The sequence below is a fragment of the Magnolia sinica genome, chromosome 6 (genome assembly GCF_029962835.1).
Source record: "Magnolia sinica isolate HGM2019 chromosome 6, MsV1, whole genome shotgun sequence".
In the NCBI taxonomy this organism is placed as follows: Eukaryota; Viridiplantae; Streptophyta; class Magnoliopsida; order Magnoliales; family Magnoliaceae; genus Magnolia; species Magnolia sinica.
The window spans coordinates 68,740,778-68,812,866 of NC_080578.1; the positions used below are offsets into that span (position 1 = coordinate 68,740,778).

At 39.6% G+C, this 72,089-nt stretch overlaps 1 protein-coding gene across 1 annotated transcript; it reads right to left on the minus strand.

Moving 5' to 3' along the window:
* Positions 1 to 8,526: 8,526 nt before the first annotated feature.
* Positions 8,527 to 60,400, minus strand: LOC131248836 (mitochondrial outer membrane protein porin of 36 kDa). The gene is made up of 6 exons (XM_058249313.1): positions 60,148 to 60,400; positions 59,967 to 60,034; positions 33,143 to 33,253; positions 31,763 to 31,849; positions 9,481 to 9,689; positions 8,527 to 9,137 (listed from the first exon to the last, which is right to left on the minus strand). Exons 1-6 carry the CDS (start codon positions 60,194 to 60,196, stop codon positions 8,831 to 8,833), a joined length of 831 nt encoding a protein of 276 aa, XP_058105296.1. The 5' UTR covers positions 60,197 to 60,400; the 3' UTR covers positions 8,527 to 8,830.
* Between the last annotated feature and the right edge of the window lie 11,689 nt (positions 60,401 to 72,089).

Consider the following 72,089-nt stretch of genomic DNA (forward strand, 5'->3'; position numbering starts at 1 on the left):
ACGCTAGACAGCATAGATAAACACAAGCATAGTGGTGGGTCCCACATTGATGTGGCCCACATTTCAATCAAGGTGGGTCCCACATGAACGTGGCCCACCTGATTTGAATCAATCTAATACTTGTGTTTTTTTCCTTCATCTTAGTCGTCCAATTGACCCACTGCAAGGTAGGCCTCACAATCGGACGGTTAAGATCGTCTTACACCGTGGTGGCAATAAGACATCATACAAAAGAAGGAGAGAGAGAGAGAGAGAGAGAGAGAGAAAGAAAGAAAGAGAAAACCGGTGAGATAGAGGGACCCCGCCACTATGGGCCCCTCACTACATTGCATACATCATTGTGGGTCCCACAATAAGTGATCCTAAAATTGAAATCAATGGTGGATCACCCACCTCTAGGCCTTCTCCTTGCTCCCTTAGCCTCCTTAGCTCCTTGCCAACACTTTTGATGGTGGTTGATGGGGTTTTGATGGTGGGGATGAGAGATGAGAGGGTGGGGAAAGTGGGCCACACTTGTTGTTGTTGTTTGGGAGAGAAGGGAGGTTAGACGTGGGATGCTTGGGAGATTTGAGAAATGAGAAAGAAAAAGGGGTGATGGGATGATGTAAGGAAGGGAATGGGAGGTATGGGTGAGTTTGACTTTTTTATAAAAAGGGGATGGGTTTGTTTGAAAAATTGTAGAAGAGGGATGGTGAGGGGAGAGAGAGTTGACTTAAGGGAAAATGAGGGATGAGTTGATGTACTTAAGGTATGGTATGTACTTGACTTGGGTGATTGATTGATTGATGGGCCACATTGTACAGATTCCCTCAAAATTCATAACGTGCGGTGTTTTTCTCAAAATGAATGCGGACATACAACTTCTAGCCTGGGTATCGGATCGGTGCGCGAGTCATGGCGTTGGAACCGCGATGACAGCGCGGTCGCTAAGGTATAAGTTTCAGTTCGAGCTGACTCGATATGTGGGACCTGGCTTAGGATCGCGCGCAAACGTCGAATATGGATTGAGGATTGCCGGAATTCGATCAGAGGGACCGCGGAAGCCTACGGAATGGTACGGACTAGGATACGGGTCTTACATTGTAACTTGCCACACGCACTCATCGATGGACATCAAAAGGATCCTCATCCTGACTTTCTAATAAGCATAATTGGAGCTATCAAAAGATGGATGCCTAGTAATAGAGAGGCTATCAAAATTTGACATATTAAAAGCTCGAGATCGTTTAGCTCAGGAAATGAATATAAATGAATGAGCTATTAGGCTCTGATACAACTTGAAAAGGCCGAGCTCAAAGTCCTGTGGGGGGGGGGTGTTAATAGGACTATGCTAAATAAAAAAATATATGCGGAATACAAAGACTTAGTTTTAAGGATAACCTAACACCAAAAACCAAAGGCTGATAGGACAACCTTACTAGAACGTTGGTAAGCATAAAAAATTCAAACCAATAAAAGAGGCAAAGGAAATAAACTAAATTATTACAACATCCACCACAAGTGCATAAAGAAAATTACAACATTCATCACCACACATACATCACATTCATCATCCAAACTCCGAGAATTATAGTGGTTTGTGTGTGTACACCAACTATTCGCAAATAGCCACATAACTACTCCACTCTTAATATCCACACCCACGGGATATTGGCTTTCACTAAGAAATAAGGTTTTCCAAGGTTCACCTTAAAACCTTCACAATTGTGTTTTTCAAATGGGCTTACACAATCACAAAAACTCCACAATGAGATTTTCCTGGCTGAACCTCATAAACCAAAAATGCAGAAAATTGAAATACTTATCTGAAGATTCTAATGTATCTTGGTAGAACCAATTCGATGTAGACTTAGATGTTCAATGTTCTATCTCACAAATGAAAGGGTTCTAAGTCTAAATGATTTTTAAATTAAATTAACGTGGGGCTAGCTTGATTTGATTTTGATTTTAAAAGGGTATATCACAATTCCTCTTTTTAATATAATAAAGTTGAATAAAGAGATCACAAAATCAAATACAAAAAGCTATAAAAAGAATCTAAAATGAATAAGTAATAGCTTCACAATTGCAGGAACTTATCTCTCAGAGTGATGGCTTGATTAGGCTTGAAAATGAACGAAAAACCTCTGACATTCGTCCTCTATTTATAGGTAAAAATTCTGTTCCCTCGACTGGTCTAAGGGTCGTTCAATTGGTTGAAGCACCAACCAATTTTTAAAATTTCTGGCGCAATAAGATAAACTCGTTACTCGACTAGTCAAGTGACTTGCTCGACTAGTCAAGTGGCCTGCTCAACTGGTCGAGAAATGCACTCGACTGGTCGAGTGAGTAAAAATTAAGTCGCTGGAGTTCGAGTCGAGCACTGTTCGACTAGTCGAGATTGTTCACTCGACTGGTCAAGCAGTGTGCACGACTGGTCGATCCACAACCAAAAATTCTTGAAAATTCTCAACAAATCTTGGACTGGTCGAGAAACTTCTTGGACTGGTTGAGCCAATGCCTGGACCAATCGAACAATGACTAGGATTAGTCAAAGAAAAGCCTATAAACTTATACATTGATCCAAATTCAGTATGCAATAAATATGACCTAACCTATGGTCAATCTAAGGTCATCCATACCTCAAATGCGAGTATGAAATATTGAAACATTGTTCGCTTCGGTAGATCGTGTATATTGAAGCACATGAAGCTTGACCTCATATTCCTCTAGACCATTGAGTAACCTTCTTCGGAAAGATGTTCCATTTGATTGGACTGACTCATGCCAAGAGGCTTTTATAAAGTTAAAGGGTATGTTAACAATCACACCTATCATGCAACTACCGAGTTGGAGCATGTCTTTTGAAATCAAGTGTGTCAAATGTAGTCAGGTGGAAAACTTCTTGGCCAAAAATATTAACTAGTTCCTTATATTTTTTTTTCGCTCCTATTATTATTAAAATTGTACTCCATATACTCTATTTTATTCTCATTAATTTTTACATTTTAAAGCATCCCTCCATAAATCTATATGTGTTTTTATGCTCTCATTCATTTTATCAATCAAAACATGTCATTTGCAAACAACATAAGCCATGGGACCTCTTTATGCAAATGCCACATTACCTCAACCATAACTAATGTAGAAAGATATGGTCTCAATGCCAACCATTTTATAAGCTTACAATAATTGAAAAATCACCTGCCTCTTCGTTAGTGATCCTCACATTTGTTACCACTCCCTCATACATATTCTTGATAATGTCAATTTGTCCTCTCAAGCTCCTTTCCAATACCCACTAAATTAATTATCTTAGGACCCTATCCTATGATGTCTCTAACTCAATAAAGATATGGAGAGCCTTCCTCCTCTCCCTATATTTCTTCATATATTTTCTATGTAGGAAAAGGTTTCATGGTAAACCTCCCAGCATGAAACCGAATGAATTTTTTATACATGTCTCATGTGTCACGACCCTAAATCTAGTGTTGGTAATCCATGATTACTATACACCAAATTTTGTTTGACAGCCTCCATAGAACTCCGATTTTGGGACTTCCAATTATCACATCCAAAGTCCCATAAGCGGGGCTCCACAAGGAGAATTTTTAAAAGTAAAGACGACAAACACGTAGCATTTCTCAAAATTTTATCATATTTTACTGTGTACAACTGAGCACATCAAGGCAAAACCAAAACATAAACCATATCATATTTACTATACCTGATGTACATATTCAGGATATTACAAAAAAAATACATACACTGATATGTACAAAACAAAAAGGACAATTGGAGTCTGTAGCCTCTACTCCTGCAGCTCCCTACTCTCACCTGTAGAGAGAGAGAGAGAGAGAGAGAGAGAGCGAGAGAGAGAGAGAGAGAGGAAAGCTTGAGCTAGAGAGGAAAGCTTGAGCTACTAAGCTCAGTGAGTGCATGTGTGCAATGAAAATGCATGTTTCATGTCATGCTCATATAATGCACAGGAATACATAGGCTTTCTGAATCGATAACAATAAACTAAAGATACAATGCATTATGCCACTTTTTATATTCCTATATACAGAGATGGAACTTCTACACACTTGTAACATACATACTCTTTCAACGTTTCCATAACTTATCATATTTCCCAATTGGATCACCAAAGTCTAAAACAGAGGTGAGACTCGCATATGATTGCTACCCACTTGTATAGACTTTTCCACCGTGGTCGACTACAGAGGTGGGACTACATAGTTCACGGGCTGAACTAGTCTGACCCACTTGGGTTGAACCTCACTATCTGCCTAACAGCGAAAAGTCATAAGTCGCCTGGCAAAACGATAGCGGACAATTTATGAGCTTGTCACACACAACATATCTTTGCTTGCCCATAAGCAAGTCAGGTCAAACCTCTCAACCAATCGACACGCGCCGGTGGGAGTCGCTGCCTACTTTGGTATTTCGGCATTTCAGCGCTCTGTTCTTCCACCCGGTTTAGGCATTGGTCGCTCCCAATGGTACTAATCGGGGTTTAGGGACTTTCACCCACGGACCCTCTAATCATGTCCTGTCGAATTACACATTTCTGGTGTAGTGTCCAACTCAAGTTATAAAAAAGCATGTTTAATCGCATTTCCAATCACCATATGCATAAGTCCACACATAAGCACAATATGTCATGGTTTTCAAGGCAAACATAGGACGACCTTCCTCATGTGGTCTCCTCATACATTTAAGTTCCTCATAGGGGTTTCATGTAATACATCATGTATAATACATCATGTATCTAGACGGTTTACATACTCATCATAGACACATCGTGTGTCGTAACATAACCCCATCATAGACACATCGTGTGTCGCAACACAACCCCATCATAGACACAACGTGTGTCGCAACACAACCTACAATGATCACCATATCACCATACCATGAGAGGAATTATTCACTCTCAATCATACAATGATGCAACAACTATGAATCATGCATATGATATGCACCTAACTTAGCCACTCTCAATCATACAATGATACAACGACTATAAATCATGCATATGATATGCACCTGACTTAGCCAATCTAAATCTAATCTGGGATTTATTCTGCTATAAGACTTCATGCCACAAGCATGTTTTTTCTCAAGAATTAACTATATCAAAAAGATGAAGGATATTTCTTTTAAACATTTTCTCAAATAGATAGCGGGCGGACATTGTAAGGGACAACGAGAGAAACCGTTAGAAATACATATGTCTTTAAACAACATTAAATCATCTCTATTATCTAATCTTCCATTAATAACCTAATCAACTAATTAAGAAAATCCAGCCATACCTGTAAGAAAATCCAACAATAACTTAACGGATTTAAATCAGAAAAGCTAGTCTGCTTAGGGCTTTAAAAGAAAATCTAGCAACAAATTAACCAACTCCATCAGAACTTCCAACAAGAACCTATCCCTAAATCAGAAATCTCATCTTTTATAGGGCTTTCAAGAAAATTCAGCAATACCTAATTCGAAATCAAAAATTCAGCAATACTTACCCTAAATCAAAAATCTCATCTTTTATAGGGCTTTCAAGAAAATTCAGCAATATCTAATTCGAAATCAGAAAATTCAGCGAAAGCCTAACCTTAAAATAGAAAATCTATCAATTATCTAACTGTAAGATAGAAATTTCAGCAATCTATTAACCCTAAATGAAAAGCCAGCGAAAAACCTAACACTAAAACAGAAAATCCAGCAATTATCTAACCATAAAACAGAAATTCCAGCAATCTATTAACCCTAAATGAAAAGCCAGCGAAAGCGTAACCCTAAAACAGAAAATCCAGCAATTTTCTAACCCTAAATGAAAATCCAGCAAAAGGGTTTTGAAGGAAACCCCAACGTACACATGCATGCTCTTAATCTATGCACTCATCTGTAACTATCAGAGGATTGGCTCCCAACCTCAGCTTCTATTTTCTTTTCTTCTTTTTCTTCTTCTCAACTTCACACTCAACAAGAAAGAGTGCTGGAAAATGGAATGTTGCAAAAGGGTTTTCATATGTACGGACTTGAAAATGGTTTTAAATTAACTTTTGTCTAAAAAGGAGGGTTATGGGATGTTTTGTGATGATTTTTGAAAAGCTTAAACTTATAATAGCAATATAACAATATTATTTAAGTAATTTGAACTAACGTATTCCAAGGAGTTTAAAAACATCGAGGTCATTTAAATATATTTTCTCAAAATATACATGTGCATCTCTATGCATAACTTACAATCCGGGTGTCCTATTGACATGTCGTTTTCGCCATTAACTCCGTAACTCGACTACGGTTACAACGGTTAGGCTCTTGGACCTAACGGATTTTGAAAACTCGATGGTGGGGCTCCATCAGATAAAACAAGGATATAATTGTCATTTTTTAGATTGTTTAATTTTAAGTTTGTATCTTAAAATTCGGACATCGGGTTGAAATACGGCTTACGGCTTAATAACAGAACAACATTATCATCAAGTCAAAACATTCTTGAGGCCAATGGACATATAGTCAACGGCTATCCAGTGTATAAACAAGATTTCGGGGCCTCGGGTCTTACATCATGTCTTATTCTTTACTTAATCATTCTCTTTCAAATTATAATAGTGTGGCTCATAAGTTCAATCACTTAATCCCAAAATCTTCCCGTAAAATGGGTGAAAATTCCCATATGCAAAATGTTTAAGCAAGCTCCAGTGCTATTGAATTGGGAGGGTTGGAGAGTATTGGGTCACAGAGTGAAGGTTGGAGTGGGGCATTGGAATCTAAGTCGTTGCAATACACTCAAAACTCCAAATTGAAAGTGTAATGGGAGGAAAGCTAAGGCCCCATTTGCATGATAGTCCAGAAATTAGTTTTTGAGAACTCAAGCATGTGGAAACGCAATTTTTAAAATGTTAGCTCCTGAAAACTCCTTTTCTCTGGCAAATTTTCTAATTTTCTTATAATACCATTTCGATGTCAATGGCAATTGAAAATATAGTATAATGTAAATACCAGCTTCTAGTATACTTACTGAAGACTTTAAGGCGGTAAATCATCTGATTTTACGCCTGGAATTTGATCCACTTGTTATTTACTTTTAACCATCCATTTGATAACCACTACTTGGATAGTTAGGATCAGTTAATCAGTATGATTCCTGGGACATGCTCCAGACATAACGTGCCCCCACAAATTTGATTGGTTTGAATAGAGAATCCATATGATAGTTTACCACAACTTAAAAGAATGGTGACTCTTGCACCAAGCACATTGGTCATTGCGCTAATAGAGATGGAGCATAACCCATAAAGTACATTAGCCAAATGAAAATGATAATCTTATCTTGCACTCGGAATTTGAACCACTTATTGTTAACCATCCATTTGGTCAATTGGACGGTTAAGATTGGTTGATTAGTGCAATTTTAAGATATGGTCAGTGTCCCGCGGTTTCTGAGACATGGCACATCCACACGTGGGGTTGTAAGCTATCATGAGAAAATTCAAGAGAGATCATTTCAATGATTTTCGTTGATGAGTAGAACTCATATCCATCTCATGTTAGCAGATTGTGTGGCTTATGCATCAGTTACCTCACACGCATACGACATAGCAAAACTTATTTCACTGGTTGGAAGATGATGATCCTCATGAGATTGGAGATTGTTATGGTCATACACTTAACATAATGGGACTACATATGCTCCCATTTTGGAATGTTTATAATTAAAACATTTCATGTGATTACATAACTGCTCCAAACAGCATTTTGGTAAATAATCCAACAGGGCGCCCCAAAAGGATTTGGAGGAATTTTCCAACGTGGGAAAGCAATGCATTAAAAAGGGTGAGAAAAAAGTAACCTTCCAAAACTGAGTTTTTTTTTTTTTTTTTTCCCAATCAAATTTTCCACGAAAGGCCAGGAAAGGATCCATTCATTCAAACCAAAAGCGCCATTCATGTGCCAGAAAACAGCAGTTCCACCTTCCAAACAGAAGCCTAAACCATGCCCATGATGAGAGATGATAAACTATCAGATACATAGGCACAACATAGACAGCTGCATTCACACCCGGTCCTAACCCTGGATTAGATAAAAGCCCACCCAGAAATCGCATACAATTGTAACAATCACATTAATAGAAAAATGCCTGTTGCATGTTTCATATCCTAACAACATATTCTTTCCAGACAACACAGATCCAACTGTTCAGATTAAAACAGACTCGGTGACCAAACCAAATGCAGTAGAACTCACCACCACATCAGAACCCAGCCCAAACACATTCGCCAGATGAATGATCTGCACTTGCACCTCCTAAATTCCTACATGGATTGATATAGGTGGCCACTTTCATCCTAAACACACATCGTACAACCATGCTAAAGTCGTGGTACATCACAGTCTACACGCAATATGTAAGAGCCACCAATAAAGAGCATAATACCATCTCAGGAAAAAAAAAAAAAAAAAAACCAACGGATATTAGGAACAGCAATGGCAAAAACCCATTAAAGGAGTACAACATTCAAGTCAAAACTCCGCTTCAAAAAGCCAGTTATTTTATGCTCAGTGGAGAAAACGGGAGGTTGAGGGACAAAAGGAAATTTTCTGAAGATAAATAATCTCTGGTCCCTACTGCCGGCCAGAATTATTTTTACAGGCCCATGGTATCATCATCATCATATAATCAACAAAAGAAAACAAAAGAAAAGGCAGAAGAATTCCAATCGCATGCCTGTTAAAAAGACAATGCGCAAAAAGAAGAGCTTTCGGTTCCAATCAATCGTTACCTTATTGTCTGCACTGCACTGCCCTGCTCTCTCCCCTCTAGACATTCCATCATTGCCTAGGGCTTGAGAGCCAGGGCTAGGCCGATCTTGGCACTCTTCTCGATGGCACGGGTGTCAACCTCCCCTGAGATGGTGAAAAGGGACTTTGGCCTCCATTCATGCTGGATGAGGGCGCTTGCTTTGCCATAGTTGTTGAGCCGGGACTTCACTGTGGTCAAGGGGTCCAGTGCGTGCTGGGTGCCGATGGTGAGGGTGTTTTCGTTGGTTGAGAAGCTGTGTGACAGCTCTGCACCCACCGCCGTGTTTGACAGGGGGCTCACCATGTGATAGTAGGAAGCGGTGAGCGTATCCCCTTTGTCATTCCTACCATGTCATTACAAGATTTTAGCAGACCATTTCATTCAGATAAGAGGTGATCCCACCATTCTTCCCTGAAATTAAGGTATTTTTGGACATCCCACGCTTAACACACTCCACCCCAAATCAATATCAGTAACATATCAGGTTGAGCTTAGATATCTCGAACATTGATTTGAGGTGAAGGGGAAAATCCAGCCATGCAATAGGGTCCCCATTTTTCTGCACCACTCCAAATGGATAGTAGAAAGGTATCCTTTCCACCAAATATTGAACTTAATTGTTATATGGGGTACATCCAAACAGAGACCTAAAAGATCAACTTTGTTTTGAAGAACTGATTACTCACAAGGTCAAGGAAGCTATGAGGTCGGCACTGGAGAAGCTCAACCCAGCATTATACTTGATGAAGTTGCCACTGGCAGTGTCAAAAGACAAGTCGGTCCCAACAGAGAGAACATTGCTCCCAACTACACCTGAAAAGTTGACGATGGGGTTTGCAGTCAACCCAATACTTGTGCTAATCCCTGCATAGTCGTGGGCGTATTGTAGTTCCACCTGTAACCACAGCCACCAAATTTTCACATTGGATAGGTCCTCTATGGTTGTAGCATGTTGTAATTATTTTTTGTTATGGATGGACCCGAGGGGAGAACTGAGGCATAATGAAACAACAATGACACCCATAACACAGTCAGACTACATCAATATCCATAATAGGCAAACACAAACTGCCTTTTCTTCACATTTTATTTTTTTTTGCTTTCTTAGAGCCTAGTACTGCTCAGGCAGACAAATATACTCATAGGCATGACCAAGCCCCACTCAATGAAAACAAAACATATTGCATTACACCACTTCATGGCATATATGTCAAAAAGGAGCTCCATATGCCAAGATTACACCATTCTCATTGCAGACTTGGGTCAGAGAATGAGGTTTATAGCAAGAATATATGATACCAGGTGGTATTTAGGAGAAATGCCAGCAGTCAACAATTTCAGCTCCTACTACTGAAGTGGGATGGTGCTCAAGGTATTACTTGTGTTCAAAATTTGATGCATGCATGAAATACAGACATCTACTTCATAAATGCACATCACAATATTAAATATGCATCTTTTATCAGTAGGAGATGGAACATATTTCAGCCTAACTGAGAAATCAAGGACCACCACCAAGGCAAAAAAAGATTATCCCCATGTCCGACACCTAATATTTTTTTCTTTTGCAAGTATCACAAATTTGACCTGCAAAATCTTTTAAATTTTCATAAAAAAGAACAGAAAACTTTTAATATACCAGAAGATCAAAGACCATTGATGGGAGAGAAAACTCCTTTTACCCAATTGCCTACTCTTTTTTATATTTTTTCCTCTTGTAAGAAAGGAATATCCATTAAGGTTTGAGATAAACATCCACCACACACAACCTGGCGAGAAGTAGGGACCTGATTGTCAAATCAGTCCCTCATTCACATTGAGGAATTGCAATCCAACTACTAATTTATAAGAACAAGAAAAGTGGAGAAGGAAACACAATTGGCAGAGGAAGATTCTACCTTCAGAATAGAAAAAAATCACATCCATAAGAACGAAAAGTCCTCCATAAAAAGTTCAGCAAAGACATCAAAACTTCCAAAAGAGACTCCTTCAATTTAAATATACTCGCGAAGATAAAGTGAAACCCTAGAACAAATCTCAACCTTAGATCAGCTCTAAACAAAGCACCATATATAATCCTTTTGACATTAAAAGAATAAAAAGCTACCTTAAAATTTGAGTCCCTAAAATAACATTAGCGCGGCATACTATATAGAGTGTTACTACTGTCTCGTTCTATAGCAATACAGCAGCCATTCTGTAGCATGCTACTCTGTTGCAAAAGATAGGTGATGGATCCCCCATCATAAAATTGGTTGGCCCACCCTCGGCCCATCACAAGAGTTACAATAAAATGGCACACACTTAGCAAAGCCCCATACATAGTCTTTTCAACATTAAAAGACTACAAAGCTAACTAAAAATTTGAGCATCTTATTTTAATCGCTAAAATAACATTATTGTAATGTGTTACTGCAGCGCCTCACTACGGCAATACAGTAGCAGTACCATAACATGCCACTCCTTCACAAAATAGGTGATGGGACCCATCATGTGGTTGGTGGCATCACCCTTGGTCCATCACATGGGTTGCAATAAAATGGTACACACTACGAGGCTGACTGTTCAAGTTGGTCTCTAATTCGATGGTCATCATCATCATCATCTAGGTCTTATACCAACTAATTGGGGTCGACCGCATGGATCATGTTCTGCCATTCCACTCTATCAAGAGCCATAGCAGTCTTCAAAATAATAATAATCCAAATCTCAAGCAAGAAGAAGGTAATGGGGAAGGAAAATCAACAATACGATTTAAAAATAAATAAATAAAAAATCACAAGAAACTGGAAATTTTGAAAAAAAACATGCAAAATCCAGTAATAATAGAGAAAAACAATCCCCCAGACACAGTCCAAAGTACTTAACGCCCTAAACATAACCTAAAACAGTCCCAAACATTAGCCCTTTGTTCATCTTATCTAAGTATCTTTTTTATATTTACAATGCTAAATAAACTCTTAACTCGAGTACTGTAGCTTTTTTGGGAGAGAACAAACAAGTATCGTAGCATATTAGCATAGCACATTGTAGTGTTACTGTAGCATGCATACTGAGGTAATATTGTAGCGATACTGTAGCAGTACTGCATCTGCGAAGTCTGTTTTGGACAAGTCAGAAGAACTAACACGCGACTTCTTGTAGAGAGGGGTCAACAATGGGCACAAGTTTCATGTTCTCAAATGAAAAGAGGTTTGTAAACTGATCTCCGAGGGTTGAGTGGGCATACGGGTGTCGGAAACAATGAATGTGGCATTGTTAGCAAAGTGGCAATGGAGATTTCGTACTGAAAAGGATAGGCTATGGAGAGAGGTGATAACTTTCAAATGGGGGGGGGGGGGGGGTCGTTATCTCTATTGATCTGTTGTTTAACCAATGATTGGTCTTCTCTCTTGGAGAGAGGGATCGTGGGAGGATCCTTGGTGTGGGGATAGTCCATTGGAGTTAAAGTTTCCTTCACTGGCAAAGATTAGCCCCATCAAAGAAAATGCTCGTAGCTAGTTGCTATTCCCTTCATGGCAGCAATGGTGTATGGTGACCTCATTGTCGAAAGGATTTATCTGACGAGGAAGCAGCCAAGTATGCTAAATTATTGGAGCCATTGCAGAACATTCGTCTCTCCTCAATTTCCAAGGATTCTCCAACTTGGAATCAAGGTATTCCGTATCGGTAACGGTGGCCGTAACGGTCACCACCATTACCGATACCCAATATGGGGGCATAACAACCGTTATGACCCCTGTAACGGTTGAAAATTTTCTTTTGCCCAAAAAATTCTGAAAAAATATCTAAAAAATCAAGAATAATGTAAATATTTCAAATATGTATTCATTTTATTTTTTTTTTGAACATGTTTATGGTAGTGTAACGGTCCACTCTTTCGTGAGAGTGTTGTATCGGTAATGCAGGGGCATTTTCACACAGGGCTCGAGTAAGGTAGCCTGTGGGATGCGGGGATACACTCGGGGTGGGCAGCCCGTGTGAGGCGGGTGGCTGGTGAGAGGCGGGCCCCACCCGTGTGAGGCGGATGGCTCGTGTGAGGCGGTACCCATGTGATTTGGGGTCCACGAGTGGGGTTCGGCCGACGTCCTAACCCATGAGATGTGGGGCCTGGGCTATGAGATAACCGGACTGATTCGCCATGCTCTAATGTTCGAGCTTTTAAAACAAGTGGTTAATTGTCCTGCATCAAATTGGTATCAAAGCAGGAGGTCTCGAGTTCGACTCCTCACCGGGGATTATTAATGCAGGGGCATTTTCACACTTGGCTCGAGTAGGGTAGCCTATGAGATGCGGGGACACAAGCATTAGAACTAGAAATCAAAAAAAGGCATAAATATTGCTTTTTCAATTTTTTTGAAAAAAAAAAGGCCCTCAAAGATTCTATTCGCTCAAATCACTTCAATCCACAATTTTAATCTTAAAAGCTATAGTAAGAGTGGTCGAAATCTGTTGTAAAATGATATAGGAGAGTTTTTGGAATGAGAAAAGTGAAAAGGAGGAGAAATGAATTTAAATAGCAAAAACAAAAAAAAAAAAAAAGTGACCGTTTTTTGACCGTTATGGGTGTAACGGTCGTTATGCCCTGTAACGGCCTTTACGGCCATCGTAAAGGCTGATACGGTCTCAAAAAACTAATTGCCACATTTCACCTCGTATCACATAACGGTCATGGCCGTTACCTATACGTATCCGCCTTTACGGGCGTATCGTAACAGATACGAAATACCTTGCTTGGAATACTTCTCCATCAGGAAAGTTTACAGTTCAAGCCTTTTATAAATTGATCTGAAAATCCTCTCCTCCAAGGAACTTTTTCATGGTTTTTGGTTTTATGGAGCTCCAACTAAGATGGTGGCTTTTGCATGGTTGATTGGGAGAAAAGAGTCTTAACCATAGACAACCTCTAGAAACAATCTATCATCCTACCCAACATTTGTTTCATGTGTAAGAATAGTGCAAAATCGATATATCATCTCTTCCTTCATTATCCTTTTGTGAGTAAATTTGGATCTCTTCCTTCATTATCCTTTTGTGAGCAAGTTTGGATCGTGTTTCTGGCTATATTTGAAGTTAATTGGTCAATGCATTCTCCTATAAATGCTATTTTTTGGGAATTGCATGATGGGATCCAAAGAAAGGATGAATCAATCATTTGGCGCATGATCTTGCTAGCAAGTTTGAGGAACATTTGGGGGGAGCGAAACAGGAAGGTGTTTCCAAAATAATGAAGGATCATGGGAGGTACTTTGGAAATCCAAAAGAGATGTGCTATAATGTGCATCCACGATAAAGAATGTCAAAGATTGTAAAATTGTCTTTGCTTAGGTTGTAATTCACGGGTTATATTCTTTTCCATTTTGACTTTTTGTCTTAGCAACTTATCAATAAAATTAATTACTATTCAAAATAATAATAATAATCGATGTTTTGGATCACCAGACCATAATCACCATCCTATAGAGAAATTCTGAGTGAACCCTACCCTAGATGGGTCCAAGCCAGTCCATTTTAGATGGAACCGAAGCAGATGGGGCCTATGTCTTTCTTTCTTTTTTTGTCTTTGTTTCTTTTTCTTGTTCTTGCAGGCCGCACTTTGACCCTGATGCAGCACGATACCAGCCCATTGACAACCCTAGACTTCAGCAACACTATGTTGGTTGATTTCTTCTAAGCTTTTCCCTTGGAGGCTTGCAGATTAGGTCGAGGAAATTATAGACACAGAACAATGTTTTAACTTATCCCATATGCAATGGGAAGGGAACTCTATGGCAGACTCCCTTGACTGGAAGTAGTTGGCAGGCTCTCTTTGGTTGTGGGTGATAGCATCCCCTTGTAATTTTGTTCCACTTGAGGTCAATTGGATGTTAGGACCCCAACAAAACTGAGGCTAGAGAATGTGAAGTGGACAAGGACATGCTACAAGAGAGCTGCATATTTAGTAACTGTGAAATAAATATTTACATGCACATGTAAAACAAACACACATATTTCATTGGTCGCCAGCGAGCAAGACTCCATGAATCCATCCGCACGGTCCAATTTGGGTGTGCACTAGCATATTGTGTTTCACACATCCAAGCCACCTATCAAATGTGTCATAGCATGTTAGGCCCAAGGCCCAAACATCAGCCCAATTTATGATTCAAGTGGGCCACAAAATAGGGCAATAGTGAACAGGTGAATGCCCACCATTCCTACTGTTTTCATTGGTATGAATAACAATTTGACCTGATTTTTGGGCCTCGTGCCCAAATTGGGGTGAGACATCTGATAGGAGTAGTTCGCAGAATGTTGTGCCAGGTTAAAATTCAAGGGTAGATGTCCCACATCCAACTATTTCCTATCGTGTGGTCCACTGGACCATGGATTGGGCTGGTTTTTGGGCCCTAGGCACATCGTGGTGGGGCCCACCTAAAGTAGATTTCGTACTCGTCGCATGGCTTGGATGTCAGAAACACATCATGGTTGGGTCGGTCGATCAATCAATCAACGTCATAAACAGATCATGGTGGGGTCGGTCGGTCAACCAATCAATCGATGTCAGAAACACATCATGGTGGGGTTGGTCCATCTGCCCGTCCATGATGTGTGTGTGTGTGTGTGTGTGTGTGTGTGTGTGTTTTAAATAGCGGTAGCGTGATGCGTAGTGCTCAACCCTCTATAGTGTGTAGCGTAAATATATAGCGTGTAGCGTAAGCTACACGATACTTCTATTTTTTTAATTTAAAAATAGGACAAATATAATATATATATATATATATATATATATATATATATATATACATATATATAAATGCCTAAAAGAATATTCATTTTATCAATTATAAGCATGTTCAAAAAAGTTATTAGTTATCATTTATCAAAAGCCAATCCACATATATAAGCCAAATCATATAATTATCACATCAACAACTTTCTAAGCAAACCACTTTAATTAATAATATCTAATGGAAACAACAAGTCACAATTATGAAAAGAAATAAAAATCTCATAGGTTAAAAGTATCAAGTATAATACAAGTGTCACATTCCTCAACATTGGAAACAAAGAAAACATGAAGAAAAAAAAAAAGTAAAAAAAATACATTGTCGCTGACGCTATGCGCTATGTAGCTGTAGCGTAGGCTACAGGGGATTTACACTATTTGGGACGCTACGTAGCGCTTTGGCCATGCTACGCTATATAGCGTACGCTACGGGCGCTATTTGAAACACCGAGATGTGTGTGTGTGTGTGTGTTGAATCACGTGGACTATTCAGATTTTGGACTCATATCATGGGCAATGTTGTCAAATCGCATATGCGATCATGTGCGATCGCATATGCCTATGCGCATATGCGATTGCACAATCGCATATGCGACCACATTTTATTTTATTTTTTGAATATATATATATATATATATATATAATAGGGAAAAATTCAAAAAAATGTAAAAAAAAAAAAGAAAAAAAGAAACTAAGGAGAACTTTTCTAAGTTAATAGATAACTAATTTTATACATTTAAAATACATTTGAGAGAGAGAAAAGAAATTAAACAATGAATTAAACATCAAGTCATCCACATTTAACAATATAGTTAACAAGAAGTAACAACAAAATCAACAAGCTATTTATTTATTATTGTAGAAAATCAACAAGCTATCTTCCTTGAAACTTGATCTTCTAACTTCCAAGAGAGAGGGAATGTAGGAGAGAGAGATTAAGATCACTTGGAAGTAGAAAATACAAGAGAGAGAGAGAGAGAGAGAGAGAGAGAGATTAAGACCACTTGTAATTAAGAAATGTAAGAGAAAAATAGAGTAAGAGAGTTTTGGAGTGAGAATATTGCAAATGGAGGAGATTTGGAAGCCTTTTTATAATAGGTAAAACGTTGTTTTTTTTTTTTTTTTTCTTTCGCAAAAAATAAAAAAAAAAAAAAATTCAATGTGCCAAGGCCAATATGCGATCGCATATGCTGTATGCGATCGCATATTTTCACATATGCGATTTGCATATGGATATGCGCATATGCGGTCGCACATGACAACACTGATCATGAGAGATGAGTTCCAAAAAAGTTCTCACGAGAACTCATGAGAACTAGTGCACAGGTGAGCAGTTCTCTCTCTCTCTCTCTCTCTCTCTCTCTCTCTATATATATATATATATATATAGAGAGAGAGAGAGAGAGAGGAATGCTCACCTGTGCACCTTCTTACGTGAGCACCCGTTCGCACCTTTGTACATGTGTCATGGGCACAGAATCTGAATAGTCCACATGGTGCGGCACCCCTTAAAACCTCACTAGCCCAACTTTTAGCCAATACAAAACTCTAGTGGGCCATGGAAAAAGGAAACAATTTCGTCCCTTGATTTGCATTTCTCCCTGATATGGCCCACTAGAGTTTTTGATGCAATTGTCTCGCATCCCGCACGTGCACACTCTACACGTGTGTACAAGAAAAAGACCACCTTCCTTTTTTAGCCATCATCACTTCCATTTTTCTCAAATCTCTAAATTAGGAAATCTGCTCTTTCTTTCATATCTTTACTTTTAGGCAGGGCATAATCTTAAATATTTTCTTATTTTAGGTATTTTCTTAATTATATAATGCTTTGTTACTTAAGTGTTGTCCTATTTCATAGATTTTTAGATTTTATATCTTTTATTACAGATTGTAAGGTTGATTATAAATAGGACCTATGTCATATGGAATAACACAAGTTGATCAATATTCTCTTTATGAAATTTTCTTCTTTTCTCTATGGTGGTGGCTGTTGAAGGGAGGGAAAGTGATTTCTAATTCTAGACTAGAGGACTGTTGAGCTTGCTCACAGTCTTGCATTTGTGATCTCTAGCATCTGACTAGAGGATTGTTGGATCTTTCCCACAATCTCTTTCTTTTCTTATTGATTTATTTGCTTTTCCTTTCGGGTTTGCATCAAATTGGTATCAAAGCAAGTTCTACTCTTGGGAAAATTAGAAGGTAATTTTTTTCCCATCTCAATCTAACCCTTCACCTTTCCCCTTCATCCATCCGTCATCTTTCTCTTCTTTTTTTTTTCCCATCTCAAAATCGCCAAACCCTAACTCTACAAACAAAAACTCTTCCAACCCTACCACATCATAATCTTGTCCCAACATATATTATTTTGCTTGCTTGTCAAAGTCCGTTGTCTTATGTGCCACACTAGAAGAGGGACGATTTACAATCCTGAGATGGCCACACAACCTCAAGAAGAAACTGTCACAACCCTGCTACAAGTGGTCAATCTAATCACAAAATGGATGGATGACCTAGAGGCCCGTTCCATAGCCAGAATGAATGCTTTAGAAGGACGTATTATTATTCTCGAAAACACAAGCAAGGAAATCAATCTAGATAGCCAAACATCTATAGATGACCCTAATGGAGAATTGGAGTCGGGAAATTTTAACTCAAGGCATCTTGTTCTGAATGGTAATTTCCAAGACAAAGAATATGAGCCTGGCTACAGGGCCCAACATCATCGCTATGCGCAACCAGGAGCCAGGGGGATGAACAACCTTCGACAGGATCATCCAATTTATCCCGAAGGAGGGAGGAATATTCACACCTCGGATCCTGTCAAGCATATCAAGATTAATATTCCATATTACGATGGTAATTTGGATCCCAAAGTGTTCAATGAGTGGCTAAAGTCGATGGAGCGATATTTTCGTTAGTACGAAATGGAAGAAGTTGTCAAGTTGCATTTCACTACCTTAAAACTTAAAGGCGCAGCTCAAGACTGGTAGTATACCATCGAAGAAGATCTACAACGGTTGCCTTCCTCCCATAAGCAATTGGGAGAAAATGAAAGCAAGAATGAAGCGAAGGTTCCTAACGCTAGATTACGAGATGACCTCTTTTCAAGAGCTCCTCACGCTTCGACAAGACAATCTGACCGTGGAGTAGAACACACAGCGTTATTATGACTTAGTCATTCGATGCCGCTCAACAAAAACAGGAAGACAACAAGTGGGGTGTTATTGTAATGGGCTACGGTTCGAGATTCAAAGAGTTGGTAACTATTCACCTCAACAGTGCAGACGAGGCGTATCAAATGGCCCAAAAAGTGCAAGAGCACTTGGCATGGCAACCTTCAAGGTGGGGGTTATGCATCAGGGTGTGCCGAATCGGTTACGTATCGGCCGATTAGCTCATTTTTTGCTGTTTTTTTGAAACCTTTTGCTTCCAAACTGTTTTTTACTCCTTCTACTACTAATTTCGACCAACCTTAGCTAGGTATTTGAGATAAAAACACATTATATCACAGATTTTTTTGAATCAAAGCTCGGTGGGCCATTTTTCAGAAATTCGTCAAAAATAGGTATTTATACTTTTTTTAATATGTTTTGCTGTTTTAATCATGTCATATGATGTGTTAATCATAGTAGAACATGTTAATATACATTTTACAGATTTGGGGTGCCATTTAATAATTTTTTAATATTTTTTTCTATTTACGCATGAATTTTGGCCCCTTTTTTTAAAATTCGAAAATTCAAATTTTAATGGTTGTTTTGCTGTTTTAATCATGCCATTTGATGTGTTAATCATAGTAGAACATGTTAATGTGCATTTTACAGATTTGGGGTGCCATTTTATATATTTTATATATTTTTTTCTATTTACGCATTTATTTTGGCCCTTTTTTTGAAAATTCGAAAAATCATTTTTTAATGATTCTTTTGCTGTTTTAATGACATCATATGATGTGTTAATCATAGTAGAACATGTTAATGTGCATTTTACAGATTTGGGGTGCCATTTTATATTTTTTTCTATTTACGCATTTATTTTGGCCCTTTTTTTGAAAATTCGAAAAATCATTTTTTAATGATTCTTTTGCTGTTTTAATGATGTCATATGATGTGTTAATCATAGTAGAACATGTTAATGTGCAATTTACATATTTGGGGTGCCATTTTATATTTTTTTTATATTTTTTTCTATTTACGCATTTATTTCGGCCATTTTTTTGAAATTTCAAAAAATCATTTTTTAATGATTCTTTTGCTGTTTTAATGATGTCATATGATGTGTTAATCATAGTAGAACATGTTAATGTGCATTTTACATATTTGGGGTGCCATTTTATATTTTTTTTATATTTTTTTCTATTTACGCATGAATTTTGGCCCTCAAAAATAATTGCAAACACCTAAATGTAAGATATTTTCATATTACATTCATTCTAATATATCTATCATTGATAGTAGATAGTTAGAAAATTAAATATATGAATTTTGTAGTCAAATTCAGGTTATCTGGTTCATAAATTCATCAGATAGTCCGATACAACTTCTCACCAAAGAGTGGACCGTTACACCACCATAAACATGTTCCAATTTATAAATGAATGCATATTTGGAATGCTTAGAATATTCCGGATTTAATCCATATTTTTTCATATTTTTTTGACAAAAAAAAAATTTTGCACCGTTACGGGCCGTTACGCCCCCGTATCACCGTTACGCCCCCGTATCCGTATCGGTTTTGGAGGTCACCGTTACACCAACCGATACCGATACGGGACACCTTGTTATGCATCCACTTGTTCCACTACTAGTGGCTCCACTTCGTGCCCCGCACTAACTTACCTCGGGATTACAAAATCGGTCAAAACTCCACCCAATCTGCTTCCAATCCTCTTCCCCGAAACGATGATACCAAGGGAAAGTTTGTTGCAGTAACGCAAGGGAGGTCGACCAACAATTGCTTTAAGTGTGGTGGTCGTGGACATTATGGGATGGAGTGTCCCTCTCACAATTTCCAATTTTGTGAGACGGAAGACTTCATTGCAGACCAAGTGGAAGATGAACACGCAAATTATCCAAAAGATGATGAGCAGGAACTTGAGGAAGGCCTCGATTGCCTAAATGAAAACAAGTTATCATTGGTGGTTAGAAGGATTCTGACAGCACCAAAGGAGGCGGCCCAAGAAGACTGGCTGCGAACGAATATTTTTCATACACGAGTATCGTGTGGTGGAAAGGCTGGCAAGGTCATTATTGACGGAGGCAGCAGCATGAACGTGGTCTCACAAAATACAGTGGAGAAGTTGAAAATGAAACTTCAAACGCATCCCAAGCCATACAAGATTGCTTGGGTGAATGACATGTTCATCCTTGTGACTAAGAGGTGCTTAGTCAACTTCTCTCTGGGTCGTTATGAAGAATCGCTTTGGTGCGACATCATTCCAATGAAGGTCACACATATATTACTAAGGCGCCCATGGATATATGACAAGGATGTGACTCACAAGGGTCGCAAGAACACATACAGCTTTATATACAAAGGAAAGCCCATTACTCTTAACCCTATGAAAGATGACGAACTTGAAGAGGCAAAGTCAGCTTCCACAGTGTTGAGCATGGCCAGATTCATGGAGGAGAGTCGTGAACGTGAAATCATGTATGCTCTGGTAGGATGCAAGATCGATCCAGTTGATAATGTTGTTGTTCAACCACCCAAGATTCTGGACATTCTGTCCCAATTTCAAGATCAGGTCCTTGATGTACTACCAAGTGAGCTTCCACCCATGCGCGACATTCAGCATGCTACTGATCTAGTGCCTGGAGTGCCATTACCAAATCTTCCAACATATCTAATGAACCTGACAGAGCATGCAAAGCTTCGTCAACGGGTTGAAAAATTATTAACAAAGGGGTTCATTCGTGATAGTCTTAGCCCATGTGTTGTGCCAGCGTTGCTGACACCAAAGACAAATGGCAGAATGTGCGTTGACAGTCGCGCCATCAACGAGATAATAATAAAGTACTGTTTTCCCATTCCTTGCCTAGATGACATGCTAGACATGTTGGCAAATGCTACAATTTTTTCAAAGATTGATTTGCGAAGCGGGTACCATCAAATAAGAATTCGTCCTAGCGAGGAAATGAAAACTGCTTTCAAGACAAATGATGGATTATATAAATGGCTAGTTATGCCATTCGGCCTGACAAACGCACCTAACACATTCATGTGGGTGATGATGCAAATTCTACGACCATTCATTGGAAAGTTTGTCGTCGTATACTTCGATGACATCCTTATTTATAGTCATTCACAAGAAGATCATTTGGACCATCTTCGCCAAGTGATGAGAGTACTGCGCCATTAGAAACTCTACATCAATTTGAAGAAGTGTACCTTCATGAGTTCTAGCATGGTCTTTCTCGGGTTCATCGTTTCAGCAGAGGGCGTAAAGGCTGATTCAGAAAAGATAAGGACTATTGTTGAATGGTCTACTCCCGTAAACATTCATGAGGTTCGTAGTTTTCATGGGCTTGCGACATTTTATCAAAGGTTTATTCGGAACTTTAGTTCCATCATGGCGCCAATTACTAAATGTATGAAGTCCAATCCATTTGAGTGGACTAAAGCAGCAACAAAGGCATTTCAAGAAATCAACCGAAAAATGATAGAGGCTCCAGTTCTTAGACTTCTTGATTTCGAAAAAGTGTTTGAAGTTGCCCGTGATGAATTGCGCGTAGGCATAAGAGATATTCTTAGCCAGGAAGGACATCGATGGCCATTTTCAGTGAGAAACTCAATGCGGCACGAAAGAAGTATTCTACTTACAATGTGGAGTTTTATGCTATTGTACAAGCTCTGAAGCATTGGTGTCATTACCTCATTCATCGAGACTTTGTGCTCTATTCTGATCACGAGGCATTACGTTACTTGAATTTTCAAAAGAAGTTGAGTGTTAGGCATGCTAAGTGGACTGCTTATCTTCAAGAGTTCACCTTCATCCTCAAACATCGCACCGGTATTGAAAATAAGGTAGTAGACGCCCCCAACCGAAAGTCGCACCTTTTGTCTACCTTATCAGTTTCAGTTGTTGGATTTGAAGAACTTAAACGGGACTGCCACATATGATGATTTTGGAAAGGTATTTTCAACACTCATTTTCGGTGCAAGTACTGAGTACCCAAGGTATAGCTTGCATGATGGGTACTTTTTCTTCGACACGAGGTTGTGTCTTCCTAAGAGTTCCTTGCGAGAGCTTGTTATACGAGAGCTTCATTCAGGGGGCCTAGGTAGTCACTTGGTATCGATAAAATGACAGCTCTGGTTGAAGATCTTTTTTACTGGCCAGGTTTAAAGAAAGACGTTGGGATCGTTGTTCGTCAATGTCAAGCATGTCAGCTAGGTAAAGGTAGTAAGCAGAATACTGGTCTTTATACGCCATTACCTGTGCCAGATGCTCCATGGGAAGAAATTAATATGGATTTCGTCTTGGGATTGCCTGAGACTCAACGTGGCTATGACTCTATTTATGTTATGGTTGACAGGTTTTCAAAGATGGCTCATTTTATCCCTTGTAAGAAAACATCGGATTCTATGCACATCGCCAATGTTTTCTTTAAAGAGGTGGTTCGTCTACATGGTGGTCCCAGAACCATTGTATCTGATCGTGACGTTAAGTTTATGAGCTACTTCTGGCGCACCTTATGTTCTAAGATAGGAACTAAGTTGAAATTCTCAAGTGCGTATCATCTGCAAACAGATGGGCAGACTGAAGTAGTAAACCGTAGCCTTGGGAATCTACTTCGATGTCTAGTTGGTGATCATATAAGCTCATAGGACATCGTGTTACCACAAGCTGAGTTCGCTTATAATAGTTCTATGAACCGCACTACGGGACTCTCCTTTTGAAATTGCGACCGGAATGCGACCACGAGAACCTATCGATTTAGTCCCACTTCCTAGTTTGACTCGATCGAGCTAGGACGCTGAAGCTTTTGCACAACATGTTAAGGAGATACATGAAGTTAAGGCAAAAGATCACCCTTAGTAATGAAAATTACCGGGGATATGCAGATATTTGACGACGTTTTGAACAATTCCAAGAAGGAGATAGTCATGGTGTGACTTAAGCCTGAGCAGTTTCCAGCAGGCTCTTATACAAAGCTCCACTCTAGGAAGGCAAGTCCTAACCACATTTTGAAGAAGCAAGGTGATAATGCATACCTAATCAAGCTACCACCCGAAATGAAGATCAACCACATTTTTAATGTGGAAGACCTTACAATTTATCTTGGACATCATACAAAAGAGAGCACGGAAGAACAGGCTATCCAGATGCCAGAGGTACCACGCCAGCTCGAAGAAATCATTGAGGACGTGTTGGATGATCAGATAATTTCCACACATCAAGGGGGGTATCAGAAGTTTCTTGTCAAATGGAAGGGTCAACCAAGGACCGACAGCACATGGATTTCGGCAGAGGATTTCAGGCGCATCAACCCAGAACTCTACGAGGAGTACATTGCCATTAACCCGACAGAATTGAGTTTTTTCAAGCCAAGGGGAATTGATGCAATCGTCCCACATCCCACACATGCACGCTCTGCACATGTACAAGAAAAGGACCTTTTTTAGCCATCATCACTTTCCATTTTTCTCAAATCTCTAAATTAGGAAATTTGCTCTTTCTTTCAAATCTTTATTTTTAGGCAGGGAATAATCTTAAATATTTTCTTATCTATCTTCTTATTTTAGGTATTTTCTTAATTATAGAATGCTTTGTTACTTAAGTGCTTTCCTATTTCATAGATTTTTAGATTTTATATCTTTTATTACAGACTATAAGGTTGATTATAAATAGGACCTGTCCTATGGAATAACACAAGTTTATCAATATTCTCTTTATGAAATTTTTTCCTTTTCTCTACGATGGTTGTTGAAGGGAGGGAAAGTGATCTCTAGTTCTAGACTAGAGGACTATTGAGCTTGCTCAGAGTCTTGCAGTTGTGATCTCTAGCATCCAGCTAGATGATCGTTGGATCTTTCCCACAATCTCTTTCTTTTCTTATTGATATATTTGCTTCCTCTTTTGGGTTTGCATCAGTTTTGGATCAGGCTGAAAATTGGGCCTATACAGTTTTAAGGGGTGCCGCATCACGTGGACCGTTCAGATTTTGTGCCCTGACATGTGTGCAAAGGTGCGCACAGGTGAGCATTCCTCATATATATATATATATATATATATATATATATATATATATATATATACAGTTTTGGATCAGGCTAAAAATTGGGCCATGGGGTTTCATGGGATTCCGCATCACATGGACCGTTCAGATTAGACACCTATGACATGTGTGCAAAGGTGCGCAGGGGAGCATGTCTCATATATATATATACATATATATATATATATATATATATATATAGACACACACACACACTATGAAGTCGACCTCATGAGAGCTTCCCATGAGGTTGAGCTGTGTGGGCCCCACTGTGGGGATGATGGCATCCACCATTGAAACCATCCTAGGGCCCACGGTGATGTTTAATCTAAATTGTTCATAAGGTCACACGGGCCTCACTGAAGGGAAAACATAAATACCAGCTTGATCCAAAACTTATGTAGCCTCTAGGATGTTTTCAATGGTAGGCATTCAATTCCCGCTATTTCCTATGGTGTGGTCCACTCAAGCTTTGGATACACTTCAATTTTGGTCTCATGCTCTAAAATGAGCTGGAAAAACGGATGGACAACATGGGTAGAATACATACATCACAGTGCGCCCCACAAAGTCAGCACACCACGGTAAAGGGTGGTTAGTACCTTATTACAAGATATGTCCACTTTACATAAATTGACATAAAGGGTTGTCCGATTGGAATGGGCCCACTATCATGTAAAATCCACTCCAACCATCACATGATTGACTTAATTTTAGGCCTGAGGCGAGAAAACCAGCCCCATCCATAAATCAGGTGGACCTCATGATTGGAAACAGTGAAGGACAACACCCACCCTCCAAATCGTTTCCCTTTGTGTGGCCCACTTGAATCACGAATGGACCTGATTTTTCGGCCCTAGGCCTAACATGGGCTAACACATCAGATGCATAGAGTGGAATTCACATACACATCACAGCAGGGCCCACCTAAACCAGACAGAACTCCAGACCATAAATAGCCTATTTACGGTCTAGTGCGCAGATTTATATGAGACAAAAATGCTCCTAGTTGCATTAGGACACTCCGACAGTCCAATCCACTGATCTAGACTATCCATTAGGTTACACATTTCATGGGCTATAACGCAAATAGAATATGTCCATCCGACAAATTTTAGCCATTTGATCAAATGACCTTTTAATATTAACCATTTGCTCAATCAGTCCAGTCAACAATTTAATCCTTCTATTTGTTAGGGATCCTCATGGATTGCTTATGATTCTAAAGAATCTCTTTTGTTAGGCAATGAAACCATCCCATCCATGGCTATAGAAAAAAGGCCAAATCAGGGATGGATTGGATCATCCAATCAGGAGGAGTTTTGCATGGTAGCCCATGAAATGTAATGCAGACTTAATGGAGAGTTCTGATCTATAGATTAAACTGTCCCAAGTAAACCGGTGCAACTAGAAGCACTATGACTTACAGTGCTCCGATGGCACTAGAGCGTTTCTCATGTGTGTGCAAACTGTCCAAGTAATCCCCCAAACCTTCTAAATGATGCGTAAGACGTCCAACCATCGATCAGGACGGTCATAGTACCAGTGGGAACAAGCCATGGTGCAAAAATCATGCTGATGTGATGATCCTAACCCTTGGAATAGGGCCAATTTGTTATAACCATCCGTTGTTTCCAAGCCATAGATCACATGGTTAGAATCATAAAATTGAAGTGCTACTTCAGAATTAATAGCAATACAGATTGGGATCTATCTAGTAGATGTTTCAAGACAATGATTGGTGCTATTTTGTTTCTCTGCTCAATCTTGGTTGTCTGTTTTCCATAATATTGATTGGACATTTAGGATCATCTGATTGATGTGATTTTTATACCATGGCTTGCTCCTAGTATGAATGAATGAACGGTTTAGACCGATGACTTACCCTATGTGCCATTTAAAAGCTAAGAGTAGAGGACCTGGCTAATGTCCCCATGAAGGTGGGGATATATATATATACATATATATAGGGAAATGGTAATATGATGTCGTCCTCATGGGAGCTTCCCATGAGGTTGGGCTGTGTAGGCCACACCATCTGAACTTGTGTGAAATCATGACTAAAACATCTAAAAGCACTTATTGGGGCCACCCACCTGAGTATTGGATATGGCTGAAACTTGGTGTGATCCCTCATCCAAGTGGGGGACACACAATAGATGGGCTAGATGTCTGAACCACATCTTAGTGGGCCCTATAAATGATCATCAAGGTTTTAATGGGAAGATATCCACTCTCAACTGTTGTCTATGGTGTAGCCCGCCTAAGTCATGGATTGGCATGATTTTTAGGCCCATGGCCCACCATGGAAGGGTGCATTTGAATGACGGAGTGGATGTCTGACATAGATCATGGTGGGGCCCATAGAGCTCGACCTCTTAGGAATCTCCCATGAGGTTGAGCTTTATGGGCCCCACCATGATGTGTGATTGACATCCACGCCGTGCATTTGGTAGGTCCCCTCTAGGTTATAGGATGTGCCAAAAATCAGCCATATCAAGAACTCAAGTGGGTTGCAAGATCTGAAACAATGGGTAACCATGACTAAAACATCTAAAAGCACTTGGTAGGGCCCATCTGAGTTTTGGAATGGCCTAAAATTTGGTGTGACCCCTCATTCAAGTGGGACACGCTATGGATGGACTGGATATCTAAACAACATCTCATTGGGCCCTATATCAGGAAGGTTTCAATAGGTGGGCATCCACTCTCAACTATTGTTTGTGGTGTGGCACACCTAAGCCATGGATTGGCTTGACTTTTAGGCTCGTGTATGGCTCACCATGGAAGGGTGCATCTGATTGATGGGATGGATGTCCATCACACATCATGGTGAGACCCACATAGCTCAACCTTATGGGAGCTTCCCATGAGGTCGACCTCTATGTGTGTTATTTGTAGCGTTAAGTCATGGATTTGCCTGATTTTTAGGCCCACCATGGAAGGGCGCATTTGATTGATGGGATGGATGGCTGTCACACATCACAGTGGGGCCTACATAGCTCGACCTTTTGTGTGTGCATGTGTGTGTGTGTGTGCGTGTGATCACATGGAGCCAACTCCACCTCCACATGACATTTAAGTTGTGTGTGGGGACCACTATAATGTGCATGGCACCCAAATCGTGCATCAGGTGTGCCCCCCACCAGTGGCTGCACAAAGGATGAAGTGAAGAGGCATTAGGTGTGCCGCACCAATGGTTGCACAAAGCATGAAGCAAAGCGGTAATCAAGGTACTCAAAATGATTATGTAACGATAACGGTGGTGATTGTTATGCTTTACGAGGTCGTAATGGCCGTAATGACCATTACGAAAAAATTGACCCATAACAGCTCATTGTGGGGCCAAACTAGGTTTATTTCAAAAAAAAAAAAAAAAAAAAAAAAGGCCGAACGGCCTGTATCATAATAGTAATGGCATTGGCCATTACGACCACAATTGTTGTTATGGAATACCTTGGCGGCAATAGATACAGGAGTGGGAGCGAGGAACATCTATTTTGAAATGTTATCAATGTATAGAAGGCTATGAAACAGGGGCGTGAGCCTAAAGTGTGATTTGAAACAGGAGGTAAGGATCCTGCAACTAAAAGCCTACCATGAAGATGAGATGCCCCAAAATTGGCCAGTCCATAACTCCACCATAGAAGGTTACGAAGCGGGAGCGTGCGCGAGAGTTCAAAGCATGATTTGGAGTGGAAGCAACGGATCCTACAACTAAGGCCCTACCACAAAGATGAGATCACCCAAAAAAACATAGGCCAATCCAAAACTCAAGCAAGAGACATCATAGAAAAAAAAAAAAAAAACGTAAAATAGCGTCAAGAACTTGTAAATTAAAATTTTGCAGGGCCCACCTGAGTATTATATTGTCCTAATTTTCAGGATGTGCCATTTTCATTGTGGGGCACACCATTTTGATAGGCTGGATGCCATAAAACACCACGGTAGGCCTCACACACAATTTGGAGCTTTCAGGTGGTTGTCCATTGTTCTCTATGGAGTGGCCCACCTGATGATTGGATTGATTGATTTTCAAGGCATACCCACCTACTGATTGGATCTGTCTATTGGACAGGTTGGAGGCATACACACAACACAGTGGGCCCCAAACAGCTCGACTCCATGGTTACTACCATGGAGTCGACTACATGCGATCATGAACAACCCAAACCCGATCTTGGCTCATTGACAACCCTCGACTGGTGCAACACCCAATACGTTGGGTGAATTCTTCCAAGAATTTCCTTTAGAGGCTTGCAGATTCGGTGTGTGCATATTAAGATCAAGGGTAGAGTGTCAGTTTAGTGGGAACATATTTGATGGACTCGCCTGCACCAAGGGCAGTCGCCAATCACCACTTGGTCCAAGATGATTTTTTAAAGAGATTCTCCGTACAATTATGATCGGACTATGTATCAATGCTTTAGAACTTGAATCAGATTGTAAAACCACAAGAAAAATAAAATTGTAAAACATAAATTGCAAACAGTAAAATCGAAGGATTCTTATAATCTTTTGTGTAAAATATAGAAGAAACTAAAATAAGATTAACAAAATACAAAACAGGATATGATCAAATATTCATTATTTTACCATTCCACATCATAATTTATAGATAATTGTAGACTACATTACTACAAATTGTTGGACACCGTTTTAATAGAAATCAAGCTAAATGTGGCAATTTCATTGCTTCAAGGTTCTGATAAAGTAACATCTTAACTTTATGTTGAAAACCTTGACTACAAATTGAGTAAAACTATCAGTAAGTGCAAATTCCTAGCAAGGCTTTAAAAAGATATTCTAATAAGTTTCCATTTAATATGAAGAATCAAATAAACCTTTTGAGTTTAAAATAACATAATGAGACCCTAGTAAAGCACAATCAAATAAACCTTTTGGTGACATGTCTCTTGGCTGGAAGAAATGGAGATGTGCCTTTGGAGTATTATGTGCTCATCTTCTACCACCTAAACAGAAAGGGGATTTTATAGGATAGCTATAAGACCAGCCATGCTTTATCAGATAGAATGTTGGGCAGTTGAGGAAAAATGTGTTCATGGGATGAGCGCAACAAAAGGTAAGGAAGCTGAGATGGATGAGTGGTAAGATGAGGAAGGATAGAATTAGAAATGAATGCATTCGAGAGAACTTAGGAGTGGAACCAATAAGTAATAAGATGACGTAAAGTACACTTAGATGGTTTCAACATGTTCAACGGAGATCAAGAACTGTGTCGGTTAGAAGTGAGTTGGTACGAGTTGAAGGCTCTAGAAAGGCAAGAGGAAGGCCCAAAAGGGCATGGATGGAGGTAGTAAGAAAAGATTGGATGACCTACGGTCTAGCCGAAGTTATGGCCCTTGCAAAGTGAAATAGCGGAACAGGATTCATGAAGCCAACCCCAATTAATTGGGATAAGGATTAGATGATGATGAGGACGACACGTGCAAGTGCATGTGTGCATGTTTGAGTGTGCATGTTAGACCGTAGACCACTAATGGAGACCCACTGCTTCCAGTAATGTATCCATCTCAGCCGAGCATTTCTCACACATCCATTTGTATTTCAGCTTCACTTGATGCTAAAATGCAACTTTGTATTCTTCAGGAACTGAATAACACTGCCACTTTGTTTTCTTTACCATGAGAATCATAAGGTGTCAATCTAAGCAGTCCTTAAATTGGAAACATGAAGATAGATTAAGAAACAGTATGCATGAGTATTAGCAAAGCTACCACTTTGTTTGCATTACTAGCAGAGGCACAAAGCATCTATTTGAGCAGACCTTAAGAGTTCAAAACATGCAAATTGTTTTGGAAATACCATGAGAACAACCAGCAAAGCTGCCATCATAATTTGGACGTGACAACCATACGTAATCTTGAGGGAATTAGTTAACTCAAGAGAGTGATGAGTAACAACAACAGTGCATAAGATGCTACATGGACAAGGAAGTGGATTGCGTACTGATTTTGAGTAAACTCTGTGGAGCCCACCATGATGTATGTGTCTTGTCCACGCCATCCATCCGTTTTACCAGCTTCTTTTAGGGCATGAGACCAAAATTGAAGCATATCCAGAGCTCAAGTGGACTACACCACAGGAAACAGTGTGAATTGAAAACCTACCATTGAAAACTTCTTGGGGGCCACAGAAGTTTTCGGTCAAGATGATATTTGTGTTTTCCCTTCATCCATTCTGTGTGACTTTATGAACAGGTTGGGTGACAAATAAACATCACTGTGGGCCCTAGGAAGGTTTCAACAGTGGACATCATCATTATACCCACTGTTTCCTGTGGTGTGGTCCACTTGAGCTTTGGATATGCTTTGATTTTGGACTCATGCACTAAAATGATCTGGAAAAACAGATGGACGGCATGGATAAGACATATATCCACAGTGTGCCCCACAGTTTACTCAGTACGCTATAGTGTACTGAGTTACTCAGTACTCAATCCACTTTCCATGGACACAAATCTAGAAGAAGTTGTAAAGGAAACAATAACAGATGTCACATTTGATAAAGAAACTGTGAACCATTTCGCAAGCAGGAATATTAGGCAAAACGATGACATTATATATACTTCTTTGATGGTAACAACTGAGAGAGAAACCATGAAAGATTGTGTAGCAGTCAGCAATTCAAAACCGGAGCAAACAGAAAGTCCTCAAAGAAGTTGCACACTCACACAGAGCACGCCATGAAAGTGCTAATTAAAGAAAGCAACACAATCCATCTTAGTTTTACTGAATTACCATTTTTGTTGATTAAAAGAAGATTCAATTCACAGGATAGGATCTCAATAATGAATTTAGCTCATATAAGCTAAACGTAGTGAACAAAAACCATGGCCCTAAAAGTAACATTGCATCATCATATGCTCTCTGAGTTGATAAGGCAGAACAATGTGATTCATGACAATGGCATTAGAACAAAGAAATTACAGGAAAGGGAAATAAATTTTCTTACCTTGCCAGATCTTTGGTCAGGAATAATGAAACTAAAAATTGTCTTGAGTCCCGGTGCAGGTTCATCGATTGTAATGGTTGTAAAAAGCTGGAAAAACAATTCCCAATAATCAACAAAATGATATAGTGATATAGTTGAGAGAGAAAAAAAAATGTAGTTCTTTTTTAGCAAATATGCTTTTTCTTTGATGGAATGTCAATTATCAGGTATCATGTAGCATTTCTGAAAGAGGATATTTGATTCTTATGAAGAAAAACAAGCATGTAACACGAACTGCAAACAAATCAACTAGATTACTTATATACACATCTAAACAACAACATAAGTCTACAAAATGACATGAGGAACACATTAGATACTTATAAAAGGGCACTGCATATAATACACTATGATACAAAGACAATAAATAAATAAATAAGACCTTATTACGTAAGACTTACTGACCATAACTACCAGCAAATAGCCAAACATATTATTATTTACTTTTCATTAGATTCTCATTCATGTTTATTTGTAAATTTACTCGAATGAATATTGTACGCATGGGCCAAAATATTGATTGATACGTAGTGTACTGGCCAACAGGTATGGGAAATCACTAGTTTTCGGTATGATATTCATGGGAGAAACAACCGTGCCCAAATTCACACAAAACCAGCTGACGCACAGAGGCCAAAATAGTCCATCATGAATTGGTTAGCACACTAGAAAGATTAGTTTTGCTGTTTATTCTTCTTAGGTTTTTTTCCCTTTTTCGTTTTGTTTGAAGTTGTAAAATATATGTTGTTGGTGTTTCACTTTTTCACAATAATGTTTCTGCATTTAGAGACTATAAAAAAACTTTAAAACTCTGAAGTTGATGAAACTCAAGTCACACAACTACAACAATTGGAGAAGTTAAGAATTCAGCATTCAACATTGGCAGACAAACAATGCCAACCATAACACAAATCGAACCAATAAATGCATAAAAAACACTGAAATTTTTTTTTTTTTTTTTTTTTAATTCTACTTGTGGAAACATGCATTTTCCATTTTTTTCTGATTTTCCCAGAATATTTTGAATTAAAAAAAGTTTGCAGAAATACTGGCAGATATTGGCAACAGTGTGGTTGATAATGGCGTAATGGTATTAGTTTTTTGGCTAGCTGATACTGCCACAGATTCCAATATTTAGACATTTGATTGTACGGCTATCAGAATCCTCAACAAGTCCATGTACCATAGAACTTAAACATCGATTGGACATCATGCATCCATGTCCGATGCAAGCGGTCACATATCTGTTCAAGTAAAATAATCCACAAGAAGGTATGAAGAAAAAAATTGTTCAATGCTGCAGAAACAGGAAGTACATATCTACCAAACTGGATGTCTTACATTAGAGTTTGTGTCCACTTTGACATCAGTTGTAATGTTCTTGTTCTTCAATTGCGTATTCACATCAGCCAGAAACAGCTCGCCTTTCTTGGTTCCTGATGCAGTGATTGCCTACATATGTGGAACAAGACAAAATGTCATTTAACATAAATAGGCCAGGATTCAGCAAGTACTGAAATCAATAAAACCCTTGCAATTGAAACTTGAATGTGAACAAAAATATGGCTAATGACAAGAGGCCAAACAAGACTAAGAACTACTCCACAGACCAGCACATGAAATGGTGATTGTAACAAGACATACCCAATTATAGCTTCTTTAACATCAGAGGCGCAACACAATGACTACAGAAGGAGATATTAAACCCAATAATATTCTCACCCAAAGAAGCCTAACTGCTTGGTTTTATATAAATGATGGGTAAGACATTTTTAAACATACCAAACATGCAGATACATGTACATTCATAATTGCAAACAATATTATACAATGATATACATGGAGACATATATCACAAACCATATTGAGTTTAACAGAAACATCTGGTGACATCAACTATTAAGTTTAAACTCTAAAACTTTAACTTTAACATGAGATGGTACACTATTGTTTGATACTGTGAGTCACATGGCATGTGGCTAAGTACATAATATGACATTTGTTTGCGCCAGGTATAACTTCAAGACAGTTTGTGCAGCAAGACAGTCTACAAATGATTTTGCAGTAGTCCCATTGGTCATCGGAAGGCCTTGTCAACACTGCATACATTTTCATTCATGTTCTCAAAGACATACCTTCAAGAATGCCTATTTTAGTAACTCGAATTATTCCTTCAGATATCTCCTAACAGCAATTGATGCCTGTCTTTAGGGCAGAAGACGGAAGAAAACCAAAATTCCCATCCTTGAAACTCCCAAATTGGTTCCCAAGCTCTTAAACAAGATTCAATAGCGTGAAGCTTATGTTAAAAGCTGAAGCATTTGGCCAGGCTTTTGAGGTGCAGATAATCGTCGTGGACATATGTGAACCCTGGCATATATGGCATAACCATGGTGGAGGACAACCCTATACTTGCCCAAATGGCATGAGCTTGTAAGGCCGAATGGAAGGTCGCAATTATACCATTCTACCCATGGCGACCAATTAAGCCATTGGATTGGGTGATCGCTAGTAAAACACCGTTAGTGATTCTCCAAACATCTGTTCACTCCTGTATGCCCACCCATCTGTGCTAATTTTTACATCAGTTTCTTCCAGGCCAAAATTGGCTTGTTAAAACAACATCACGATCAACCATGATGGAGGTGGGCATATCAAGGAGTTTAGATACCCCCACATCACAAACACAGGCAACATTATGGCCAAGAATGGGTGCACAAAGGTAAAATGTGCACACTTCATCAGTTTGTCCACAATCACCATGATAGAGTTAAAGCCTACATTACGGACAAACTGATGAAGTGTGCACATTGGCTCTTAAGAAGTCCATAGAGATTTCAGACCATACTCTGTCCAAGATTAGAAAGACTTGTAGAAATCCAGGTGGTGCACATGTTTCACCCTTATGATGTGGGCGGATGTCACATTTAATAATCAACACCTTGATATCACACTTCTACCTTTCCAATGGAAGGCACAGACAATGTATTTGTTGGCCCGATGCCAAATTGACTTATGGCTGAGGCATAAAAACCTTTAAATATTGACGTTTTCTATGAGGAATTACAAACTAGCATTGGCCCTCCCTCATACCTTAGATCACGATTCTGGTATGTGCAATGTTTCACTTTGTTGGATCTTGATTCAGGCTTGCACTTAACACTAGCATCTTCTTCCCACTCTTTTCAAATACTCTGAAACTCCAAAATAGAGGGACTAGAATGTCTTCGTATTAGAGAATAAGGGATCTGAGACTAGATGTTCTTTTCCTCACTACGAGTACACTATTCCATAGTTGTACTCATTAACTTAAAGAGATGTTTCTGCTGCTAAAGACTAGTAATTATTACTTTTTCACTTGGTTTGAAAATGGGTGAGTAATTCCACCTTGAAAACTGGTCCAAAAATATTGACTTGAATTTTTGGGCCCCACTATAATGTATATGATATATCCGCACTGTCCATCTGTTTTATCATAACATTTTGTGGCATGAAGCGAAAAATGAGGCAGATCCAACGCTCAAGTGGCCCACAAAAAAGGAAACAGTGGCCTTAATTCGTCTACCGTTGAAAGTTGTTTCCTTCACTAGGCCCACATTGAGGTTTATTTGTCATCCAGTCGGTTCATAAGGTCACACAAACATGGATAAGGGAAAAACACAAATATCAGCTAGATCCAAAACTTCTAGGGGCACCAAGAAGTTTTCAAACGGTAGGCGTTCAATTCCCACAGTTTCCTGTGATGTGGTCCACTTGATCTTTGGATCTGCCTCATTTTTGGGCTCATGTCCTAAATTCAGCCGGCATAACGAATGGACGGTGTGGATAAGCCTCATATATCACGGTGGACCCTCTATTTATTTCATAAATTTCCCGATTTGTGTTAAAAAAGTAGACTGTCACTGTCTGCATTGGGGAAAGATGTAGCACTTACCTAAGTAAAGAATCATTACCCATTTACAAGGTAATTACAGTTGAGGGAAAAAAAATCAAACAGGAGGCACCAAAATGGTCTCATGTTTGTAGTACTGCTGCCTAGAATAAGGGTATTCTATGGTCATGTGGTCTAGATGGGCACCCATAGAAAACACATCCAGAATTCATTCAAAGTCAACATATGATGTCATGCTCAATTGGGCCACAGTTCCCCAATGATCTTTTCAATCCATGTTCACCAGGTACTATGATCTGCTTCCTGTCATTGGAGTAACGCTCATAAACTAGAGAATTTCCATGCTATATCTCCAAAAGCAAGAAGTCACTATGCCCTGAAAATAACATCAATCCACCTAGTGCCAAATAAAAAGAAATCAGCAATAACCTCATAATTCTCCACCACCAACTATAAATTTGGGACTTGCATTCACTTTTTAACCATGCTCAGCATGATACATTTACTTCGATTTGATTGATGCTATAGATGTTGCAGTGCTTCCCAGATCACTCAGTGTCTGACTAGCTGTTTCTTGATGTGCCCCTCAACCTTCATTGTCCTAGTGAGTAGCATGTGCTGCCAAAGAATAAATTCATAATTGCCAAAGGCTACTCTTAGCAATCTGTTGACTTTTTTGTATTTTCCATTTCATCATCCATCCCGTCAGTACCTCCAGACACATTATAGGAGAAGTGAGTGCAGCACTATCTTGCATTTCTGCCATAGTTGAAGTATAAACTTTTGTCACACATCTCCTTCATTTCAATGGCCAATAAGCATCGGAATTTGTAATTTCTGCACCCAATGCCATAATATTCATGGTTTCCACAAGCAAAACCTAAAACTCATATGGACAAACTCAATTAGGAATTTCTCGAACTCATTTTGATACTTTCCTACAAAATTTGTTTCATGAAGCTCAGCCAACCTCCCATGGATATTTTAGGAAGCCAATGGCCCAAATCATTTTAGGAAGCCAATGTCCCAAATCTAATGCATATGGTGGTTCTAAAACTAATATGGCTCTTGTAAACTCTCTCCATGTAGGCCAACCCTTCACTTCAAACAAACCATTGGATAGCATTATCGTCCAAGTTGCATGAAGCCATTTCTACCATTTCCTCCTCTAAAATGCAGTACAACTTGAGAAATTGCTCAGCATGGAGAATCCATAGGAATGTTTATTCCCATTTGAAAAATGAGAATTCCATTTCAGGAGTTTTATGTTGTCGGTCTCCGCTATCAGTGTCATCTTGGGGTTAAATTTGCCCATTCATGATTCACTGGATGACTGGAACTAGAGCTGGAGTTGATCCTTCATCATCAATATATCGTGGATGTGCCTCTGACAATGGATTATACTCCGCGGCCATGGCTGATCTTTTATTGACTCATATAAGATATTTGCTGAAATGATGCAGGACATGAAATTCAAGTATGATGCGCAAGATTTTCAAGCTTTAGATCACACTAGTTCAGAAACAGTTACACAAAATTCCACATCCCACACAAAAGTTCAAACACTCAATCAAAGGGAATCTTATGCGGATCCAAGCCTACACATGCTAGGGCCGGATCAATCAAAATTATACACAAACAAGAATCAAAGGAGCGTAAATTCATCCCCACATGCACAGAAGTAATTCCCCCAATCCAAAGGATTCAGAAATTTCAATTCGGGGAACCCTAAGGTTGAAGAAAGGGCATAAAATTAGGGATTTAAATAATTTAGGATTACGTTTAGGGATTTTGGGTGAAAGAGGAGTGAAAGAGAGGAGAGAGACAAATAAGAGAAGTACCGCACGTGTGGACAACAGCAATGGCCTAGACGCACGTGCAAGTGATCCCGACCGCACGTGTGTGGGGCCCACTATTAAAAAAAAGGTCAGCTTGGCCTTGGTCGACCAGGGGTGGACTCCAAAACCCCCAAATATCAGCTCGATCCGATACACAGTTTGTGCGTGGTGCTCCACCAAAGTTTCAGCCTTCCTGCAGGGCCAGATTCTGAAAATCTGCATTAAAGAGAAAAACGGCTGCAATAGGGGATGAATTTGAAGTGTAAATGATTGTAGGAGGAGAAATATAGATGGTAGAAGGTGAGGGCGAATCGAGATAGGTGTGACTTCGCACCACGGTAGTCAGCCCTTTGAGGAAGGGAGGGTTTCACACCCAATTGAATCTCCACAACACAGAAATTTAGGGCAAAAAAAACGCATAAATTTTATTAATCTTCAATGAATTTTTATTTTATTTTTTTAAAAAGACTACAATGGGTGCCTATTTATAATAAAACCCTATACCCCAAAACTCGCGCCATGTGCTCAACCTATTACTTGGCGACGAAGTAATAAAAAATAACAACTAATCAAAGCAATTTAAACCGTCAATGATACTCCTAATAACAATACTAAGCAAAACCCAAAGTACTAGATTAATTAGAATAGTGAACCACGATCATAAGAACCCATGGTGGGATTCACATGATTATCGGGCCCACTCCAACAAACCAAAACGTAGTCCTCTAACTAGGAGGCCCTCCCTGGACGTCGTCATCGATCCAGATCGATGGTGGGGCCCTCCTCCTTGCGTACGTACGTAGGGGGCCGTGCGTGTACGCGTGATGTCCCCATCAACTCTCCCTGGTTGCGAAGATTTTGCCACTGGCAAAACAAAACTCCTGAACCGCTCCAAGATGTTAGGATCAAGTCTCTGAAGCTCCTCCTCAGTGAGTCACGTATTATCTGAAGCTAGGTGTGACTTTCACTTAAGCAGGTACTTCTGAAACCCACCATTCAACGTTGATACTATCTGATGGTCCAGAATATCTTCTATTTCCTCTCTGGGTGTAGGAAGGGTAGGTATAGGAGGTAGAGGTTAGGAAGAAGGGTCGAGAAGAGGCCATGGATCAAGGGACAGGTCTGGGGAATCAGGATGGGTGGGCGAAGGGCTGGACAAAGTATCAATGGTCCCCTGAAAAGTAACTAGATCATCCACATTGAATGTGGACCTAATTCCCATGGAAGGTGGAAGATCTACCACATACGCATTAAGACCGTTTCGTTTTATAATTTTGAAAGGTCCAGCGCTACGTGTATGTAATTTACGAACGGCCCCCTAAGGATACCTCTTGGGCCTAATGCGGACCATCACAGAGTCCCCTACATTGAATTCCTTAAAACGTTTATGCTAGTCTATAGAAAATTTGTAATGTTCATTACTAGTAGTGATCTTTCGCCTGATTTCTTGATGCAATGAATGAATGTGATGCGCAAAGGACTCTGCAGACTCTGATGGCCTATGGGATAGTGACATAGGGACAAGATCAATAGGCTTCCTAGGCTTATAACCAGTAACGACTTCAAAAGGACTTAGACCTGTGAACCTATTGACAGAACTATTAAACGCCAACTATGCTATAAGTAGTACAGTGTCCCACGTCCTGGTGTGCTCCCCCACTAAACATCTGAGCAAACTCCCTAGGCTCCTATTGACCACCTCAGTCTGACCATCGGTCTGAGGGTGGTAGGCAGAAGAAAATTGGAGCCTAGTATTCATCATGTGCCATAGTGTCTTCCAAAAGTAACTCATGAATCGCACATCACGGTCAGACACTATGGTTTTTAGTAACCCATGCAGTTTGACAACCTCACTAAAGAACAGCTCCGCAAAATGAGATGCGTCGGAGGTCTCAGAACAAGGAATGAAGTGGACCATTTTAGAAAAACGGTCTACGACAACAAATATGGAATCGTGTTTCTGAATAGTCTTGGGGAGTCCAAGCACGAAATCCATATTGATGTCCTGTCAAGCGATGAATGAAACTGGCAAAGGTGTGTATAATCCTGTATTTTGTTTTTTTTGCTTTGCCAGTTGACAAGTACAACATTGCCCTATAATTTTGGCCACGTCTCGCTTGAGGCTTTGGCCAATGAAACCTATCCTCCACTAGGGCAATGGTCTTGTCTCGACCGAAATGACCCGCGACCCCTCCTGAGTATAACTCCCAGGCAAGAAAATCGTGGAAGTGCGAGGTATGCACAAGCGGTCACTCCTAAACAAATATCCGTCTAAAATCAAGTATACTCTGCTAACTCCTAACGGACTCTCTAATAACGATGCGTACACGACTCCAAAATCTGGACACTCAAAATAATTTTCTTTAATACGCTTAAGGCCCGTGACTTCGACACTCATGGAATTGAGTAACGCGACTCAACAACTCAACGCATCGGCAGGCTTATTCTCTACACCGGCCTTGTGCTTAAGCACAAAAGTGTACTCTTGAAGAAATTAAACCCACTTGTCATGCCTAGGGTTTAATTTCTTCTGAGAGTTCAGGTATCTTAAGGCCTCGTGATTTGAGAATAAGACGAGTTCTTGTGGCAATAGGTAATGACGCTAATGGCGCAGTGATTACACTAACGCATAGAGCTCTTTGTCATAGGTGGAATATTTTTATTTCGCTTCATTCAGTTTCTCACTAAAAAAGGTGACAGGGTGCCCCTCCTGACTAAGTACTCCTATGCATACTCCTGACGTGTCACATACGACTTCAAAAGCTTTTGAAAAATCCGGAAGTCGCGTGACTGGAACTTCGGTCATCTTGACCTTCGTCTCCATGAAGGCCTTCGAGACTGCCTTTGTCCATTGAAACTCTTCCTTTTTTATGCAATCCATGATGAGAGCCATAATGGAACTAAAGCCTCGAATGAACCGCCTATAGAAGGTGGCTAAGCCGTGAAAGCTACGCGCCTCATGAATATTGCGGGGTTCAGGCCAATTAACGATCTTGACCTTCTCGGGATCCGCCGATACACTCTCAGCTGACACAACAAAATCTAAGAAGATAACACTACTAGAAAAAAAACGTACACTTCTTTAGGTTGGTGTAAAATTTCTCGACTCTAAGGATCCCACAAACCTGTCTCAAATGGTTGAGGTGTTGTTCCTTGGTCATGTTATAAATCAAAATATCATCAAAGTATACGACCAGAAATTTCCCCATGAAGGGCCTCAACACTTGGTTCATCACACACGTGAAAGTGTTTGGGGCGTTACTCAACCCAAAAGGCATAACTAGCCACTCATATAGCCCATCCTTTGTCTTGAAGGCCGTCTTCCACTCATCACCAGGGCGTACATGGATTTGGTGATAACCACTTTTGAGGTCAATTTTCGAAAAGATAGTAGCATTGGCCATCATATCCAACATGCCATCAAGACACAGTATAGGAAACCGGTACTTGACTGTGATTTTGTTGATGGCCCTACTATCAACACACATCCTCCATGTGCCATCCTTCTTAGGTGTAAGAAGGGCGAGCACGGCACACGGGCTCATGCTCTCTCGATTGAAACCCTTTTCTAGGAGCTCGTCAATCTATCTCTTCAACTCAGCATGCTCCTTTGGGTTCATTTTGTAATGAGGGAGGTTTGGTAGAGTCGCCCTAAGGACTAGATCAATGCATGTTGTATATCCCTCATGGGGGGAAGCTCATTCGGTAGATCATCAGGAAAGACATCACGAAACTCATGCACTACTTGAATGGCCTCAGTGGGTAACTCTACACTAGCCTCTGGTATACTTTCCCTAGCCACAAGGGCGTATACCATCGAGTGCGCCTCCATTTCTCGCTCAGAGTCTTTGGCATTTAGAATATGGAGAGGTTTGGACTTGGACTACGACTCCTTCAATTCTTTTAAGCCGCTCACACCACTCTGCGTGGTGGACTCCTTTCCAGTCGTGTTCTTGGGTGGCAGTGGATTTAGCTTGACCTTCTTGCCCTCGAACCAAAATATACACACGTTCGAACGGCCAAATATGGTTACATCCCTGTCATAGAGCCACGGTCTGCCTAGAATGATATAGCCCACATCCATGGGAACAATATCACACCAAAGTGTCTTTATAAGATCCAAACTGAATAGGAACAAGACAACGGTGTGAGACTGGAATGGAAGTTTCATCAACCCAGGACACCCTATAGGGTTGAGGATGGGCTACAAGCTTCAAGCCCAAACGGATCACAGTGCTAGTTGATGCCACATTGACACAACTACCACTATCCACGATCATCTTACAGCTCTTTTCCCCACATTTTGCATAAGTATAGAAGATCGTGTTACGGCGCCAATCGTCAGTGTTCTTGCTCAAAGGCGCAATGCACAACTGTGAGGGTCGCAAACTCTTGCGCTCCCTCTTCCTCATCACTGGAGTTTCTATTGGCTCATATTCTTCCTCTCTTGTGCCGCACCGGTGGGCAAAGTGACCAAACCCTTGACACCTAAAACACGTAGTTGCTCCACTCTTATGTAAGCTAAACCCGATAACTTCTTTACCCTTATCATCCTTGGGTCTGGGCTGAAAATTACTGGAAGGTTTGTTTTGGTATCTAGTGTTAGGCTTAACCCCAGAAGGGTTGGCCTTAGCGCCACAATCACGAAACTCAAATCGCCTTCCCACAGATACTTTGAGGTATTGCTCAACCTCCAACATTACTTGATACAACTGTTCAATAGTGTCTATGTCTTTGGCGAGCAATTCTCTCATAATGTCAGTACGGAGGCCCGTTTTAAATCGAGGATCCTCATCAACTTCACACCCAGTCAAGTACTCTTCAAACTTCTCAATGTATTCCGCCACACTCATGGCGCCCTGTCGAAGAGACTGCCATTCCTCAATCAACCGTAAGTGATAAGAGAAAGGGAGGTACTTCTCCTTAAGTGTTTCTTTCATTCTCCCCAATGGACTATTGGGAGCATCCTCGCTCTTTCTTTCTTTCGCTCTACAACAGCCCAAAACTTCTTTATTTGGCCCACAAGTTTCATCTTGGCAAATCGAACTCGACGAGCATCCGACATTTCATACCACTCAAAATAGTGGTCCATATCCGCCAACCAGTCTAAAAAGGCTTTAGGGTCCAAGTGGCCATCAAACATAGGGGCATCTACTTTAACTCCCTTGAGGAGTTGCGCATCTGGGTCATATTGATCATGATGTCCCTTGCGGGGTGGGTGCACAGGTGCGCGCCCATGACCAATTCCTTAGCCACTTCCATTCCTTGGTCTAACCTCCTGACCACCTGCCTGAGATTGGGCATCTTCCCCAATGGTGGGGTTTGCCCCAGCGGAGGTATCTAATTGGGTAACGGGCACATTAAACTGCTCAAAGCGTTGGTCCATATGATGTTCCAAGCGCTTACACAAAGACTCAAACTGCTAGGTCAACTTGTTCATTGACTCTTGCAATTGCTCCATGTTTAGTGTTGGGTGCAAGCCAAAACCACGACCCGTACGTGTGGGCATACAACAAGGTGTCCCGTATCGGTATCGGTTGGCGTAACGGTGACCTCCAAAACCGATACGGATACGGGGGCGTAACGGTGATACGGGGGCGTAACGGCCCGTAACGGTGCAAAATTTTTTTTTTTGTCAAAAAAATATGAAAAAATATGGATTAAATCCGGAATATTCTATGCATTCCAAATATGCATTCATTTATAAATTGGAACATGTTTATGGTGGTGTAACGGTCCACTCTTTGGTGAGAAGTTGTATCGGACTGTCTGATGAATTTATGAACCAGATAACCTGAATTTGACTACAAAATTCATATATTTAATTTTCTAACTATCTACTATCAATGATAGATATATTAGAATGAGTATAATATGAAAATATCTTACATTTAGGTGTTTGCAATTATTTTTGAGGGCCAAAATTCATGCGTAAATAGAAAAAAATATAAAAAAAAAATATAAAATGGCACCCCAAATATGTAAAATGCACATTAACATGTTCTACTATGATTAACACATCATATGACATCATTAAAACAGCAAAAGAATCATTAAAAAATGATTTTTCGAATTTTCAAAAAAAAGGCCGAAATAAATGCGTAAATAGAAAAAAATATTAAAAAAATATAAAATGGCACCCCAAATATGTAAATTGCACATTAACATGTTCTACTATGATTAACACATCATATGACATCATTAAAACAGCAAAAGAATCATTAAAAAATGATTTTTCGAATTTTCAAAAAAAGGGCCGAAATAAATGCGTAAATAGAAAAAAATATAAAAAAAATATAAAATGGCACCCCAAATCTGTAAAATGCATATTAACATGTTCTACTATGATTAACACGTCATATGGCATCATTAAAACAGCAAAAGAATCATTAAAAAATGATTTTTCAAATTTTCAAAAAAAGGGCCAAAATAAATGCGTAAATAGAAAAAAATATATAAAATGGCACCCCAAATCTGTAAAATGCACATTAACATGTTCTACTATGATTAACACATCATATGATGTCATTAAAACAGCAAAAGAATCATTAAAAATGATTTTTCGAATTTTCAGAAAAGGGCCAAAATAAATGCGTAAATAGAAAAAAATATTAAAAAAATATAAAATGGCACCCCAAATCTGTAAAATGCACATTAACATGTTCTACTATGATTAACACATCAAATGGCATGATTAAAACAGCAAAACAACCATTAAAATTTGATTTTTCGAATTTTAAAAAAAGGGGCCAAAATTCATGCGTAAATAGAAAAAAATATAAAAAAATTATTAAATGGCACCCCAAATCTGTAAAATGCACATTAACATGTTCTACTATGATTAACACATCATATGACATGATTAAAACAGCAAAACATATTAAAAAAAGTATAAATACCTATTTTTGACGAATTTCTGAAAAATGGCCCACCGAGCTTTGATTCAAAAAAATCTGTAATATAATGTGTTTTTATCTCAAATACCTAGCCAAGGTTGGTCGAAATTAGTAGTAGAAGGAGTGAGAAACAGTTTGGAAGCAAGAGGTTTCAAAAAAACAGCAAAAACAGAGCTTAAAATGAAAAAAAAAAAGTTACCGTTACGGGCCCGTAACGGCCCGTTACGGCCGTTACACCCCGTAACGGGCCCGTATCGGCCGATACGGGTACAAAATCAGGTATCGGCCGATACGGCCCTGAAACGGGTAACGGTTCGCACCGTTACCGTTACGTATCGGCCGATACGGCCGATACGTAACCGATTTGGCACACCCTGGCATACAACTACTAACTCAATGACCTTCTAATACGACTATATGCGCCTAGATGGGACTAAATGCTCCTATAGGATTATATGGGGGAAACGACACAATACTACTCAATTTCCAACACCCTATCTGTCCAAAGAATCTGTCAACAGAAAATACAACAAAGAGATGCGGATTTTCTAATAGCAGAAAATTCAACCGCTTATATCAGAAAGTATGGACCTCTAAACAACTCTATATGATGATACTTAATGCATAATGGACACAAATAAACTAAACCCTAAACATGTAATGCTTTCCCCTATAAAAACCTTGATCTCTGATACCAAATTTGATACAGGACATGAAATAAGTATGATGTGCAAGATTTTCAAGCTTTAGATCACACTAGTTCAGAAACAATTACACAAAATTCCACATCCCACACAAAAGTTCAAACACTCAATCAAGGGGAATCTTATGCGGATCCAGGCCTACACATGCTAGGGCCGGATCAATCAAAATTATACACCAAACAAGAATCAAAGAAGGGTAAATTCATCCACACATGCACAGAAGTAATTCCCCCAATCCAAAGGATTCAGAAATTTCAATTCGGGGAACCCTAAGGTTGAAGAAAGGGCATAAAATTGGGGATGGCCAAGACGTACGTGCGTGTGATCCCGGCCGCACGTGTGTGGGGCCCACTATTCAAAAAAGGCCAGCTTGGCCTTGGTCGGCCAGGGGTGGACTCCAAAACCCCCAAATATCAGCTCGATCCGATGCACGGTTTGTGCGTGGTGCTCCGCCGAAGTTTCAGCCCTCCTGTAGGGCCAAATTCTGGAAATCTGCTGTAGAGAGAAAAACGGCTGCAATAGAGGATGGATTTGAAGCGTAGATGATTGTAAGAGGAAAAACATGGATAGTAGAAGGCGGGGACGAATCGGGATAGGTATGGCTTCGCACCACGGTAGTTAGCTCTTCGAGGAAGGGAGGGTTTCACATCCAATTGAATCTCCACAACTCAGAAATTTAGAGCAAAAAAACGCAGAAATTTGATTAATCTTCAATAAATAAAAAAAAGACTACAAGGGGTGCCTATTTATAATAAAACCCTATACCCCAAAACTCGCGTCATGTGCGCAACCTATTACTTGGCGACAAAGTAATAAAAAATAATAATTAATCAAAGCAATCTAAACCACCCATGATACTCCTAATAACAATAATAAGCAAAACCCAAAGTACTAGATTAATTAGAATAGTGGGCCACGATCATGAGAACCCATGGTACAATTCACATGACTATCGGGTCTACTCCTACGAACCAAAACGCAGTCCTCTAACTAGGAGGCCCTCCCTGGACGTCATTATCAATCCAGATCTATGGTGGGGCCCTCCTTGCGTACGTGCATAAGGAGGGTGTGCATGTGCACGTGAAGTCCCCATCATGAAATCTTTGAAATCCCCTTTTTTTTTGGAAGAGAAACAGATCAATTTATAAAGAAAGTGCAAAGAATTACAGATTAAGCAAAAAAAGAAAGACTACCGACTTGTAAATGTTTAATACAAGAAGCCCATTCCACTACAGGGTGCTTGGCTTTGGAAGTGAACTCCTTTGCCTTGTCACGCTCATTCTAGAAACACCTTTTGTTTCTTTCCATATAGACTATATGGCAACCAACAAAAGCAACCTCCAAAGATCTCAAGCATTTCAGCCGATCCGAACACCTTGCCAAAACAAGAATAGATCCCTAATTGATTCCGCCATGACCCATGATATATCAAAAGGGCCTATGAGGGAGCTCCACACTTGACTTGTGATGAAAATGTGATTTATAGATTTAGCATTCTCCATACACATAACACACATTCGGAGTACCGTGGACCTCTTTTGGAGATTGTCAATGGTAAGAATATTTTCGCTACCTACAAGCCACCCAAAAGTTGAAATTTTTGGAGGGGCTCCATAGTGCCAAACTTATGTTGTATGCTCGCCAAAACTCCTCCCCCTCATACCTCCTATCAAACAACCACTTTAAAAGCTCGAGCAGTTAGAGGATGGTGTATCGATGTATATCAAAGGACTTTATATAACACCCGAACTTTTCAATACTCGAGTATTGAAGGTTCTCGAGTGTTACCATAAAATTTTATTTAGTATATAAATGTATATGTCACCAATTTAGCCTCCTAACCTTACATCTGTTCTCTAACTTGAATCTGACCAATTGTAGCATCCCAGATGTTACCATTTTAGCCTAGGTTCACCTTATTGTTTGATATATGTATCTCCCCTTAATTAATGAAAATTTTAACTTATTTGGTGAATAACTCTTTATCTGTAAAGATTTATATATGAGTTATTTTAAAAAAAAAACTACTTAGAAACGTGCCTATAGCCATGTAGAATCATTAGATTTCCCAAAACTCTCAAATCATCAATAATTACGAAAATGTTATTAACCTATACCCTTGAATTCTAGATCATATGATTCTCATGATGTGAAATTTTTTCCCATGCCTATCCATCATAAATTAACTATACACGTACAATTTCAGCCCTTAGATCATAGTATAAGTGGTCCAATTGACAAATCAGCCCCTTAGCCATTGATTTTGGTGTCCATCAAGTAAAGAAAGTTCGTAGGTAGTCGTAGTAGTATATTTCTCTTCATAAAAATAACTTGGATTGCCCATCATATGGACTAAGTGTGAAATATGAGAACCCCAGCTTAGTAGACTTTTCCTTAGGCACGAAATTAGTCGTTTTAGGCTTATCAACTCTTTCTAAATCTGAACCTTCCAGATTACTCACTTTCCACTGTCAATCACAACTAAAATTTGGACCACACTTTGGCCTCATATGACTACAAGATCATACAAAATTTAGACCCCGATCTATGATCCTACACCATTGAATGATAACCGCCATGAAGCCAATTCCTTTACATTGGTACGACATATGAAATTTCATATTTAGGCCTTTTCCACCATCGATCAACCACCAAATTTTATCCAACCGTTTGCCTCTCTTGACTACACAGTTCCCCCAAAAGTGGGCCCTGATCAATAAACGTGGACCATTAATTGAGATTAAGTCTGTTTTGGCACTTATTAAGAGAATTTTCAAGATAAACCAATCTAAGTCTCGAATCACGAAGAGAATTATATACCCTGGCTCTGTTCGACGACCCTGACACCGTGAACGAATTAGATTGAAATAAAGATCGCTAGAAAAGACAAATTTGAGAAACCCAATTCAAGTGGGATGCGACACACCCCCTCTCACGCGAACTCCTTTACAAAAGGGGGCGTGCGCCCCTTCTCCGCTCACAAACCCACGCACGCCCACCTTCCCAAACGTCCAAGAGAGAGAGAGGGATATATAGAGAGAGACGTCTAAGCCTAGACACGCTCATCCTTTCTCTTCCTTCTCCACACGTGTGGTGTCTCCATCTTACTCGAGCGACGTCATTGTTCATGTAAAAGTTTTCCTACTTTGAGACCTACCTAAGGTTTGTATCTAAGGCTAAGGTGAGGGATTCCTTTAAGCTTACACCAATTTAAGTTGAATTTACACATAATTCTCTTATTTTTGCATTAAAGTTGTGTATAGTTTGATTTTTAATGTGATTTTCATGCTAATAAGTTGTTGGATAATTATGAATTGTTTATTCATGGTGGAATTATGTTTGATATATGATTTTAATCATGTTAGATATATTTTGTAGGTCGGATTACAAAACTATGCCTCAAATCGTGAAACTACACGCATTCGGGTCTCAAACGGTGCATAGTTTGCGCATCCAATGGACCGGATAGTTACTTCAAAACTCATATGATTTTACTGACATTAATCTGACCTAAAATCTAGATTTTAAACCTTAGTAAAGCACGACTCACTTTTGGAGTAATTTGGACTTATCGGGTGACCCGTTTAACTCGAAATCACATTATTGTGCCTATGGATTTACTTTGAAGTGTATGGACTATTCTCTACCTTATTAGGATTTATTTTATTGTAATTTCAGATTAATTAGTCCATGAAAACACCATTAGACTTTTTATGGATTCATGTGGAGTGATAGATACAAGCCTTGCCCTTCGCTGATTTTGAGAGCAACACGTGTTTCCACTCTATATTGAGTTGGCTTTTACTCATCTCCTTATTTTTGTTGAGTTAGCCTATTTGCTACTCTTCTCTTTTATTGAGTTAGCTGATTGCTACTTTTCTATTTAATTAGGTTAGCCTTGTGCTACCTCCTTTATCTTATGGCTTAAGCATGTGTCTTGGAATTCCAAAACTCTCATGGTTCGACTTGTTTCCCCATTGATGCAACTGATGTGTTGAAGGTCTCATAACTAGTGACTTGTATGTATTTATCGTGGATGTAATGCACTCTGGGTAGTGACACTCTTGGTCGATGCATAAATCCTTGGATTTGGGTAGTGGTGCACACATCGATGTAATCCGCGATGCGTGTTACATCACCTTTCTAAAATTGGATGTCGCAATTAGTCGCTCCATGAACAAATCATGTTATGTAATTCATTCAATCCATGTGTTGTACCGTCTCAAGGTGTTACACTGTTACGTAAATCCAAGGTGGTGTTAGACACGCCGACGAATCTCCGTAGTTATAGGTAATGTTTTAAATATCGACGATATTGGCCGATATATCCCACGATATATCTTGTATCCCACCCGAGCGATACGAAATGCACAGATATTGCCGATATATCCCACATGTTTGATCTGGCGAGTAATTTCAATTTTTTATCCCTTGTTTTGTTGAAATTATGTCAAATCAATGTCAAATGGTTTTTTTTTTTTTTTCTTTTCCCTCGGAGACCCGTGTAAAATCACACACTTGGTTACAAATTCATTGGTTCTTCATGTTTTGCATGAAAAGAATCATGGAGTTGGAGCTTTAATTTCGATATCCATTGGTTCTTCTTATTCTCCATGTTTTTTTTTTTGAAATTTTCCTTCAACCAGCTGTCAATTAAGACTAATTTTGAAATTTGAGTGTAGGTGGTCCAGTTTGAGGAAAATTAAGGAAAAATCAAAATTTCTCCAATTTCTTCTAAATTACTTGCAATGTTGCACTCCAAACATGAAATCAAGCATGTATGAGGGTTGATCTACAAATTTGTTAAGTCCTCGTCAATTTTTGAAAAATAAAAATTATTTTTAATTAAAAATTAATAAAAAATCATTAAAATATATTTTTTTTCAAAATTTCCCTTCAACCAGCTGGCAATTGAGACTAATTTCAAAGTATTTAGGAGTGTTTGATGAAATGATCATCACATATACTCTAAATGTTACACATTCAATTTGAATATAGTTGCATTAGTTCAATCAAACAATGCATAGCTTAAGACCCTATACAAAGGAAACCTATTAGGTGCACTTCTTTCTTGAGATGTTATCATTTAAAAGTGTGTATTAAGGTCTTTTTCAAACAATCCCTGAAGTTTCGTTGAAAAATTCAACCATTTTCCCAATTTCCCCATGTTTCCCAAAAAGTGATAAATTATCCAATACAAACGATATATCTCGTGTGATAACCAATATGTATCTGTATCCTAAGGATGCGATACGTAACGCGATACCGATATTTGGAACACTATTTATAGGATGCGAAGTGAGCCAGATTTTTATGAATTATATTCCACAATATGGTGGTCACTATGTATGGTGAGTCACATACACTATGCTAGGCATGCATTCATGTAAATTTGGTTGCACATATCGATACCACTCGTAATGGTGGAATACGAGGTATATCGGAACCCTTACATTGCTATTTTGATGAATCACTTGAATTATTGTTAATCTTAAAGGACAACTATCACTATGAGTAGGGCGTTGACCCTCTCCAACCATACAGATGATGTAGGTGATACACGGGCTGAAGATATGGGCGAAGCATGATCTCCTTATGAAAGACTACGAGTGACGTGGGATTATGTTGTTGATGCTTTCATTTTAATTTAGCTTTATTTATGTTTCATGCTGCGAATTTGCATATGTGTAATAAGCTCCCACCTGAGTGAGCATTAAATGATTAGTTGAACTTTTATATTTAAATGGAATAAGATTTATAATATGGTTGGTTTTATTTTCATGAACAGGTGCCTTCATTAATGTGATCTGAAAAAGAAAGAAAAAAAGGTGCAGTTATGGGCGAAGCATGATCTCCTTATGATGTAGGTGATACACGGGCTGAAGATATGGGCGAAGCATGATCTCCTTATGAAAGACTACGAGTGACGTGGGATTATGTTGTTGATGCTTTCATTTTAATTTAGCTTTATTTATGTTTCATGCTGCGAATTTGCATATGTGTAATAAGCTCCCACCTGAGTGAGCATTAAATGATTAGTTGAACTTTTATATTTAAATGGAATAAGATTTATAATATGGTTGGTTTTATTTTCATGAACAGGTGCCTTCATTAATGTGATCTGAAAAAGAAAGAAAAAAAGGTGCAATTATGAAGTATTCATTCTTCATTCATTTCACTAACACCCAGAATTTTCGAGCACGTTTGCACTCGGGCCGCGAAAACTCGGGGCGTTATACTTTAACACTTCTCCGCACGTGCAGGGTGGAACTCTGCACGGGAACATACTAGCCAAGGGTGGAGGGACACAACTCACACCATAAACGGCCCCTCATGGGAGAATATATCAGGGAGACATTCATTGCTCCCGAGATTCGAACACAAGACCTTTCACTTTGATACCGGATCAAACAACCACTTACTCTAAAAGCTCAAGCCATTAGAGGATGGTGTATCAATGTATATTAAGAGACTTTAACACCTTCAAAGGGACTCGTAAAATGACCAAATCGAGAAGCATCCCGACTTATCTTTTAGCCACACCATCCTATCCTCTTCTTCATTAATCGAAACGTAAGCTTGAAGGCAATTGAGGAGCTTCACAAATTCTTCAATTTCCTCATCTAGGATATTCCTTCAACAAGGCGGCGTCCACGCCACCTGGAACCCTATGACAACGAAACACTTAGAAACCTTTATATCCCTTTCCAATACTAGACGGGCCACTCTCAGGAAAGGTTTTTAGAGGGATGTGTCTCCAACCCATACATCCTCCCAGAATCTGATTATCTCCCCATTTCTGCTCACAAAGTCGATGCCTTCACTAAAACTAGACTTTGAGCCTTGCAACTACCCTACCAAATCCATGATGCTTTATAAAGATAAGTCTTTTACACCCCTCCTACTAGGCACCCATACTTGCCTTTCATAACTCGCCATAAGGCATTCTCTTTTGTACCACCTAGAGATGAAATCTTCTCCTGTCCCCCAATCTCCATCATAATAAATCGCATCTCACCTTTTCCAACTTGGCTAAAACCAACTTCAGGCATCTAAATAAGGATATATCATAACAGGAGTTTTGACAAAACTGCTTTTATAATAGTGATCCGACCACCTAGAGAGATCGAATTTTCCACTTCGATAATTTTCTTTCAAACCTCTCTACCACCACATCCCATAAACGCCTTGCTAGCCTCCTAATACATAGGGAGAGCCCCAAATAGGACGAAGGGAAAGCTCCCGCATGGCAACCGAATATCCCTACCAACCACTCTACTTCCTCCTTGGGAATATGCACCCCTAACATCTCACTCTTAGCAATGTTGGCTTTAAGATCCGAAACCGCTTCAAACATTGAATCACCATCCTAAGATTTTCTACCACATCCTCATTTGAAATCCCCTTAATATTGTTCAATTTTGTATACACTCAGCGTTCAAGATGCTAGGGACCGCTATCTCGCAGTTAGGAGTTAGGAGGCATCTTTTTTTAAGGCAACAATTTTATTAAAAAACAACACAAAAGGTGAAAAAGAATACAATGCACAAAACGAAAATGTAAAAAACTACAACCCCAAAAGGACAATGAGAGTGCAAGCATCCAGATCCTTGATTCCAGATGCTCATTCAAGCACCCAAGTCTTGGCCTTCCGAATTTGCTTTATTTTTAAAACAGTGCCTATTGCTTTCTCCCCATAATGCCCAAAGGCATGTCATCGCCACTAACCACCAAGCAACCTTCGCTTCCTTTTCAATTCCGCCTTCGTACCAAGAATCCAAAAATGAGGGAAGGGACTTTGGCACAACACAAGAAATGTTAAGGGACGAAAGGAAGAAGTCCCACACCTTCCTCGCAAAAGGGGCAATGAATAAATAAGTTATCGACCGACTCAGCATCCCTTTTACACAAGATACAAATGTTGGAAGCACCATTCCTTTTTTTGGGAAGGTAATCCATGGTGAGCACTCTATTCCTTCCTGCTAGCCACACAAAAGCATCAGCCTTCAGAGGGGCACCATATTTCCAAAACCCATAATTGTGGAAAGAGGAGATGGGGGAGAAGGTGAGGGTTCTATAGAAGGAATGGACCGAGAATCTCTTGAGCTATGAGCTTTCCACACCATCACATCCTTCGTCGTTCATCTACCACAGTGTATTTCAATTTCCCCAACGATTTTAAGAAAGTCTCCGTCTCCTCGTCCGATAAACCTTTACGACTTGGTGGCGTCCACACAATCCCTTCTCTATCCTTGGAGTAACAAGGAGCATCTGAGAAGTTTTTGTTGGGAGATAAAATGGCCAAACTTGAAAAAGCATCCCTTTATAACAAACAATCATCCAAAGATCCTCCCAAAAACGGATGCGAGTTCCTTCTTCCGCAACAAACAAAACACCTTCTTTAAACTTAGCCACCACCGAAAGGATAGCCCTCCATAACCCTAAGGCTTTGTATCTCAATAAATCTTTGATCCACCAACCACCCGAACTCGTACCATACTTTGTAGCAACCGCCTCCCTCCATAAGCTCTTACCTCACGTGGCGAATCTCCACAACCATTTTGCCAACACTAGATCCATATGTTCCAAGACCCGCACACCGCCCCCTTCTGAGTGGGGCTTGCACACATCCTTCCATCTTAAAAGGTGGAAGTTCTTCCGCGATTCTTTGCCGCTCCATAGAAAATCCCATCTCAACTTTTTGAGCTTGGCCAGAACTGATTTAGGACATTAAAAGAGTGACATAAAATATAATGGCATATTGGAGAAAGTCGTTTTTATCAAAGTTAAGCAACCCCCGCAGAATATGTGCCAACTCTTCTCTGAAGATAGCTTTCTTTTGATCCTTTCGATAAATGAATCCCAAAAATGTTTGGTTGGTTGGTTTCCCAATGCAAAGCAGCAAGCCAAGATAAGTGGTAGGAAAAGTTCCAACACCACAACCAAACCTTTCCACAAGTTGTTGCACCTCTACATCCGATAAATGGATCCCGAGCAATTCATATTTAGAGGAATTTACCTTCAGGCTTGAAACTACTTTAAAGCATACGATTATTTTGCTCAAGTCTTTGACCATATCTTCATTCGATTCGCAAAACAGGATCGTACCATCCGCAAATTGAAGTTGAGTAATGGACCCGATCGTGCCACCATAAAACTCCTGACTAACCCCGCTTCTTGACCTTTTAGAATCATCATACTCAGAGCCTCAACAACAAACACAAACAAGAAAGGGGATAGAGGGTCACATTGACGCAAACCTCTAGAGCCTTAAAAAGCTTTTAAGAGTTCCATTAACAAGGACCGGAAAAAACATCAAGTTAACACCTTCCTGGATCAAAGACATCCACTTCTGGCCACATACAAACCGCCCCAAATGTCCAAGAAATCCCAACCAACGTGATTTAGGCCTTCTCTAAATGTAATTTGCATGCCACCTACAAATAACCTTCTTTGTATTTAGAATCTATACATTTGTGCACTAACAATGCACAATCCAAAATTTGCCTTTACACCACAAAGGCGCTCTGATTCTCTGAGATAACCAAAGCAAGGATATCCTGGAACCTTGAAGCAAGAATCTTTGCAAGAATTTTGTATGGAGTCCCAAGAAGGTTAACAGGTCCGAGGTCTTTCAAATTTGTAGCACCTTTAACCTTTGGATAAGCGCAATATAAGAAGCCCCCAATTCCTTACACAACCTTCCTCTTTCAAAATGCTCTTCCACAAAAGCAATAACCTCATGTTTAACCTCACTCCAAAAGACATGGACAAAAGCCAAGGGAAAGCCATCCAACCCCGAGGCTTTATCTCTCCTAAGAGAGTCGACCACTGCTTTCACTTCCTCCTTCAAAACCAATCTTCTGAGAGCCAATGCTTGAGCTTTCGATAGCCTATAAAAGTCCACATTTCCCAATAAAGGTTGCTCCCAAGTCTCCCCTATCAGCAATTGTTCGTAAAAGTTCACTACAAAACTACAGATTTGAGCCTTGTCCACCACCCTTATGCTATTAATCATCAAACTGCCAATATGATTGTTTCTCGCTCTTGCACTTGCCATGTTATGGAAAAACTACATGTTCCTGTCCCTTTCTTACAACCATGCTGCTCGAGATCTTTAGGGCCATTTTATTTCCTCTTCCTTGACCCCTCTTGCATATTGTGAACCTAAATCTAACCTTCTTAATACTTCAACTTCTGAAATCTAACCCCCTTCCTCTTTTAAATCCAAATCGTTAGGTTTTGCAAGAATAGCATCATTTTATCGCTCCCTACTGCCTGTGAACTCCTCCTTCCAAGCATTGAGCTTCCCTTTTAGAAAATGAAGTGTTTGACTTAAAATGAAACCCGCATATCCTTCCACTTTGAACGAAGCCTTGACTTTTTTATTCTTCCCCCCCCCCCCCCCCCCCAAAAGGACAAAACGGTCTCGGCCCCCAGTTGTCTTCTTCTGCATCCAACATGACGGGTTTATGATCGGAAGCAGGACGTGGAAGCACAATCTGTTTGGAGATGCGGAATTTCTTTATGCAGTCCACCAAACAAGAAACCTGTTTATACATGACATAACTAGGTAGCCCTAACCATAAGACCAAGTGAATAAAGCTCCTCCCAGGCAAGGTGTCCCGTATCGGTATCGGTTGGCATAACGGTGCCCTCCAAAACCGATACGGATACGGGGGAGTAACGGCCCGTAACGGTGCAAAAAAAAAAAATTACAAAAAAATATGAAAAAATATGGATTAAATCCGGAATATTCTAAGCATTCCAAATATGCATTCATTTATAAATTGGAACATGTTTATGGTGGTGTAACGGTCCACTCTTTGGTGAGAAGTTGTATCGGACTGTCTAATGAATTTATGAACCAAATAACCTGAATTTGACTACAAAATTTATATATTTAATTTATATACTTAACAACTTGATATCATTTCTCCCAATAGTTCTTTAAAAAAATGAAATTAAATTCAGGTAGATGGCGTTGCCAATTTGGGGCTGACTTGGAGGACCAATCTATACACCAAATCGGCCTCAAATTCATGCAATTTATTGTCATTATCCTACTTATGAATTGGTGGACATTTATTGAATAGTGAATCATGAAAAAAAATCAAAAGACCCTATTTTAAAAAATAAAAGTCCACAAATTAACAATTAAAACTATTCAAACAATTTGATTTTGGCATTGTGAGTTAGCAATTGCAGTTCATAATTTAATTACTAAATTTTAAGTTAATATATGTCTCGTGTACAATTTTTTAAGGGTTAAATTAGGCGGGACTCGGATTGTGAAGTGTAGCACACGTGTCAAAATTTTTTGGGCCCCACCCGTGATGAATGTGTTATATCCACACCATCCATCCATTTTGCCAAATAATTTTAGAGCATGAGCCCAAAAATGAGGCACATCCAAAGCTCAGGTGGACTGCACCATAAGAAACAACACTGATTAAACGTTCACCATTAAAAATTTACTGGGGGCTACAAAAGTTTTAGATCAAGCAGACATTTGTGTTTTCTCTTCATCCACGTCAATGTGACCCAATTAATAGGTTAGATTGAAAATAAACATTACAATGGACCTTAAGAAATTTTGAATGGTGAGCATTCTATAACCACTATTTCCTATGGTGTGGTCCACATGAGATTTCGATATTATTAATTTTTTAGATCCTGATGTAAAATGACGTGGCAAAATGGATGGACGACATGGATAAAATATATACATCATGGTGGGGCCCACTCAGGTCTGATCAAATCAGATTGGATGGAAAATAAACATTACCGTGGGCCCTACGAATTGTTTTACAGTGAAAATATTATCTCTGCTGCTATTTTTGGTGCGGTCCAGATGATCTTTGGATATAATTCATTTTTTGGGTAGTGCTCTAAAATGATCTCTGAAAATAGATGAACGGTGTGATGTAATAAATACATCACTGTGGAGCCCATATAACTTTGATCTCCTTTGAACTGTTCGTACAACTCGGAGCTCGAGGAGTGTCAACGCTCATCTTAGCGTGACACGTACCCCTAGCTGGTGGGCGGTACGCCTGAAAAAAAAAACAGAGAGGGAAACTGAAAAGAATAGAGGGAAAGAAGAGAGAAGAAAAAAGAGGGAAAGAGGGAAAGAAGAGAGAGAGAGAGAGAGAAGAAGAAGAAGAAGAGGAGGAAGAAGGCCGCAGCCGGGGCTGTAGCCGCAGAAGAAGAAGAAGAAGAAGAAGAAGAAAATAAAGGAAAACAAGTATGTTTTTTTTTTTTTAAACAGAATATGGACTCGGCCGATACGACCCCGAAACGCGTAACGGGTACCACCGTTACCATTACGTATCGGCCGTTACGGCCGATACGTAACCGTTTTGGGACACCTTGCTCCCAGGGGCAAATCCACCATTTCGTTTCGTTGCACCCAATCGGAAAAGCCTTTCATATTGGTTGTTATCTTGTTGTTCTTTAGGCCCGAGTGACATTAAAGTCACCTCCCATGCACCAAGGATGTGGCCATCTTGACCTAACGGCGTCTAACTCGTCCCACAGCATCGGCCTGTGAGAAGCCTGACATGGACCGTAGAGGGAAGAAAATGTCCAAAGAAAACAAGATGTCTTCTCCTTAAGAACAACAGAAACAGAGAAAGTCCCCACCCAAATATCCACTCTGTCCCATTTCTGTTTTCTCCAAGCAACTACGATCCCCCCTGTCGACCCAAGACACCTAATCTTTATGCTTGATCCCCCACAGATAATACATTATCTTATCATCAAGAGACTGAAGCTTCATTTCAAGGAATGTGATCACTAGCTCTTCGGACTTATGACAAATGTCCCGGATTTGCAGCCCTTTCTCCTTACACCCTAGTCCACAAACATTCCAAGATAGAATTTTCATCGAGCCACCTTCTTGCCCCCATTCCCCCTATTTAGCACATAGATCATGTTGTCTAAATCGTAGTTAATAGATGACTCCAAATTGCACAGTTCCTGCCACACCTTAAGCGATTTCCTCACTCTTGTTATTGGCTGAAATTACAGTTTCTGATGTCCACTTTAGGCGATTTCCACCCAATTCGTACCCAAAAAGGGGCAATGCACAAAAAGATGTTCAAGTGTCTCCTCATCTTATATGCACATGATGCAGATATTTGGAATCATCATAGCTCTTTTTTGCATATTATCAATGGCCGCGATGTCAGGAGAATAGATTCCACTCTTCTTGCGATGTTTGATCATTTTCTGCTTGCATCCGTCTGGAATTTTGAAGGGCCGTTGAGAGTTCAAATTTGATCATTATCCAGTGGAGAATCTTCCAATATTCGAAATTAGCATGATAAGGATCAAAATGAACATATAGAGATGGCGTAAGTGAGCGAATGTGTGTAAGCCCAGTCAAACATGATTGTTCTAGGCAGAGCGAGCCACCCACCAAGAACTTTCTTCGTTCTTACCAACCATACAAAGGCCGATATCTTAGGGGAAACATTGTAGGACCAAACAAGCTTACTATGGCCCGCCTCTCTTTGATGATAACCACCGCACACGAGAGAGTAAAACGATTTAACCGAGAAGTCGAGAACAGACCCGAGTTGTTGGCTTCCACACCAACTTTTCCGAATTGGAAGTGGTGGATACACTCACTTCCTTATCCCGAAGAAGACGCCTCACAAGGGCTCCCACACTACTACCCCTCCTATACAAGAGTTGCACTCCGCCACCATAATGGAAGGATCCCCTCCAAGAATTAAAAAAGAAAAAAGAATAATAATAATAATATGAGAATAGACCCTCCGAGTTAGCCTCCTATCCACACCCATCGACCTCTTTATAATAACATCAAAGGTTAGGATGGAGGTACTCATGTAGCCACATTGGATCATCGAATCAATAGTAATAAGCCCATTTGAAGAGGGTCATATACGACGCATCTAGAGATTCAATTAGCCAAGATTCAGAAGATGAAATTTCACCTCCCACATCGATAGGATTAGCCAGAGTGAAAATGTCCCTTATTTTTTAAAGGTCCATTACCTCCTACAAGTAAGGAAAACTTTGATGCTCTGGCAGAGTGTGATGAGTGATACACAGGCACTCAGAAATTGCACATGTGACATAATTTTAATCCAAATTAAACCATCCAGATAGTGGGCCCCTCTTTGGATGGTTTATTAAACATCATCTATACTGAAGTGATACCTTGAAATCATCAATAAGATGATATCTGAACTGACGAATGGCTACATCCAAAATAATAATAATTTGAATTCGGCAAAAAAAATTTCATAAATCACAGATTAGACATTCAACTAAAGCCATAATAATCTATCTTCGGTGGGTCCCATGATTTGGGTGGTTTAATTCGAGTTACTCTACGCCACATGTAAAAATGCAAGTGCCTATGCATCGTCCATCACAGTTTGCCAGAAAATCAAGTAACCATAACTCCCAAGCCCCATGCGAATGTTGCAGTCATCTATCTAAAACAATGAACCCTATGAGAATGCCTCCAATCTCCAAACAGCATTATAGCACCGAACCGTCTTCACGAAATCAGATATTGAACTCAAGATTTATGAGATCAGATTCGGCCGAGTTTGGCGTGATCAATGAATTCTTCAATGCCGTATGTGACTGAACCCACACTCATATCAATCCGCATATCATAGTGCATGCATTGGAATACAAACAAAACCAAACTCAAATCTTCTACCAAAGATGTAAATCATCATAATCCAAGAGTAATTTCAATAACCCTCAATAAACAAAAAATGCAAGAGAGTAATTTTAAAAAGAAGAAGAAGAAGAAGACAGACAGACAGACAGACAGACAGAGATACTCACGACTCCTGTGGAAGTGTACGTGGTGAGATTGAATTTGTGATCGCTCTGGTAATCCTTATACAGAAGATCTATACATTCAATCAAGAAAAATGGAAAAGAAAAAAAATTAAAATGGGATTCAAAAATGAAAAACTAAAATCAAAAGAGAAAAGAAGAAAAAAAAAAAAAAAAAATTTCAAACCTCTGGCTTTCTTTCCGACATCGGAATAGAGTCCTGGACCCTTAACCATTTTTATTTTTTTTTTGTTCTTCTTGCAGAGATGGAAATTTCAGAGATAGAGAGGATGACGATGATAGAAAACCCTAGTTCTAGCCCTTTTTCTTGGGAGAGGATCTGGACTTGGTTTTTTAAACGGAATCTGGACCGCCCACTCTGAAGAGGAAAATATATCTGTTTTTTCGGACCGTTAGATATAGAGTTGGGAATACGGACAGGTTACGGGAAGCATCTCGTCCTCTACCGCACCCGGAAAACAGCAAGTTCTGTGGGGCCCACTATATTGTTTCTCTAAAATCCCTAAAACCGTTCTGATTAAACGGCCACCGTTGAAACATTCGTATAGCCACGAAAGTTTGGTATCAGGCCGAGCTTAATTTTGTTTCGGTTTAGCCCAACGAAGGTTTCAACGGTGAATATTCTTTCCCCAGTTTTTCCTCTCGTGCTGTGTCGTTGGTTTTTAGAAACACCTAATATTTCGTTGCATATCTTAAAATGATCCCGTAATATGGATGGACAGCGTGAATTTTGTCATAAACATCACAATGAGCCCACATAGCTTCCCCGGTGGAACCCAGAGGGGCCACTGCGATGTTCATGAGAAATCCACCTCGTTTGTTTATTGGTTTTGTGAGTTCAGTCTAGGATACGAGGGAAAAATAACCGGATTACTTAAGTGAGCCAAAGATGTGAGAATTGATCATCTATAGCTGAAATTATCATGGGGCCACGGAAAATTTGAATCAGGCTAATATATATATTTTCAGTTAATCCCAACCAGAGTGAAGTTCTAAATGATATGGATGACACACAAACATCACTACTGTAAACTCAGGGAGGTTTCAACAGTAGAAATTTTCTCAACTACCTTTTCCTTTAGTACGGCCCACTTGAGCCTGGTATCCTACTCACTTTTGTTTTCACATTGGAAAACGAGCTCACAAAACAGATAGGCAAAGTGGATTCCTCACAAACATCACAATTGGCGCCACCCCGGTTTCAAGTGGATGAAATAGCTGCAAAAGCCTTTACCGACGGGATGCGGATTTCGATATTAGCCAGATGGTAACATGATGCATAATGCATTTTGCTTGCTGAAGCGAAGTCTCCTAATTCTGTGGGTCTCACCATTATGTATGTTTTATATTCACTCCGTTCATTTATTTGGACACATCATTTTACGAGTAATATCTATTGCTCAAGGGAACCCCACCACAGAAAACATCATGCTCATCATTAAAAATTTCTAGGTGCTACAAAAGTTTTCGATCAAGCTTATATTTGTGTTTTCCCTTATTTAATTTAATATCTGTGTGAACTTATAAACAGGTTAGACGTTGGGAAGGTTTCAACGGTGGACGTCACTCTCCCCACTGTTTTCTGTGGTGGGGTCCACTCCAGAATTTGATTTACCTCATTCTTTGAATGATGACCTGAAATGATCTCTCCAAATGGATGGACGGTGTGGATACAAAAGATACATCATGATAGGACCAACTGAACTTGGTGACGTCACTTCGGTGGCCAGCCATGCTGCTCAACCTGTCAGTAGTTAATCCGCATCTGAACAATATTTGCTATTTTTGTAGCGTAAACGGTTGGCCAAGTGAGAAAACGCAACGTAACTTTGTCAGCGGAGGATGTAGTTTTCGTACAAAAGCCTCTGGCAGGAAGTTCCTGCCATGGATACTGGGCGGGGCTCACCAAGATGTTTTTTTTGAGAGCTCATTTTAGATGTGAGACTAAAAAAAAGGTGTATCCAATATTGAACGGAGCCACATGAGAGGAAACAGTGAGAATTTAATGAAAACTATTGAAGTATTCTTATAAACATAAAAGTTTTGTATCAAGCTATATTTTTGTATTTTCACTTCATATCATTTGTAATGACTTTATAAACTATTTCCATAGCATATAAACATAAGGTGGAGCTCAAGAAAGTTTCCCGGTGGGAATTTCTTTCCCGAATTTTCCCTCTAGTGTGACCCACGTGAGTTTTCTTTCCACATCTTTTGCCTCGCGTCCTCAGGAAATGAGCTCACAAAATGGACCGACAGGGTGAATTTCTAACATACATTGCAGTGGCCCCACCCAGCATACTGCGCAGGAACTTCCTGCCAAAGGCTTTTTTGCAGGGAATCCGCGTCTGTCAGCTGTGGCTGCAGTGAAAAGCAATCTTTGTTGCAGGCTCACTTCTAACGATCTTTGCTTTTCACCATGGGCTTACTTCTAACACGTGCACATAATGTTTTATTATACATTTGTTTTTCCCTAAACCTGTCCACATAAGGCTTTTTAATTATACAGATCAAGGTTATATTGCCACCGGCGTTATTCACGGTGATAATTTCGGATTCTTTCAGGGTTTGGGAAACAGACTTATATAACACCTGCTTTACCTAGAATGTACAATAACCAAGCTTTGTGGGGTCATCACATTGCATATGTGACATCGACTCCATCCATCATGTGAGAATCCTTATGGTCATCATAAATCCAAAGGATCATCCTACTACAAGACTGACTTGGCCACATCACTTGGGACAATGTAAAACTACACCCAAAACCTCTTGTCAACCGATGTGGCTCACATGAATTTTGGATCAGGTCTATTTTTGTATTCTCCCTTCATCTTGTGAGTAACATTTGATAGCAGGCTTGGTGAATATGCGCGCCATGGGGGCTCCACACATAAGCCTATAGTAGCAGTTCCATATCCATTTTCTTTGTGGTTTAGCTTACCTAAGTTGTACATGTTGGGTTTTCAAAAAAAATAAAATAATAAATAATAAATAATAAAACGTAAAACCTAACTGTGAGTAGTGATGATTTTTTATGTCACTTAAGATTGCTAGTGACTCTTGATGATGACTACTATGCCTTTCAATGAATTTTAAATTCAAATAGCAATAAAAAGATGCAATTAAATGAAAAGACGTTATGAAATGACATTTCTTTTCATGAAACAAACTCAATTTTTCCCTTTTAAATCTATATGAACCCATCTTTAGGTTATTATAACACAACAATCTTCTCTCCAATGCTTTCTATTTTAGTCTCTCTTTTTTTACCAGCAAAATTTACAAAAAAAAAAAAAAAAAAAAAGGGGTGTAAATTATAAATAGCAAAGAAGTTAGGATGTCGTGGACGCGGCTTGCACAGGCGCCCCGAACCTTTCCACCCTGTCTCGAGGAGAGGAGCGATATGGTATGGGGATATGCACTGCCAATCACTCTCTTAGTGCATAGTGATGGCGTGTATGATTTGTTTGGCTTAATCTTGATTCCTTGGTCATGCAATACCATTTCAAGGTAGCCGATATAATACAATTGAGAATTTGGAATCACCACTAGTCGATAAAGTTCAAATATGTCCACGATCGGCTAGAGTGCATGGATAAGCCTTAGGGTCGAGGAATTGTAAAATCCCCCTACCTAAATGACTCACGTGGATGGCCCACGACCGTAGAATTATGGGCAAAGGTCTCAGTTACGAGAGAGGATGGGATTAGGCACTCTTTCTCGCTCGCACTTCGTTGGTCTCTACTTTAAGGGACGTGAGACTTTTAGAAAAATATTGTATCTACAAATAATATTGTTTATCTGGCCATGCTTTATATAACCCTAAGAGAGGGTCGGATAGATGAAAATAATAAAATAAGTTCTAGCCTTTCTACACATAGTCAAGCGTCACTAGGCAGGTGAGCAAAATAAATAAAGCAGATGAATAGAAATAAATATAACTAATAGATGAAAGGTAGCAATTGCTATGAGGGGAATGTGTGGAATAAACCGCACTCTGATCTTGAGTGAGATATGAGAAAGAAAAAGAGAAGTCAAACACCCTTTCTGGGTCAAAAGGGATAATCGGACATCCTTAAATCTAACTCTACTCTTGAACTGACTGGCTTCTTCTGATACACTAATTTTAATGTGGCTGGCTTGAGTTGAGCAGGATCTAGGTATAGGCATGGTTGTTTCCAGGTTTCCTATGTGGTAGAGTTCCCTTTCTAGATGAGTAATCTGACTTAACTTCGACTCATCAGGATCCTACGATGTCTCCCCTGCCCTCTTATGCTCCTTGCCTCTTCTCGGATCAAAGGTTGGGAGTCAAATTTATAGATAAAAATTGTCAGCTAATGAATGACCGATGGTGGACACTTGGCATAAATTTGGCATGCAGGATTTGTCAGAGGGGCATCTAAAATTATTGGTTTGTAAGGGATGTGGCCGGGTGGTCGACGGCTTGCCTTTTCCCAAATTTGGTTCAGTGGTAGTGTTTTCCTTCTTTCCCTAGTGGTTTTCTGGCTTTAATGTCCAGGGATTAGGGAATCTAAGCCATTCATCTTCTTTGGGGAGTTTTGGCCCAGATGTTCCTTTTTGGTGGGCTTTCGATGGCTTCTCTGGTAGATAAGTGTAGTTTTATTGGAATATGTCAAGGCAGCTAGTCCCGAAGATAGTTGCCTAGAGGCTCTTATTATAGGACTAGGAGTCAAGAATCCTTGGATTGGGCCTGTTAACATTGTTTGAGACAAAACGGGGGGTTCAACCTCTAAATTTTCCTGTGTTCCCGACGGTGGTCAAGGGTTCTAGGTGCAGTTTTATCGAGATTCGGTCAACCGATTCTAGAGTAGTGTCTCGTTACTTGGGTGGGGTGTCTATAGATGCCCATCTTTGGTAGAGGTTGCTGACAACCGAATGCCAATGCAAGTAGACACTGGGATGGTGCGATCATGCCTTAGCTTGGCACTTGATTAAAATACTTGCTTGGTCGAGGACCAACTCAAGTGAAGCATATCAGGAACTTAGGTTATCATGCCCCAAATCTGATTCCCAACGCTCATTCGTCATAACCTAAATATGGTGTTGATAGCCTCCGTAAAACCTCGATTCTAGCACTCAGCACCCATACACAAAATCCCGAAGTCGACGTTCCATAAGGAGGATTTAAGAAAACTTTTATAACCAAGCATAATCAAAAGAACTCCACAAGTAACATACATCTCTAGTATACAAATGGTTTAGGCTGATACAAGGGAAATAAAAAGTATTGCAAAGCGAAAATAAAAGAGCATGTTCCAGCATCGCTAACTGCTACACTTTAACACATCTTGTAAAAAATGAGCAAACACTTTTAAGCTTTTACACAAAGCCTAGTAAAGTGCGTGTGTGCGTGTGCAATGCATATGACAGATATATCAATCAATAATATCAAAGTAAGCAACAAAGATGGAATGCCAAACATATCAATGCCCATACTTGCAACGAGCTGATGCAATGAGAGGGTAAGAGACCTCACTACCCGCCACGACGGTGGAAGGCCTATTGTCATGCTAAATTCTACCTAGCATGCCATTAGCAGACCCATTTCCAAGCTGGTCAAACATGACTTCATCGCCACCACACTCTTAGAGTAGGAGAGGCCGAATTCCTTTCCAACCAACCCGACACATTAGGAGACATGACCTACTGGTGGACACTCAGGCGCTCATGTATCCACTCAATCCAGACATTAAAGCATCTTGCAGTACTACAAAGTTTAAAGACTTTCACCCACGAAGATCCTAAGCACCCTGTAGCCATAACCAAATTTTCTGTGTTCACAACCATAACTACAAATCACAATGAATTTATGGTGGCCATAACCCCAATGTCACTAGGGTGTGCATGTAAATGCCTCATGCAAATGCATGAATGCATATCTGAGTCATGCAACTATGTCATGTAAGCCATGCATACATGCAGGGCGACCTCATGTCATATGGGTCCCCTGAAAAGCCCTAAAGTCATAAGGGCATTAAATGCAACATTGTCGCGCATATGCAAGCCAAAACCATGTCATGAGTGTTCGTCCATTTTTTTCCCAACACGGGTGGTTGTGGGCGTGCCAGAATTGGGATTGCAGCTCCAATTCAAATCGAACAACAACAACCCTGAGCGCTAAAGTAGGCAAACACAGAGTTTGACCGAATTATGAGAAGATCGGTCACCTATTCTGCTACTTGCTCAATGTGTAAATGGGTTAGGCGATAGTCAGAGGGTGGGGTTCGTCCTCTTATATGGATTACTCCTTTGCCTTCCATATGAAAGGACTTTTCAGTATAGATTAAGAGAAATGAGAAAGAAATCCTTAGAATCGACCACTATAGATTGTTGAAGGACACTCCTCTAATGATCGGATGAAGTTCAACGTGCGAGCATAAACTCCAATTACAACTAAAATTATTAGCTACTGGATTAATGCTACGGATTATAGTACTAAATGTAAATGGCAAGTTCGGAGAGTAAACGATTACACTAAGAAAAGTAATTTTCTTAGCAGAGAAAGTAAATGATTACACTAAGGAATGCAAATTAACAAGATAATTACAATGGTAATTGAAATATAGATTTTGGTTTAATTGGTTTGGTATGAGATGAGTTTTCTGCTTGTTTTGCTTTCTTTATTTTTAGCTTTGATCCAACAGTTTTGGATCATTCTCACGTCCTGACAGTTACAATAACTGTTTCTCCATTACTTTGCTTCTATATGCTACTCAGGTTCTTACTCTCTTTGGATTCTCCTTTAGGCACCTATCCAACGATCCTGCGAATTTAATCGTTGGCCACCTGTCACTTAGCCAACCAAATTCAGTTGCACTTTCCTCAACTGATTTAATGCAATTGATACGTTATGGCTTTATTATCTGAAATGCGATCGTACATATTTGCAGAAAATCCTGCAAACGTAACATGCGCATCTGTACAGATTGCACGTATTCAACCCCAATTGGCCGAAAACTGGACTCAGCCAGATAAGGTACAAACATTGCCCCCTCGTTGTTATCCTTTCAAAGAAGGAGACAATGGTGTTTGATGTTTCATTAATGCTGCTTTAAATGCCCACATGTGTTGCCCCATGTGAACCGCCTTTGATCAGTCACTTTGTTATCGGCTACTTTGCTATCGGCCGCGTTGAATCGAGGCATCGAATGAATCCCAAACCAACACATATCTTTATTAGTTGTTTTTCAGCAATAATTATGATTTCGCAATAAATGCCCTTTCTATTTTGAGTTTATATATTTGCCACTTCGAATCCGATTTCATCATGGTTCTGAATCACTTTCTCTTTGCAACTTCTTCCCTCGAAACCTTTGCTTATAATCACTTCTCTTTGTAACTTCTTCTTTCGAAACCTACGATGGACCTGTTTACTAAAAAGTGCATTGAGATAATCTTCAAATCTCCTTTAGACGAAGAAGCCTTCTGTCTTGGCCCGACATTTTCTCAAGAAGTTTTGGCCGAAGAACTTCAACCTTTAGATCCCTTCTTCCCGATCTGCCCAGGGGAAGAGATTCTTATCAAAATTGGATCTATTTCTGATGTGGCCAATGCATTAAAGACACCAAGGACATGGTCGTAACCCCTTTTGAAATGGGATGAATGGTTCACTCGAGTGTCATCCCAATATGAAAGTATGTCGAGGGATACTGGGATATGTGAGTGTATCAAACTCTCTCTCTCTGAATATCAAGTTAATCCATCCCTTCTTCTCTCTCTGGCATCATTCCAGAGCACTTAGACCAATACCTTCATTTTTTGTTGCGATCCAATGAGTATCATCAAGGATATTTGTCACCTGACCGAGCTATTGCCTTTTGGAATGACCTACTATGCTGGTGCTAACTCAAGGTAACACAAAGAATTTCCAAGCAAGATTGCCAAAGGATATACCAACTTTATGAAGGCATATCGCAAACTCGATGGCCCGGTCGATGAACTTGAGACACAGCATTCCTGCTTCTTTGGATCTGTCGGCATCTCCTATGCTTGAGCGCCCAACAAATTATGATCGAATATGTAACTTTGGCCGAATATCTCACATAAGGCCAACGCATAGCTCTAGCACCATATGTTATTGCCCATCTGTATTGAAGTTTCTACGAGGTCACTCTAAAGGGTTGCATTCTATGGGGGACCACTTTAGTTTGCCTTGATGTGGTTCTTTGCTTATTTTTGACCTTCTCCCTTCAGTCAGTTGGCATGGGCAAATCGATAAATTTCTTCTTATGGTGACCGAATTCTCCACATTCCCCTGGAGAATGTCATGGCCGACAACTATCTCTTCAACTTCTTCTCCCTTGATAAATTAGGAGCAAGTCGATCCTTCCTGCCTTTTGCAGAAGAAAAGGCTTATGGGCCAAAATGGTTGATAGGACAATTGAAGCCTGATGATGCGTATTTAGTCGGTCGGTCACATCAAGCCTAGACCTACTATGTTCTCAGTTGCAACCTGCCTTATGGTGGCATAATTGAAAGAGGCAAAAAATGCCAAGGCTGGAATTGAACAATATCATCATTCTTTATTTACTAGACAATTAAGCCTAGTCTAGTACATTCCATGTCCTCTTACTTACAAAACATCCAATCAACCTCCTTACGACCGGTTGATAGTGATCGATCCTGAATTCTACATCTCCCTCAGCAAAAACTATCACAAGAAATCGGTCATTTTGAAGATTCTGACTTATCCAGAGTCTCCTGAAGAGATGGATAGCTTCGTGGCATGGTGGGATCGCTAGTATAATATATTATTGGGTGGTCGAAGCACAACAGAGCTCATTTCTCAATTCTACTCCCAATTGGGCCTAGTGACGAACAAGAAAAGGAGCGCCTCCACGCCTCTTACCACTGTTGTGAAAAGGATGGTGTGAGTGAGGACAAGGTCGACCGCTACTTCCCTTGCTCATGCAGCTGAGGCACCTATCCTAGGAGTTCTAAAGATCACACAGGAGTAGCTTAAAGTTGCTGAGTTTTGGTATCATATGTTTTTTGCTTAAACTGTTATTGGTCATTCATATTTCAATTGATACATATTTTGAATGATTAAAATAAGCATTTTCCATGTTGTAATGTTCGTATGCACCCTTTATTATCCTATTAATATGAGCCTTATAATTGGAAAAATCCATGACTTATAGAGTTTTTTCGGATTATGTTTTTAGTGGTATATTTATGTGTTGAGGGTCAAATATTGCATATTATCCCCCATTTATTTCTTAGTTTTACAAACATAATATGGCTTAATGGTATATTTTACATGTGTTTGTGTTGCAAGGTGAATTTAAGAGCTTAGATTGAAAAGAATGTTAAAAGCATGGATTTAGTGCTAAAAAGTCACCAAAGCAAAGAAGGGATCTTTGGAGACAAAGATTGAAGATTTTAAGGTCCCAAGATCCAAGAAAACCAAGTGGAGAAGGAATGAAGTCAAAAGAACAAGCGCAGAAAATACAAAGATTGTGCCATCGAGAACAGTTCGATGACATCGAAGATTTGTTTGATGACATCGAACAATGGTCGATGACATTAAATTTATGATGAAAAATCGAGTTGGTTGCTGGACATATTGGGTGCTTTTACCAATTAATCGAAGACATATTCGATGACTCGAAGGAAGGTGCTCGATGACATCGAATTTATTGAAGAAATTGAAGCAACTCGCTGGACTGTTTTGGACACATTCTCGATAACTCGAAGACCTATTCAACGGATCGAAGCTTCGCTCAATGACATCGAAGGACGGTTCGATGACACAGAGACTTACGCAGCGTAGAAGAAGAAAAGGCGCGACTTTCAGATTCAAACCCCTTCGATGACATCGAAGGCATTACGCAATCTGCGTAAATTAGATCTGGTTTTGCGATTTTGCGGAACTTTGCTTATAAATAAGGGTTTCTAGGCACTTTTAAGGAGACCTACGGTTTGGAGGAGTAGAGCAAAAGGGTGGATCCGCTTCCCAAGAGTTCTTCTTCCCTTCTCCTTAGTTTTTCATGCTTTCTTCTAGGGTTTTTAATACAATCATGTCTATGGTTGGCTAGATCCCTTAGCTACGGCTAAGGGGTGAAACTTGTAGCATGATTGAGATGTTTTTCTTGTTTGATCCTCATTATTGTTGAACTCCTTTGATTCTAATTTGATATTTAAGGAATAATTTTAGTGTTTAATGGTTTTTTGTGATTGAAATTACAATGGATCTATGATAGCTTGAAGTATCTTCTTTTTCTGTTTGGAGTTTGTGAAATAGTAAATCCTGTTGTTCTCCATCGTCCCTTGGACATGGCTAAGTGATGGAATCCCTTCTATTCTTCCCAATTCTCCCATGTTGGTTGTTGGATCGGTATATCCTGTTGTCTACCATAGTTTCTTGGGCATGGTTAGGTGATGGAATCACCTCTAATCTTCACAACTTTCATCCATTCAGAATTAGGTCGATGGAAGTTCAGATCTGATCTTATTGAATATCTTTCAATTGGGTAGGATAGGACTCCAATTTCAATTGAGTGCGTAGAATCAAATAAGGAAACATCCTAATAACTACAAGTGGATCTCTGGAAACCCTAGTTTCCCACCTTTAAATTCTTAAGTTTCTAAATTCATCATCTCACAATTTCTCTCTACTTTCCTGATTTAGGTTAGATCTTTTCCTAGTTTGGATTCTAATTACTCTCAGAAGAAACACAGAAGATTAGTCCCTGTGGATTCGACCTCAATCTCACTGGGATTATTTCTACATCGCGACCCTGCACTTGGGGTTGTGAACATTATGGAACTAACTGTAAGTGTTATTGTGTTAAACACACACGGATTGTCAAATTTCGTAAGATAAAAGTGGTTCGAGATGAGTTCTTAATTATGGATTCACAACATTTCTACATGCCTTAAGATCAGTTCAAGATCGAGTTATGATCAAGACAAGATCGACAAATCTTCTCAAAGAAATTGTCGCCCGTACTCAAGTTAAAGTTCTAGACTTTCAAGATAAGGTGACTCAGATATTTGCTATAACACAGGTGATATAACCCTAGAAAGACCTTAGGAATATGTGCTTTAAAAAATTCTCTATTTTGGGTTTTTATAAGTGTTTTTACTATGGAATTTGGCGAGCCTAACTTCTGGTTCGGCCAGCCTAACTTCCTTGGATAGCCCAACTTCAAGCCCGAGCAAAATAACAAATTCTATTGTAAATTCGGCTAGCCTAAGTTTTGGTTCGGCTAGCCTAAGCTTGAAATTCGACAAGCCCGAGAAAGTTCGAGTGAAATTCTAGTAACACAAATCTTTGGATTTTGCGAGAATTCAGCCAGCCGAGTGGAAAATTCTACCCGTCGAATTGTGATGTTCGGCCAGCCAAATTTGTCCTCGGGCTAGCCGAATTTTGGATAAATCTTATCCTGCACAATCTGATAGCCGTTGAACCAAATCCGGTGGACTCCGGCTAGCCGAAGTATGTCTTAGGCTAGCAGAAGTTCTAACTTCTTTGTCTATAAATTGAGTCTTTCTCTCATTCTAAATTACAACAAAAATTAATATAATCTTTCTACAAGAGAGAGAAGTTCAAGTCCTCAGCAAAGCTATCAATGTAATATTTATATAATTTATTTTATAGCTTATTCAATTCTCTTATCTCTATATCGTTTTAATCTTATTTTGAGGGGGTAAACTATACTCTTCCTTGAGATCTAAGAGAATTAAATCAAGTAGTATTTGAGTTTTTCATTTAAAAAATCTATAGAACCCTAGACTCTTTGTCTGATTGAACACTTTGACTTCTACATTCAAGAAAGAACTCCTTTTACTACAAGCTTCTACTATGTCTTCTTCGTTTGAAGATAAGTATACTTTTTGAAATTCTTTTTAAGTTTTTTTGAGATAGCCTGTGTGAGACTCGTATCTTAGCCCATACCATTCTTTAGGTTTTCACGGTCCTCTCAGTCGAATTCTGGCGACCCGCGATGCGTAGATAGTAGTTACACGCATCCTTGAGTTATATCTTGTTGATCTGAGTCAGCTTGACCTGAGACTTGTACCAGTGTAACCGTACCATCGCCACGGTTCCGACGCCGCGTCTCACACGCCAATGCAATACCT

What these genes read in the sequence shown, in the direction of transcription:
- LOC131248836 (XM_058249313.1), bottom strand. Translation starts at nt 60,196, where the DNA reads ATGGTTAAGGGTCCAGGACTCTATTCCGATGTCGGAAAGAAAGCCAGA. An exon ending in AAGTGGACACAAACTCTAAT is followed by an intron (nt 31,850 to 33,142) that starts GTAAGACATCCA and finishes TTGTTTTTCCAG; the next exon opens with CTTTTTACAACCATTACAAT. An exon ending in CTGACCAAAGATCTGGCAAG is followed by an intron (nt 9,690 to 31,762) that starts GTAAGAAAATTT and finishes CTGTGGTTACAG; the next exon opens with GTGGAACTACAATACGCCCA.